The sequence below is a fragment of the Aquarana catesbeiana genome, linkage group LG12, assembly GCF_042186555.1.
Source record: "Aquarana catesbeiana isolate 2022-GZ linkage group LG12, ASM4218655v1, whole genome shotgun sequence".
Taxonomy (NCBI): domain Eukaryota; kingdom Metazoa; phylum Chordata; class Amphibia; order Anura; family Ranidae; genus Aquarana; species Aquarana catesbeiana.
Window position 1 is genome coordinate 19,145,130 of NC_133335.1, and position 65,884 is coordinate 19,211,013.

At 46.8% G+C, this 65,884-nt stretch overlaps 2 protein-coding genes and 1 long non-coding RNA gene across 3 annotated transcripts; 1 reads left to right on the forward strand and 2 right to left on the reverse strand.

Annotated features, from left to right (window-relative positions):
- Positions 1-14,079: 14,079 nt before the first annotated feature.
- On the reverse strand, positions 14,080-16,353 carry SOX12 (SRY-box transcription factor 12). Its single transcript, XM_073607299.1, has one exon. The coding sequence runs from the start codon at positions 15,800-15,802 to the stop codon at positions 15,026-15,028; it is 777 nt and encodes a 258-aa protein (XP_073463400.1). The 5' UTR covers positions 15,803-16,353; the 3' UTR covers positions 14,080-15,025.
- A 14,844-nt stretch (positions 16,354-31,197) lies between these two features.
- On the reverse strand, positions 31,198-44,953 carry LOC141113940 (uncharacterized). Its single transcript, XR_012236835.1, has 4 exons — positions 44,679-44,953; positions 36,771-36,888; positions 34,909-34,986; positions 31,198-31,882 (listed from the first exon to the last, which is right to left on the reverse strand). It is a non-coding gene; the product is annotated as an uncharacterized lncRNA (long non-coding RNA).
- LOC141113939 (purine nucleoside phosphorylase-like) lies at positions 44,130-57,526 on the forward strand. Its single transcript, XM_073607300.1, has 6 exons — positions 44,130-44,318; positions 48,051-48,214; positions 48,629-48,732; positions 49,976-50,151; positions 51,047-51,237; positions 55,695-57,526. The coding sequence occupies exons 1-6, from the start codon at positions 44,278-44,280 to the stop codon at positions 55,922-55,924; spliced, it is 906 nt and encodes a 301-aa protein (XP_073463401.1). The 5' UTR covers positions 44,130-44,277; the 3' UTR covers positions 55,925-57,526.
- The last annotated feature ends 8,358 nt before the right edge of the window (positions 57,527-65,884 follow it).

Here is a 65,884-nt window from a genome sequence, read left to right on the forward strand (position 1 = left end):
AACCAATACAGGTATTTAGACAAGAATGTATGGGCCTGCATTTAATTTTTTAATAATTATGAGAGTTCTTTTTTAATAGTAAAGGAGAGTTCTTCTTTAAGCTGAATAAATTCACATGTATATATAAAAAAAAAAAAAACACAAGAACAATAAAAAAAAAAAAATATATATATATATATATAAAAATTCCCCAGCTGCCACTGTCTCACTCCGATACGTAGTGTTAGTACACAGGCAGACAAATGTCTGGCGAATCACACGGAGTGACGTGCTCTGCCCCAGAATTAGCACTTGTTTCCAGGAATCAGACAGCGTCACTCCCCAGCACTGGATTGGACAGCTAGCAGTTGTCCTGACAAGTCCCCCTTAAGGACCTAGATTCACCCTTCTCCCTTCCTTCCCCCTCCACCTTCAGCACTGCTCCTTCTTAGCTAATGCAGCAATGACAGTGCAGACATGAATGCCTTTGTGCTCAGGTCTCTGAAAAGAGACTGCGGAATAATACTGCATGATCTTGACATAAGGACGCCGCACTTTGATCACAGCAAGGCAGAGAAGAGACGGAAGCTGATTCATTACTAACGTAGAATTCTCTCCTGGAAGGCCTGCAGTCTCACTGCAGAAACATTTCTGCTTCAGATGTTCTGTATGATTTTGCAAAATCTTTCGAAGCACTAGCGCCTGTTTTTGCTTGTATTTGGAGAGGAGCATAGTCGTTTTTCTCTCCCGTAAAATCATTCCCCAGGAGAAACAAAAGATGATTGGCTGCGATGGGTCACTGCACTTTGCAAGTTGTTTTAAAATGAATCTCTTACACATTGGGCAAGGTGACAGCGCTGTAGGGCAAACCTATACAACAGAAGGCAGTCTTACATTGTAACAGCTATTGCACACCTCCCAACATTTTGAGATGGGAATGAGGGACACCTACTAGCAAATGTATGCAGGCATAGGACACACCCCTTGCCACACCCCCTTAAAGGAGAATTGTACAAAAAAAAACAAGATTGGTTAAACCCACAAATGCTTTTTTTTACTACTACTATTCCTTTATATTGGCTTTTGGAATTTACAAATGCAGCAATTTAGAAATCAGATGAAAGGTTTAGCGCTGGGAAACCCTTTTTGATTGATAAAAAGTGCATTTTATATACATCTTTATAGATCAGACCAAAATGAGGGACACATGAGGAGGAATGAGGGACGGGGGGGACATTGCTCCAAATCAGGGACAGTCCCTGGAAATCAGGGACAGTTGGGAGGTATGGGTATTGGCAAATTAGAAATAACCTATCCAAAGCCCAATGCACTCTGGGTAATGAGGCTCCAGCGTTTAGGTGTAGGCACAGGCCCTGCAGCCTGTCAAACTCTATGAGAGGCTAAAAGCTGCTGCCTCTGGACAGTGCATCGAGCAGTGCTTAGCTTTAGCATAGTATGTACCCAGAGACAAATGCCAGGGAGGCCTAAAATGTACCCCTACAGTCTCTTTAAAGCGGACCTTCAGTGATTTTTTTCAACTTTCCATCTATTAAATCTTCTGCCCTTGTTGATGTAACTTTGGATAGTAAAACATTTTTTTTTTTGTCTGCCAGTAAATACCGTCTACAGCCCACTTTCTTTTTCTTATCTGGTCATTAGCCTAGGCTTATGACATCATGCACAGCTCTCTCTAGTGAGAGTTTGCCAGGAAGGGAGGGGGGATGAGTCATAAGAGGGCCAGTGAGAGCTGCAGAGCTGGAGGTGCGCCTCTGTGTGTCTGTGAAAATCCAGGAAGTGAACAGGCAGCAGCTTCAGCTGCCCACAGTTAAAATGGCTGCAGCCAGACTCAGTGGAGGGAGATTTCTGCAGCGTATTTGGCAAGTACAGAATCACAGTATATATAAAATAATATGCAAAGTGGTCGGAGGGAAGCTTCAGAATGGCAAAGATGTTTTTATTACAAATGATGTGAGCAGATTGCAGTTCCTCTTTAATTTTGAATTTCTCTAATTTGCTCCTTTTCAATCTGTCAAATTGGTCCTCTCAGGCAGTGTTATCTCAAGGAGACTATTTAGCCTTCCCTGCTATCATAGACTACAAGTCATTTAATGGGGATAAGAAGATGGTAAGAATGGTAAAGTGGAGTTCCACTCAAAAAGGGGAAGTTCCACTTTAAGGCCTCCTCCTCCCCAGCTCCTGTTTGTGAAATGGAGCTTTTGGGGAGGGAGGGAGCGGGTGCCCGCTCCCACTTCCGCTCCGATCGCCTCAGGCGGTTGGCAGCGGAAGTTCTCCTTCCCCTCTCTCTCCCCAAGTATTCGGGGACACATGACAGGTCCCGAAGAGGGCGGGACCAGTCACAGAGCGCAGCGTCACTCGCACATGCGCAGCGGGCACCTGGCTGTGAAGCCGAAAGCTGTCACAGCCTGGTGTACATAGTAAAGATTGCCGCCGAGGGAGGACATGGGGAGAAAACGGCAAAAACCCACAAGGGAGACCTGGTGGAGCGGTGACAACACGCTGCTGAAGGCCTTTACTTTACAGCAGGGATCTTCAAACTATGGCCCTCCAGCTGTTGCGGAACTACACGTCCCATGAGGCATTGTAAAACTCTGACATTCACAGACATGACTAGGCATGATGGGAATTGTAGATCCTGAACAACTGGAGGGCCATAGTTTGAAGACCCCTGCTTTACGGGTATGTTTGTCGTAATATGCGGAGCACGCTGACATTAACTTGCAGGGGGACTTTTTTTTTTTTTTTTTAATAGAGTTTACCTTTAAATGGATATAACACTATTTTTTCCTCAAGGCTTTGAGGAAAAGGGTTCACCCTTGAAGTGCGTTAGCATGTGTTTTGACACATTAAAAGAGAAGTTAAAGCGGGGGTCCACCTATCTATCGTTTTTTTTTTTTTTTTGAGTTCATTCACAAACTTTTCTTCTCAGCATTACATACTCACATATTGTGTGTAATATGTCCGCCTGTGTCAGATTTCATTGGAAAGAATAACTTATATTATTCACTGCAGGCGGTTTCCATCTTCATTGTGGGCATTTGAAGCCCACAAGCATTTATTTCCTGGATGTGGTGAATGCTGTGCTCCCAGCATTCACCGCTCGTTCCCGCACATGCTCAGTGGCATCCTGGGAAGCCTGAGACTAGCTCCCAGGAGTCTGGGAGAGGCTAGAAACACGCCTACTCCCATGGGAGGAGAACCAGGAAGTGCAAAGAAGAATAGAAAAATAAAAGGTAATTACGGCGATTTAAATTTTTTTAAACGGCATGTCAGCATCTAGGCAAGGAAGAGAATACATACAGATATTGTTCAAAATTTGGGTGGAACCCCGCTTTAAGCATTCATACTGCCTTACCATACTTACCTAGGTGGATGCTGCATCTTAGAGACGCTGGCTCTAAGACTGAGAACCGAGTGATGAAAGACCGCTGATCGCTCAGTTCTCAGAGCTCCGTGAGCAGAGAGCTGGTGACAGTGTCAGTCACCGGCTCTCTGCTTTGCCCTATACCCCCCCGTACATGCGCTGGGCTGTGGATGGGGCGAGAGCGGCCGGCTCAGGCTCTCAGCGGCTCACTGAGAGGCTGAGCTGGGTGCCGGTCCAGGGTTGTGGGCGGATCCTGACTTGTCGCTGACTTGAGCCCCAGCCTGGACCGTCTCCACGATGTCATCTGACAGCAGGCTTCAGGCCGGGTCACAGGAGAGGAGAGTGAACGGCACTCCTGTGATCCACAGGAGTAGTACAGCCAAATGAGCTTTGGCTGTACTTCTCCTTTAATGTGTGGTGTGAAAAGGGCACACAGGAAACAATTGTTTTCTATGTCCCCTTGTGTTGTTTAATGCAGATTAATGCATCTCAACGGATATGGTGTGAACGAGCCTTTACAGTTGACCTGTACTGTCACTTTTGACCATATGGGACAAAGGGACAGATATCCTTATCAGACCAACACTCACCCACTGATACTAACCTTCACTGCACTCACCCGTTCATCTGTTGGAGGCCTCAGTAAAATGAAAGAGACCTTCCTCTCCCCACCATGTGACAGTGTTCTGCCCTGGCTTTTGACTTCTCAGGCCAGAGCTGTGCATCCTGGGCGATCTGGAAGAAGGTCACATGTAGCTAGGGTTGCCACCTTTTCTTCGAGACAAACCCGAACACTTTAGCGGTGCACAGTAAATTTTCTTTGTTTTAGTATACATTATAGGATTATAACAGACCTGGGACACCTTTGGGCACTCCAAAGAGAACAGTAATGTGGCACGCATAGTGCCCCCCTCACCCTCCTGTCAAGCCCTATTCAGAGCCACATTCCTGTCTGAATAATGCGCCCGGGTTTTAGGTGGACTGAAACCCGGACACATAATTCAAAACCCGGACTGTCGGGTTGAATCCCAAACAGGTGGCGACCCTACATGTAGCGTCATATCCAGAAGTAACAGGCATCTCCAAAGACTCCAACCCTCCAATAGACAAATGGAGCAGCAGGACAGTATGGTGAAGGTGAGTATTATTATACAGGATTTAGGTGATCACAATCCAAGACTAACCTATCTAACACTGTAAAGCAAAAATCGCTATGCATACCTTTTCTGAAGCCGATCAGGTCCGGTCTCCAGTGGCGGATGCTGTGTGCAGGCGATAGCTGACAGCGGCTCGGACATGCCTGGAAAGTAACTTGGCTTGACTTTAGAAAAAAGTATGTATAGTGATTTCTTCTTTACAGGGCTAGATACAGTGCCTTGCAAAAGTATTAACCCCCCCCTTGGCTTTTTACCTGTTTTTTTACATTACAGCTTTTAGTTCAATGTTTTTTTTAATCTGAATTATATGTGATGGATCAGAACACAATAGTCTAAGTTGGTGAAGTAAAATTAGAAAAATAAATACATAAAACTATTTTTCAGAAATAAAAAACTGATAATTGTCATGTGCGTATGTATTCACCCTCTTTGTTATGAAACCCATAAAAAGCTCTGGTGCAACCAATTACCTTCAGAAGTCTCATAATTAGTGAAATGATGTCCACCTGTGTGCAATCTAAGTGTCACATGATCTGTCATTACATAGACACACCTTTTTGAAAGGCCCCAGAGGCTGCAACACCTAAGCAAGAGGCACCACTAACCAAACACTGCCATGAAGACCAAGGAACTCTCCAAACAAGTAAGGGACAATGTTGTTGGGAAGTACAAGTCGGGGTTAGGTTATAAAAAAATATCCAAATCTTTGATGATCCCTAGGAGCACCATCAAATCTATCATAGCCAAATGGAAAGAACATGGCACAACAGCAAACCTGCCAAGAGACGGCCGCACACCAAAACTCACGGACTGGGCAAGGATTGCATTTATCAGAGAGGAGCACAGAGACCTAAGGTAACCCTGGAGGAGCTGCAGAGTTCCACAGCAGAGACTGGAGTATCTGTACATAGGACCACAATAAGCCATACGCTCCATAGAGTTGGGTTTTTTGGGAGAGTGGCCAGTAGAAAGCCATTACTTTCAGCAAAAAACAAAATGGCACGTTTTGAGTTTGGGAAAAGACATGTGGGAGACCCCCAAAATGTATGGAGGAAGGTGCTCTGGTCTGATGAGACTAAAATTGAACTTTTTGGCCATCAAAGAAAATGCTGTCTGGCGCAAACCCAACACATCACATCACCCAAAGAACACCATCCCCACTGTGAAACATGGTGGTGGCAGCATCATGCTGTGGGGATGTTTTTCAGCAGTCGGGACTGGGAAACTGGTCAGAGTTGACGGAAAGATGGATGGTGCTAAATTCAGGGATATTCTTGAGCAAAACCTGTACCACTCTGTGTGTGATTTGAAGCTAGGACGGAGGTTCATCTTCCAGAAGGACAATGACCCCAAACACACTGCTAAAACAACACTTGAGTGGTTTAAGGGGGGAAAATGTAAATGTGTTGGAATGGCCGAGTCAAAGCCCAGACCTCAATCCAATAGAAAATCTGTGGTCAGACTTAAAGATTGCTGTTCACAAGCGCAAAACATCCAACTTGAAGGAGCTGGAGCAGTTTTGCCAGGAGGAATGGACAAAAATCCCAGTGGTAAGATGTGGCAAGCTCATAGAGACTTATCCAAAGCGACTTGGAGCTGTGATAGCCACAAAAGGTGGCTCTACAAAGTATTGACTTTAGGGGGGGGTGAATAGTTATGCATATTGATTTTTTCTGTTATTTTGTCCTATTTGTTTGCTTCACAAAAAAAAAAAAAATCTTTAAAGTTGTGGGTATGTTCTGTAAATTAAATGATGCAAATCCTCAAACAATCCATGTTAATTCCAGGTTGTGAGGCAACAAAACGCGAAAGATGCCAAGGGGGGTGAATACTATTGCAAGGCGCTGTAGGTTAGTCTTAGACATCTTAGAGATGTCCGTTTTTCTGTACACATTCTACAAAGGCACAACAACAAAAACAACAATAGTTCTCTATGTGCCCTGTTCACACCACAACAATGGTATGTGTGGATTTTTTTCTGTGCAGGAATCTGCAGTTTTCTGCATGGGAAAAAACTGACATGACATCAACATTGGTGTGAACAGGGCACATAAACTCAGTCAAATCCTTGTGTAAGTTCCAACATTTATCCTAACAATGACCTTCCCCTCTCCGCCATGTGACGGTGTTCTGGCCTGGATTTCGGATTTTAAGGCCAGAGCAGTGCATCCTGGAAGGAAGGTGAGATGGTCACATGCTGCTCCATACCCAGAAGCAGTGGGCATTTCCAAGGGCTCCAACAAATGGAGCAGCGGGGAAGTGTGGAGAAGGTGTATATCTGTGGGTATGGGGAGTTGACCTGTCAACAGAATCTGTCACTATGGGCAAAAGAAACCAGTTCTATTGGAATGTTAACATTAAATTGAAATCCCAGCCAAACTTCTTGTTTAGTTTTGGAAACGGTAGGGAAGTGTTATAACCTCTGTGACTTTGACCATTCGGGGCACAGCAACAGATTTCCCTTATCAGGCCACCAAACCCTCTCCCCACACTAATACTAACCTTCACTGTGCTCCCTGGTTTATTTGCCAGTGCCCTCAGCCAAATCCCCGTGGTGGCTCCACCAACACTTTTCCTAATGACCTTCCCCTCTCCCCCATGTGACAGTGTTCTGGCCTGGATTTTGCCTTCTTAGGCCCGAGCAGTGCATCCTGGGAGGAAGGGGAGGTCACATGCTGCCCCGTACCCAGAAGTGGTGGGCATTTCCAAGAGCTTTGATTGGCAACTGGAGCAGAGGAGCAGTGTCTCGAAGGGTGGGGGCGTGGGTGCGTGTGGGGGTGACCTGTGAAAAGAATTTGTCACTATGGGAAAATAAGCAGCTAAACTTCTCTTGCAGGGGTCAGCAACCTGTAGATCGCGATCTAACAGTAGATCGCAGACAGGTGGCTGGTAGATCTTGGTCTAGGTTTGTTGACCTGCCATTCCAGAGCATCAAACAAAGAGTGTAATGCAGAGGGACTACTTGTAAATCTAGAGCTGTAGTAGGGAGCAAGTACAAGGAGGCCTTGGCATAAGCCTAGGCCTCCTCTGTAGTGGCGACTCCTGTCTCATGCAGAGTGATACCAACTGCGCTCCACCTCTTATCTGGGCTTGCGGTCTCCAGAGTGGTGTCAGCAGCAGGTAAGAAGAGATCTTCAGTGTGTGGTGATAGGTGGTGAGGAGGCGATATGTTGCCCTCTCAACACCTGATTTAAACCCATGATTGCCACGCAATGCATGCATTTGCGTCACGGTAGTCCTGCAATTAGAAGTTTAAATCAGGTGTGAGGAGAAGGCATCATGACCGGTAATCTTTGACTTCTCCCATGTTGTTCAGGTAGATCTCCACCTCTCTAAGGTTGCCTACCCCTGTTCTATTGTCTAGGGTGGGGAAGAGCTATAACCTCTGTCAACGGTTTATTGCAGTCTGTGTCCCCATTTGTGGAGATTTACCCATACTTCCTTCCCCAGTGATATGGCTCCACATACACAGGAATTGATGGGGTACATTAGGTGTCCCTTCGGCTTTCCACAATTCCTGACATGTACTGCAAGAACGACACAAAACACAAGTTGATGTTTGCATTTTATTTTCAACATATTGTTCATTATCCAATGTGAGATCAAACCCGTAAATCCCCCCCCCCCCACCCAATCACTTGCCCTTATTCCCCCCCACCCCCCTCTTCCCGTTCCCTTTACTGCTTGGCCGGCATACAAGGTCAAGGGCTCAGGGAAGTTGGCCCGTAAAAAGTCACCACTTGGCTCCATTCCAAGTAAACCCCAAAAAATGTGCAAATAGCGTGATCCCAGGGGGGGACATGATAACACTGTTCGCTGGTAACCCGAACCCCCGCAAAAAAGCCCCAGCCCTGATGGAAGTCCAACTGCTCAGTGTCTCCGCCCTGCTGGCATCATTGGAACACAAGCCTTCGTTTTTGTCAGTTTTGGTCAATGCCACCCGACGCCCATGGTCCTTACAATCAAATAGGAATTCCCTGCACTAAAATCTTCAGTTCCTGAGCAAGCCTGAGAGTTTCCCAAGCCGGGAGGGGTCAAAAAAAAAGGGTGAAAAATACCCTACCCCCCAAGAGGCATACCCCAGCGTCAAAGAGAGAACCCCAGCTTGGACTCCCACCCCCACCCCCCAAAAATACATTATCCCCTGCCACTAAAGGAGAACTCCAGGCAATTTAAAAAAAAAAAAAATACTCCATTCGATCCATATCTGTAGTGACTGAAAACTATCATCAAATTCCCAGCATCTTTTACACACTGGTGCCAGCGCCTGCCCTGGCTTTTGGAAGGAGAAGGAAAGAGCAGGAGTGACTGAGGCAACTGATATCCTCAGTCGCTGCAACCACCACATGTTCTTGATCTACGTTATGCATCGGTATGCACTGGTTCTTAGACAGCCCAGAAGAGGAAAGACTTTCAACAGAGAAAACAGCGGCTTTGTCTGCTGCACACCAGCTGAAACTTCAAATCAAGCAGACAGTGGGAGTGACCACATTGGAGAGGAGGAAGAGAGCAGTAGTGATTGAAGATGTCCTCCAGACTGTTAAAACGGAACTAAACTCTCTCAATCAATAATAACTGCTTTTTATCCTCATGCTGCTAGCATTAGTATATAGATAGCGCTCTTTATTTGGATGTTTAGTCATATAGATAGGGAGGTATATTATATTTCCTTGTTTTAAACTTTTTTTTTTTTTTTTTACATTTGTTCTGTTGCTTCCTGGTTTCTGGCCTAGGCCAAAATGATGTCATACATCCCAGGAGTCTTCACGGGCGTTTTTTTTTTTTTCTAGAGGGGCTTTCTCAGCTAAGCATACCCTGAACTAAGGGCAGATGGATTCCAGGAAGTATATGCTACATGAATCATCTGCCCTTACTCAAGATGGCCACAACTATTAATGCTAGGGGGTCATTTTTAAAAGTAATTTGTTCAACAAAATAAAACATGGAGACATGGATGGGTAAGTTTGCTTTGGATATTAAAAATGAATTCAATAGCATAGTCCGTTTGTGGTGCCCAGATACAGTTAAAGGAGAAGTACGGGGGAAAGCTCACTTGGCTGTACTTCTCCTGTGCATCACAGAAGTGCAGTTCGTTCTGCACTCCTGTGACCCGTTTTCAGCAGACTCCACAGAGCTGGTCCAGGCTGGGGCAAGATCGCGACAATAAAGTCGGGATCCGCCCACAACCCTGGACCGGCACCTGGCTCAGCCTTTCAGCGAGCGGCTGAGGGCCTGAGCCGGCCGCCACTCTCCCCCTCCACAGCCCAGCGCTTCAGTGAGCGAGGACCGGCAGAGCAGGGAATCGGTAACTGACAGTCACCAGCTCTCTGCTCATGGAACTCTGAGAACTGAGCAATCAGCGGTCTTTGATCGCTCACTTCTCAGTGTTAGACCTGACAGGGGACAGATGCAGCATCGGGACGATGCTGGAGACACCTAAGTAAGTATGATTTATGAAAAAAAACTTCTCTTTTAAGTTCAGTTTTAAAAGAAGAACCCCAGGCAGGCGACTAAACACACATTTTGCAATTCAGCCAATCCTTTCTTTACACACTTATACCACACTGGTGTCTGCGCACTGGACATTGAAGGCCCATTCACACCATTGCAGTGCATTAACACACACAGGTTAGGGTACACGTTGATGCTGCCCATTCAGTATGAATAGTCTGCCATTGCAGTACACAACATCACATGGTATGTGCGTTGTGGTGTACTGCTGTACGTCAAGCCTTACACTCTACTGTACATTGCACTGGGGTGCCATTCCCAATGAATGGCCCTGCAACGCACTGCTCAAAGGTGTGATGCCACGTGCTGTGGCATGGCACGTTATGCGTGTATTTATTTGCGAAATGCCACAACAAATAATTGTGAATGGGCCCCAATTACTAGTATGACTATTTGTTTGATTTACTAAAACGCGACAGTGCAAAATATGGTGCAGCTGTGGATGGTAGCCAATCAGCTTCTACCTTCAGCTTGTTCAATCAAAGTAGAACTAAAGCAGAAAGTAGAACCTCTTCTTCCCTTGGATTTAAGGTTGGGCGCCACCATTTGGCCGTACTAGCATTTTACTCCTGATGATTGGTCACGAGCCATGAAATGTGCGTCGAGTTATATCGAACTGATGCTTAGACAATTTTGGCGCACCATGAAAAATCGATCATGTTCATTGAACTTTTATGAATGGATGAGTGTCCTTTTGTAACTATAATGCTTATTATGTTTTATCTTACTCTGTATAATTATGACATATTCATGCAAATGTATTACATTAGATTGTGTCCTGTTATTACAGAATGACACCTTCTGTAATGTGATTTGTTATTAATAAATAATTTTATAAATGAACTGAACAACGTATGCATTCAGTGACTTGCCTCATATAAAGTCCCATTTCTTTCCTCTTTTTGTTATATACATATTAGGGATGGAGGCTTGTCATTGCTACAATTAGGTTGTGTTAGGTCGCATCCACTATATTATTAAAGTAGAACTATAAGCAAAACTTTTTTTTTCATTTTGCATAAAGTAAGGGAGGTGCATAACCCCCGCCAGTATATTTTTTGCCATCTCTGTCCTATAGGGGAGATTTCCCTTTACTTCCTGTCCCATAGCCAATACAGAAGCCAATGGAAATCCCTGCAAATTAAGGGAATCCGTTGGGGACCCTAGTTCACCAGAACTCGTGTCCCGATTGGAATAATTCCCCTCTATTACTTTTCTGGGGACAACCCAAAATTTGGGATTTCTTTTACTTTCACTTTCAATGGTAATGGTAAACAGGACAATTAGAGAGGGGGGGACCTCCCTAATGGGGCACAGACAGCAATAAAAACTGTCAGGTGTTCTAATCCCTCTCCACTCCATACAAAACTAAAAAAAAAAAAAAGTGTTGCCCTTGGTTATATTTTAAGCTTTGCCAAAAAAAAACAAAAAAAAAACTAGAAGCTGATTGGTTTCTATGCAGAGCTGCACCAGATTTTGCACTCTCCAGTTTTAGTAAAACAACCCCAAAGTGTGTTTAGCAGTTTGCAGGGAGTTCAACTTTAAAGCCATGTTTACACCGGCCGTACCAAAGCATATGCCTATGGAGGGCTGTGTTTACCCACACGGGGATGCAGAGGTGTTCTGTGCCCCCCTGTGCAGGCAACCCCACTGAAGCCAACTGGGAAGAAGCAGCTACATGGAAAGAGCTGCGGCTCCCAATTTGTCAACTGTGTGGGTGTTTGTCCTCAGAACTCACTAAACGCGGCCCTCCAGGGGGCACATGCTTTAGTGCGCCCTGTGTGAACGAGGCCTATCATGAGCGCCTGTCATATTTCCCCTTATACTCTTTGCAAAGTCAATTCCAGGAGCCATTAGATGTTGTCAGGTGTCAAACTGGTGGCCCTTCAGCTGTTGCAGAACTACAAGTCCCATGAGGCATTGCATGGCTGAGAGTTACAAGCATCATGACTCCCAAAAGCAGGCATAACGGGACTTGTAGTTTCTCAACAGCTGGAGGGCCACCAGTTGGACATCCCTGCGGGATTGCCATCAATGGGCAGCAGGAAGAAGAAAGGTTTGAAAGGAAATGACCCCCCCCCCCATACTTGCAGCAGCAATGTGGCCTTGCTTTCCTGTCGGCACCTCCTTGCCAGTCATTTGTGAACTATCTTCACAAGCTGGTGCTTCAAAAGTGCCTTTAAACCTACCTAAAGTATGTCTGAAGAGGGACTAATAAGAAAATCTGAACTTGGTCTTTGAAGACCATGAAGGGTTATGCCTCGTACACACGACCGTTTTTTCCGTCACAATAAACTCTGACGGTCTTTTCAACGGAGTTCCGCTGAAACGGACTTGCCTACACACGATCACACCAAAGTCTGATCCTTTAGAACGCGATGACGTAAGACGGGACTACAAAAAGGAAGTTCAATAGCCAGTAGCCAATAGCTGCCCTTGCGTCGTTTTTGGTCCGTCGGAATAGCACACAGACGAGTGGTTTTCCCGATAGGAATTGATTCCGTCGGAAAAGATTTAAAACATGTTCTATTTCTAGGTCCGTCAGGATTTTTGAAAAAAAAAAAAAAAGTCCGCTGAAGCCCACACACGACATCGGAATATCCGATGAAATGATTCAGTCGGACCTTTTCTGCCGGAAAGTCCGGTCGTGTGTACACGGCATAAGATAAAAAAAAGGTCATGTTCACAAATGTGCTTCCTTTTACCTGCATATATTATAGAAGCTATTGCTTTTTTATATCAAAGGTTGCATATCTTGTAAGCTTCTCTGAACACGAGGGCTGGTTATTGATCTATGGCAGCACCTCTAGATAGTCTTTGATTTCAGATATGTCCAGGTTTCATGCAGCCCTCAGCTTTCACAGTAAAGCCAAGTACTGTGGAAATTAACAAGCTGAAGGATGAGAATCCCTTTGTGAATAAGTAGAAGGAGTTTCCTTTTTTTTTTTTTGAGAACCTCTTCAAAACAGAATCCTCTAGGCAGTCTGTTCTTTTTTTCAGTATACATCACTAACAAGCAAGCGGGTTCAGAAAATGGAAGTACAAAGGATGGAGGCAGAATCAGCGACTGACTCAGCCAAAAAAAAAATATTGTACAGGCAGGTGGCGGACATTTTTTTTATGGCTTAAGAATGGGCCTATCTATTTTTTTTTCTTTGACTGGAGCTTTCCTTTAAGGACTACATCTCCCAATACCACCCCCCACCCAACGGAATGCATCGGTGCCCTTCAGTAGCACTCTCTGCTGAGCTGACCTTCTAGTTCGCGGGTGTACATATATAAAGAGACTGTGTAGGAGAAGGGGGCCTGAAGAAAAGGCTTGCGAGTGTGTGTGCTGTGTGTGGGTGAAGGCGTACGCTGAGAGCCATACATTCAGAGATTCAGACACAGAAAGAGGCAAAACGCTCATCTGCGCAGACACGTCAGAGAAGGCAGACACGCGATTCAGACATTGCTGAGGCTGTGGGGAGGTGGAGAGTGGCTGGTAGCCCCCCTTCTAGAGGAGGGAATCTGAGGTCATTTGGTTCCTGAGAGCTTCTGAGGATAAACGGAGACATTAGGGGGAGGGGTTTCTGTGCACGGAGAGGGGGGGGGGGGTCCTGAGGCTCTTTATTGAAAGTGTTTGAGACCCTGGAATACAGGGCAGGTGTCCTGAGATATGTCCTGAGGTTTATCGCTGTATAGAGGGGGGAGTGGCAACTGTCCTGAGGATAAATAGATAGATAGATAGATAGATAGATAGATAGATAGATAGATAGATAGATAGATAGATAGATAGATAGATAGATAGATAGATAGATAGGTAATTGATCAATAGATAGACAGATAGATAGATAGATAGATAGATAGATAGATAGATAGATAGATAGATAGATAGATAGATAGATAGATAATTGATCGATAGATAGATAGATAGATAGGTAATTGATCAATAGATAGATAGATAGGTAATTGATCAATAGATAGATAGGTAATTGATCGATAGATAGATAGATAGATAGATAGATAGATAGATAGATAGATAGATAGATAGATAGATAGATAGATAGATAGATAGGTAATTGATGGATGGATAGATAGATAGATAGATAGATAGATAGATAGATAGATAGATAGATAGATAGATAGATAGATAGATAGATCCATTACAGTAATATGAGATAGATAATTGATCGATAGATAGATAGGAGATAGATATAAAGATAGATAGATATATAGATAGATAGATAGATAGATAGATAGATAGATAGATAGATAGATAGATAGATAGATAGATAATTGATGGATGGAGATATAGATAAGATCAATAGATCGATGGCTAGATAGAGAGATAGATAGGTAATAGATAGATAGATAGATAGATAGATAGATAGATAGATATACACATAGACAGACGGGTTTCGGCCAATAAAGGCCCACATACACACGCACATACATACACAGAGGTATGCATGTCCTTACCTGGCTGGGGGGGGGGGGGTGACTCCTCGACTCGGACGGAGGGGGTCTGCACCGGGCTGGACTCCCAGAAATCAGAGACAGGAGACAGCGAGACGGACAGACAGACACTGATGCATGCATAGAACTAACAGAAGTGTGCGCAGTATGTCTGTCTGTATTAGTATTAGGCGGAGAGGAGGTCAGCACAACAGAGAGCGCTCCCACCACAGTGACAGCTCGTTTCTGAGGGGCAGCTTAGAGAGTTGCACTGAGAGAGACAGCATGAGAGTGCTTAAAAAAGAGACAGCCAGGAAATCAGATGGCAACGTCAGATATAGCTTGGAGAGTCAGAAGCTTAGGCAGACAGCAGAGAGCACCCTGAGAAACTGAAGTATGAATGTTCGGAGAGAGACGGTTAAGACGGACAGTGCTGAGAGACTGCGTAGAGAGAGAACGTTCCATGCGAATCACCTTTTTTTCTTGTTGCTCGGAAAAAAAAAAAGTCTGTATACAGTTCAACAAGGTGTTGCCTGCTGCTGGGTCCTCTCAAAGCGGTCTAGAAGGAGAAGACCAGGTCAGAGACACTTCCGAGAAGACCGCTATCGGAGATCATCTCCACCACCTCCGGAGTGCAGTGATCAGGAAACTCGAAGTGAGACCCGCTGCTGGGCAGGTGGTCCCTGTCCGATGGGACGTAGAGCGACCCAGAGCAAAGCCCGGGCAGACTTTCGTCCGGTCCCTCATCTTCCTCCACTGGCTCTGGTGAGGATGGCAGGGAGCGGGCATGGGGGGGCTGGGCAGGAGAGTAGGGGGGCACCTCCGGGCTGCGTTCTGACGACTCCTGATTCGGCGTCTCTTCTGATTGGCCGACTTTGTGCCCCCCCCATCCGGAGCTTTCCTCCCCCCAGTGCATTCTGGATCCCAGATTCACTTCCGACTGGCATGGAGAAGAAGCAGGTTGGCACCTTGATGTGGTCCGGGGCAGCCTGGCGCGCGTCCTTACCGCCGGATCCCGTGTGCGCCGGCGTGGCCGGTATTTGTAGTTGGGGTAGTCGGCCATGTGCTTGAGGCGTAAGCGCTCGGCTTCTCGGACGTAAGGGATCTTATCTGTGTCCTCCAGTAACTTCCACCGCTGGCCGAGGCTGCGAGAGATGTCAGCGTTGTGCATGTTGGGGCACAGAGACATCAGCTTTCTCCTCTCGATCTGAGACCACACCATGAAGGCATTCATCGGACGCTTGATATGCCCGCTGGGGGTCTTGCACCAGCTAGGGCCCCCAGGGGCGGCATCTTGGCTCTTTGGGTTGCCCCCAACAGATTTATGCTGAACCATGCTGAGTTTTCCTAGGAGAAAGTGCTGCACAGTGGCATCACTAGACTGTCTGGAAGGCAAGATGGGCACGTGGGTGGTGTGGAGGGCACAGAGGTGGAAGGATGCTGCAGAGGGCAATAACAGGATGCAGAGCAGAGTCAGGAGGCTATGAAGGGGTTAGCAGAGAAATACCTGCAGACAGGAAGCAGGGTAGCAGAATTCTGGCACTGGAAGATTGGAAGCTGGCACAGCAGGAGAAGGTCATAAGTCCCAATCAGTGCCCAGGAGTTTTCAGTGTTTCTTCTCCTCTTCCCTTCCTTTGTCTATAGCTCTGCTCTGCTCTCTCTCATCCTTTGCTGTGTCCCAGACGCTGCCTCACTGCCTGTCTCCCCACTTCAGTCTGGGGGGGTCGGTGTAAACACAAGTCTGCATCTCCCCCCCTTCCATAACCATATTCTTCTCCTGAGCAGCTATTGGTTGCTGGGCGGTTCTAAGTCTGCACCAGCTCGTTAATGAGCCAAGAGAGGAGAGCAGCTCAGACAGCTACAGCCCAGAGACTGTGTGTGGCGGAGGGGACTGCCAGCACGTGTCATGTCGCGGGTGGGAGGGACGGTCACCTGCGGTGTATCACTCCTGGATGATGGCATGCACAATGCCTGCTACGTGCACAAGGACCAGCAGCCTGATTAAGCTGGGCACTAAGAGACCCCGCAGGCTCCTGCTTACAGCTGCATGATGCCTTAATGCAAGCCACACATTCATCAACTGTTTTTGTTTCAACATAGCTGGGTGGCTTGAGTTTTATTCCAAACAGACACATTTTCAAAGAAAAGATGAAAAAATAATATTACAATAATGTTGCTGAAAATCCTAATTACCATTATATTGGGTTTGGTTGGAAGTTAAAATATATATAAAAAAAGCCAGTCTAAAATCCCACAAAAAAACCCCAAATTTTTATTTTCCAATGATTTGGCTTTGGTTTGATAGGACCAATCAGAAATCACTTAACTAATCTGGCTACAGAAATGTGAACACTGATTGGCTGCTACCTGCTACTAAACATCATTCAAAGTGCTTACCACTGAGGTACCAAACAAAGAAGGATGTGTAAAGATAGTGGCATGTAAAGTGCAATGTACTAAAGCAACCATTCATGATTCAATGGTCTGGCTCCCTTACCCCCCCCCCCCCCACGAGAGACTGGCCCTCTCAATATACTTACACGGATCTCACTTTTATGACAGAAGCATTGTGTACATCCCTCTGCCAGCTTCTTGATCCAAAGTCTGTGATAGGAGCCAATCCATCTACCAGAACCATAGCAGTCTATGGGGCCAAACTGTGCAGGTGTGGGTGCTGGTCTGGTCTGCTGTTAGAAATCATGGGGCCCTGTACAGCTTACCTGACAATCCCCCCCCCCGCCTGAAAATATCAAATTATATTTTCGCTACAAATACACTAAAATCATTAATAGCGTGCTCTCCTGGCCTCCCTATACTGTGCTGTGCTCTGCTGTGCTCCCCCCCCCCCCACCTATACTGTGTTGTGCTCTCCTGCCCCCCCCCCATACTGTGCTGTGCTCTCCTCCCCCCTCTATACTGTGCTGTGCTCTCCTGCCCCCTCCCCCCCCATACTGTGCTCTGCTCTGCTGTGCTCTCCCCCCCCACCTATACTGTGTTGTGCTCTCCTGCCCCCCCCCATACTGTGCTGTGCTCTCCTCCCCCCTCTATACTGTGCTGTGCTCTCCTGCACCCCCCCATACTGTGCTGTGCTCTCCTCCCCCTCTATACTGTGCTGTGCCCTCCTGCACCCCCCCATACTGTGCTGTGCTCTCCTGGCCCCCCTATATACTGTGCTGTGCTCTCCTGCCCCCCCATACTGTGCTGTGCTCTCCTGCCCCCCCCCCCATACTGTGCTGTGCTCTCCTCCCCCCTCTATACTGTGCTGTGCTCTCCTCCCCCCTCTATACTGTGCTGTGCCCTCCTGCACCCCCCCCCCATACTGTGCTGTGCTCTCCTCCCCCCTCTATACTGTGCTGTGCTCTCCTCCCCCCCTCTATACTGTGCTGTGCTCTCCTGGCCCCCCTATACTGTGCTGTGCTCTCCTGGCCCCCCTATACTGTGCTCCCCCCCCCTATACTGTGCTGTGCTCTCCTGGCCCCCTATACTGTGCTCTCCTGCCCCCCCCCTATACTGTGCTGTGCTCTCCTCCCCCCTCTATACTGTGCTGTGCTCTCCTGCACCCCCCCCCCCATACTGTGCTGTGCTCTCCTGGCCCCCCTATACTGTGCTCTCCTGCCCCCCCCCCCTATATTGAGCTGTGCTCACCTCCCCCCTCTATACTGTGCTGTGCTCTCCTGCCCCCCCCCCTATACTGTGCTGTGCTCTCCTCCCCCCTCTATACTGTGCTGTGCTCTCCTGCCCCCCCCCCCATACTGTGCTGTGCTCTCCTGGCCCCTCTATACTGTGCTTTCCTGCCCCCCCCTATACTGTGCTGTGCTCTCCTCCCCCCTCTATACTGTGCTGTGCTCTCCTGCCCCCCCCCCCCCATACTGTGCTGTGCTCTCCTGGCCCCCCTATACTGTGCTCTCCTGCCCCCCCCCCCCATACTGTGCTGTGCTCTGCTGTGCTCTCCTCCCCCCTCTATACTGTGCTGTGCTCTCCCCCCCCCTTCTATACTGTGCTGTGCTCTCCTGCACCCCCCCCATACTGTGCTGTGCTCTCCTGGCCCCCTATACTGTTTGGGGTCTCCTGCCCCCCCCCCATACTGTGCTGTGCTCTCCTCCCCCCTCTATACTGTGCTGTGGTCTCCTCCTCCCTCTATAATGTGCTCTCCTGCACCCCCCCCCCCATACTGTGCTGTGCTCTCCTGGCCCCCCCTATACTGTGCTCTCCTGCCCCCCTATACTGTGCTGTGCTCTCCCCCCCCCCTCTATACTGTGCTGTGCTCTCCTGGCCCCCCTATACTGTGCTGTGCTCTCCTCCCCCCTCTATACTGTGCTGTGCTCTCCTGCCCCCCCCCCATACTGTGCTGTGCTCTCCTGCCCCCTCTATACTGTGCTCTCCTGCCCCCCCTATACTGTGCTGTGCTCTCCTCCCCAATTATACTGTGCTGTGCTCTCCTGGCCCCCCTATACTGTGCTGTGCTCTCCTGCCCCCCCTATACTGTGCTCCCCTGGCCCCCCTATACTGTGCTGTGCTCTCCTGCCCCCCACCGCTATACTCTGCTGTGCTCTCCTCCCCCCCTCTATACTGTGCTGTGCTCTCCTGCCTCCCCCCCCCCATACTATGCTGTGCTCTCCTGCCCCATCCCCCCCCACACTCTGTGCTGTGCTCTCCTGGCCCCCCTATACTGTGCTGCGCTCTCCTGCCCCCCCCCCCCATACTGTGCTCTGCTGTGCTCTCCTCCCCCCTCTATACTGTGCTGTGCTCTCCTGCCCCCCCCCATACTATGCTGTGCTCTCCTGCCCCCCCCTCTATACTGTGCTCTCCCCCCCTATACTGTGCTGTGCTCTCCTGGCCCCCTATACTGTGCTCTCCTGCCCCCCCCTATACTGTGCTGTGCTCTCCCCCCCCTCTATACTGTGCTGTGCTCTCCTGCCCCCCCTATACTGTACTGTGCTCTCCTCCCCCCTATACTGTGCTGTGCTCTCCTGCACCCCCCCATACTGTGCTGTGCTCTCCTGGCCCCCCTATACTGTGCTCTCCTGCCCCCCCCCCCTATATTGTGCTGTGCTCTCCTCCCCCCTCTATACTGTGCTGTGCTCTCCTGCCCCCCCCCCCTATACTGTGCTGTGCTCTCCTCCCCCCTCTGTACTGTGCTGTGCTCTCCTGCCCCCCCATACTGTGCTGTGCTCTCCTGGCCCCTCTATACTGTGCTTTCCTGCCCCCCCCTATACTGTGCTGTGCTCTCCTCCCCCCTCTATACTGTGCTGTGCTCTCCTGCCCCCCCCCCCCCCATACTGTGCTGTGCTCTCCTGGCCCCCCTATACTGTGCTGTGCTCTCCTGCCCCCCCCCCCCATACTGTGCTGTGCTCTGCTGTGCTCTCCTTCCCCCCCCTATACTGTGTTGTGCTCTCCTGCCCCCCCCCCCCATACTGTGCTGTGCTCTCCTCCCCCCTCTATACTGTGCTGTGCTCTCCCCCCCCCTTCTATACTGTGCTGTGCTCTCCTGCACCCCCCCCCCCATACTGTGCTGTGCTCTCCTGGCCCCCTATACTGTTTGGGGTCTCCTGCCCCCCCCCCCATACTGTGCTGTGCTCTCCTCCCCCCTCTATACTGTGCTGTGGTCTCCTCCTCCCTCTATAATGTGCTCTCCTGCACCCCCCCTCCCCCATACTGTGCTGTGCTCTCCTGGCCACCCTATACTGTGCTCTCCTGCCCCCCTATACTGTGCTGTGCTCTCCCCCCCCTATACTGGGCTGTGCTCTCCTGGCCCCCTATACTGTGCTCTCCTGCCCCCCCCATACTGTGCTGTGCTCTCCTCCCCCCCTCTATACTGTGCTGTGCTCTCCTGGCCCCCCTATACTGTGCTGTGCTCTCCTCCCCCCTCTATACTGTGCTGTGCTCTCCTGCCCCCCCCCATACTGTGCTGTGCTCTCCTGCCCCCTCTATACTGTGCTCTCCTGCCCCCCCTATACTGTGCTGTGCTCTCCTCCCCAATTATACTGTGCTGTGCTCTCCTGGCCCCCCTATACTGTGCTGTGCTCTCCTGCCCCCCCTATACTGTGCTCCCCTGGCCCCCCTATACTGTGCTGTGTTCTCCTGCCCCCCACCGCTATACTCTGCTGTGCTCTCCTCCCCCCCTCTATACTGTGCTGTGCTCTCCTGCCTCCCCCCCCCCATACTATGCTGTGCTCTCCTGCCCCATCCCCCCCCCACACTCTGTGCTGTGCTCTCCTGGCCCCCCTATACTTTGCTGCGCTCTGCTGCCCCCCCCCATACTGTGCTCTGCTGTGCTCTCCTCCCCCCTCTATGCTGTGCTGTGCTCTCCTGCCCCCCCCCTATACTCTGCTGTGCCCCCCCTCTATACTGTGCTGTGCTCTCCTGCCCCCCCCCCCATACTATGCTGTGCTCTCCTGCCCCCCCCCCCCATACTGTGCTGTGCTCTCCTGGCCCCCCTATACTGTGCTGTGCTCTACTGTCCCCCCCTATACTGTGCTCTCCTCCCCCCTCTATACTGTGCTCTCCTGCCCCCCTATACTGTGCTGTGCTCTCCTGGCCCCCTATACTGTGCTGTGCTCTCCTGCCCCCCCTATACTGTGCTGTGCTCTCCTGGCCCCCCTATACTGTGCTGTGCTCTCCTGCCCCCCCCCCCATACTGTGCTGTGCTCTCCTGTCCCCCCCTATACTGTGCTCCCCTGGCCCCCCTATATTGTGCTGTGCTCTCCTGCCCCCCCCCTATACTGTGCTGTGCTCTCCTGGCCCCCTATACTGTGCTGTGCTCTCCTGCCCCCCCCCCATACTGTGCTGTGCTCTCCTGTCCTCCCCTATACTGTGCTCCCCTAGCCCCCCTATACTGTGCTGTGCTCTCCTTCCCCCCTCCTATACTGTGCTGTGCTCTCGTCCCCCCTCTATACTGTGCTGTGCTCTCCAGCCCCCCCCCATACTGTGCTGTGCTCTCCTCCCCCCCTATATGCTATGCTGTGCTCTCCAGCCCCTCCTATACTGTGCTGTGCTCTGCTGTGCTCTCCCCCCCTCTATACTGTGCTGTGCTCTCCTTCCCCCCCATACTATGTTGTGCTCTCCTGGCCCCCCTATACTGTGCCGTGCTCTCCTGGCCCCCCCTATACTGTGCTGTGCTCCCCTGGCCCCCTATACTGTGCTGTGCTCTCCTGCCCCCCTAAAACGTGCTATGCTCCCCTGGCCCCCCTATACTGTGCTGTGCTCTCCTGCCCCCCCCATACTGTGCTGTGCTCTCCTGCCCCCCTATACTGTGCTTTGCTGTGCTCTCCTCCCCCCCCTCTATACTGTGCTGTGCTCTCCAGCCCCCCCTATACTGTGCTGTGCTCTTCTGCCCCCCCCCTTATACTATGCTGTGTTCTCCTGGCCCCCGTATACTGTGCTGTGCTCTCCTGGCCCCCTATACTGCGCTGTGCTCCCCTGGCCCCCCTATACTTTGCTCTCCTGGCCCCCCTATACTGTGCTGTGTTCTCCTGCCCCCCCCCTCTATACTGTGCTGTGCTCTGCTCTCCTCCCCCCCTCTATACTGTTCTGTGCTCTCCAGCCCCCCCCCCTATACTGTGCTGTGCTCTTCCGCCCCCCCCCCTTATACTATGCTGTGATCTCCTGCCCCCCTTATACTGTGTTGTGCTCCCCTGCCCCCCCTATACTGTGCTGTGCTCTCCTGCCCCCCCCCCCCCTATACTTTGCTCTCCTGGCCCCCCTATACTGTGCTGTGCTCTCCTTGCCCCCTTATACTGTGCTCTCCTGCCCCCCCCCCCCATACTGTGCTGTGCTCTCCTGGCCCCCCTATACTGTGCTGTGCTCTCCTGCCCTCCCCCCCTATACTGTGCTGTGCTCTCCCCCCCCCCCCATACTGTGCTGTGCTCTCCTGCCCCCCCCCCCCCATACTGTGCTGCGCTCTCCTGCCCCCTATACTGTGCTGTGCTCTCCTGGCCCCCCTATACTGTGCTGTGCTCTCCTGCAGCACCCCATACTGTGCTGTGCTCTCTCCCCCCCCCCCCATACTGTGCTGTGCCCTCCTGGCCCCCCTATGCTGTGCTTTGCTTTCCTGCCCCCCCTATACTGTGCTGTGCTCTCCTGCCCCCCCCCCATACTGTGCTGTGCTCTCCTCCCCCCTCTATACTGTGCTATGCTTTCCTGCCCCCCCTATACTGTGCTGTGCTCTCCTGGCCCCCCGCACATACTTTGCTGTGCTCTCTCCTGGCCCCCCATACTGTGCTCTCTCCGGCCCCCCCTATACTGTGCTGTGCTCTCTGCCCCCCCTATACTGTGCTGCGCTCTCCTGTCCCCTATACTGTTCTGTGCTCTCCTGGCCCCCCTATACTTAGCTGTGCTTTCCTGCCCCTCCATACTGTGCTCTCCTGCCCCCTATACTGTGCTGTGCTCTCCTGGCCCCCCTATACTGTGCTGTGCTCTCCTGCCCCCCCCCCCCATACTGTGCTGTGCTCTCCTGCCCCCCCATACTGTGCTGTGCTCTCCTGGCCGCCCTATACTGTGCTACGCTCTCCTAGCCCCTATACTGTGTTGTGCTCTCCTGGCCCCCCTATGCTGTGCTTTCCTGCCCCCCCCTATACTGTTCTCTCCTGGCCCACCTGAACTGTTCCCTTATGCCCCCCCCTGTGCTATTCCCTCCTGCCCCCCCTGTACTGATCCCTCCTGGCCCCCCTGTACTGTTCCCTCCTGGCCCCCCTGTACTGTTCTCTCCTGCCCCCCCCCCCCCCCCCCATGTACTGTTCTCTCCTGGCCCCCCATGTACTGTTCCCTCCTGCCTGCCCCCCCTGTAATGTTCCCTCCTGCCTGCCCCCCCTCCCCCCTGTACTGTTCCCTCCTGGCCCCTCTGTACTGTTCCCTCCTGGCCCCCCTGTACTTTGCTGTGCTCTCCTGCCCCTCCTCTACTGTTTCCTCCTTTAATATTTATTCTATTGTTCAATGCTATTTCTAAGAATAATTGTTATATCTACAGCTCGCTGATCACATCAATGTTCTGTGAGCTGTAGATATGAAAATTATTTCAGGGGTTCCCCGAGATCCCAGACTTTTGCCAGGGGTTCCTCGAAGGTAAAAAGTTTGAGAAACATGGCTCTACGGGGATGCAGCAGCTGTACGAACACATCCACAGGTCCTAATTTGATAGGTGTGTGGATGCAGGTGTACGACCCCAAACACAGACAGTGTGCATGCAGGGCCACTCACCCACACCTGCCAAATTAGGACCTGTGGCTGTTTGTACAGCTGCTGTGTCCCCTTAGAGTAACAGCCACATAAACAATCCACTCATTCACATGGCCAGAGTATCTGTGGGAATGAGTCCTCAGGGCACATTCACAAGTGGGGTTGGAGGGCAGTAAAAAACACGGTTGAGCTGCTCTTTTACTGCCCACTAACCACTACTCCCTTTAGCAACAGAGGCAGTGGCTAGGGGCGTATACATTCCACGGCCAGGATGCCAAGCTGTACAGCCATGCTCTGCAAGTGCCCTTGCACATGGGGTAAAAACAGGCAGAGGAGGCAATATGGCTCCTTGCCACCTGTCAAAGCTCTGTGAAGAGCGATCCAAATGCTGATTGCTCTTCAGATAGCAAAGCACATGTGAATGAGTCCTTAATTTTAACAAATGTAAAATTAAAAAAATGCACAGCAATTTGAAAGGGGGGGGGGGGGAGTAGGGATGGTTAGACTTACAAGGGAAATACTGGGGGGGCGGGGCAAAAGGGTAAGGAAACTTTTTAAGAACGTTTACCTTACCCTTTAAGGCAAACTTGTGAGCCTAGCTGTAATAATGTGTGATGGTGTTTATAGCAAAACCATTAAGGGGCTCTCCTAAATGGTTTTGAGCCACTGTCCATCCCCTGAAAATAGGAGCCCCTGGTGCCCAAACTGCAGCCTAGGGGCCACATACGGTCCTATAGGCCCCTGCAGGCAGCAGTCTCCTTGCCTAGGTGCTTACTCAAGACAGTGAAGGAAAAATACTATATTAGTGAAAATATAACAATAGTTAAATGGGTTGTTTTATTACTTTTTTTCTGTGCCCTTTTTTTTTTTTTTCGTGTTCTTGCTGAGAGGATGTGGCACAAGCCATGTTTAAGGCGTCTGTAGGAAGCACAAATGTGGAAGTATGGATTTGCATACCTCCCAACATTTCGAGATGGGAATGAGGGACACCTACTAACAAACGTATGTTGGCATAGGACACGCCCCCTGCCACACCCCCTCAAAGGAGAATTAACCAAAAGTTTAATAAATCCACAAGGACTTTTTTTACCACTACTATTCCTTTATATTGGCTTTTAAAATGTACAAATGCAGCAATTTAGAAATTGGATGAAAGGTTTAGCACTGGGAAACACTTTTTTAAAGATAAAAAGTGTATTTTATATACAACTATGAGGATCAGACCCAAATGAGGGACATATGAGGAGGAAAGAGGGACATTGCTCTAAATCAGGGACAGTTGGGAGCTATGGATTTGTAAAGGAGTTGTAATAGCAGTGATCTCTGGCATTTTATGTAATGTGTCCCCAGCCAATGACTGCTTCATAAAGCATGTCTCCAACAACTCCTATAACATGTTCACAGTCCCTTACCATCTTTTATAGCATCAGGGCCTGCGCTACCACTAGGCGAACTAGGCAGCCACCTAGGGTGCAGCCATGGCCGCTGATCCACTGCCTCACCAGGGCCGCCATCAGGGGGGGACAGCCCATACACAAGAAGGAGCGGCTGTCAAACAAAGCCTCCATGAAGTACTCCAGCCGGCCCTCCTCACCTGGGTCCTGATCGATGGCTTTCACGAAGATCATCCAGTTCCCCAATGCCTCGTTCTCGAGCACGGAAGCCTGGTAGTTGGAATTGGGGGCTGCTGTTCATGTTCCTCCTCCTCAGGCCACGCTCCATCCTGACCCGCACCACAAGGCTCCGTGAGGTTCCATCCTCCTCATCACTGGCCCAGCACAGCAGGTACTGCAAGGAACCCGGGCCAATGAAGCGGGCTGGTCCCAGCACCTGACAGTCTGATAATCCCAGCACCGATCCCAACAGATCCTGGCTATGGATCCTGATCTCCGGCACACAACCCGACCAATCGCCATAAATCATATCCCCACACTGTAAAATCCAATAGCTTTCCCAACTTACATATACTTGTTCACTTTACTCAGTTATCAAAAATATGCCTTCTTACTAGTGTTTATTAAGTCAGAGTTAATTGCAAGGTGATGAAACCATTTTACTTATTGTTCTGAGTAAAGCCAACTTAAAAAAAATCAAGTTGATAGGATTTGGATCACAACTAAGTCATCCTCACAAAACATAGCTGCCCTTAGAGACAAATTACAAAGTACTCACACGGTATTTGGTCCCGGTCAGAATTGAGAAATATGCTCCAAATCATTCCCCATCTTGTTTTCGTGGCTGTGGTGATCTTGGGTCACATCTTCATACTTGGTGGGATTTCCCGGTAGCAAAAAATTTCTGGAAAGATATATTTCTTATGATTTCCACACTGCTTGAAATCCCTATCAATCCTTGACAATCCTTATCAATCCTTGAATCCCTACAATAGCACTTTTAAACTTAAAGTGGAGTTCCGCCGGAAAAAAAAATATTAAAAGTCAGCAGCTACAAATACTGGAGCTGCTGACTTTTAATATATGGACACTTACCTGTCCTGGGCACCCGCGATGACGGCCCCCGAAGCCGATCTTTCCCTCGGCTCTCGGGTGGAGGCGCTGCCATCTTCGGTAACGGAATCAGGAAGTGAAGCCGCGCGGCTTCACTTCCCTACTGCCCAAGCGCGAGTCGCGCTGCGCGATTCCACTGGTCCCTGATGTCTTCTGGGACCTGTGTGTCTCCCAGAAGACAGCGGGGGGGGGGAACAAAGTAGGCGCCGGACGTGGCGTAGGTCACCGCGATCACCGCAGTGATCTATGCCTGGAAGTGGGAGCAAATACCTGTATTACACAGGTATCTGCTCCCTCCTCCCCCCTGAAAGGTGCCAAATATGACACTGGAGGGGGGGAGGATTCCAAAAAGCGTAAGTTCCATTTTTGGGTGGAACTCCACTTTAAAACCGGCCACTCTCTCCTACCGCCAATTCCAACTCCTATTACAGATCACTACAGCCGCGAAACAAACAATTGCCAAAGCTTGGAAATCCCCGTCCTTAATAAATTGCTGAAACTAAAAATAGAGTCAATCAAGCAATGATCCATACCAAAACAGAGCCTATAACTCAAGATAAAATATCCAACCTTGAGAATATCTGGAATACAGTATATGGAATATATAGAATCCCTGGGTGACTCACTTTTTGCTTTCCAATTTTGATGCTTCCCTACTAAGACCTATCGGTAATCTCGATTTATACTTCCATTCTCTGCATTCATGGTATGTGTTTATTACCATGTACTACCCCGGGGACCCCGACTACCTCTCATCTCTTTCTTCCATATCTATTTTTTCTCCTACCTAAGATTACTTTTTCTTTTATCTTCTTTCTCTCTTCTACTCCCCCCCCCCCCCCCCCAAATTCTCTCTCTCCTCTTTCAATTTACTCTTTATATAGTTCTGGTAGCAGAACTTTCATTTCCTTGGTTATCATTATACCAATTGTACATAGTTCCAATATGTAGTATAGGATTTTAGATTCTATAATAATTTTTTTTTTTAATTTAAAAACTATGCTCTTGATAATAATTAAGACCTTTTTTTTTTTTTTTTTTTTTTTAATCTGAGGTCATCTTATATTAATCTGGTCTATGTTGGTTTTATCCTCACTTATACAATGTATGACGCAATCTTTTGAGTAGTTAGATCCATGCTAAAATTGTTTTAGTTAAACTACTTTTAGTTTATGTTGGAACTACAACTCAATATTATTACCATATATGTGATCTTTTCTTTTGCTGCCACCATATGTACTTCTGTATACTAATTGTTAAAATTCAATAAACAAATTTGACAAGAAAAAAATCAACATGTAACAAAAGACACATTGGCAATACTAAACCAGTAGGAGGCAGCAATGCATTAACTGTCCTTAAAGTGACACTAAAGGTAATTTTTTTTTTTTTTTTAAAATAACAAACATATCATACTTACGTCCACTGTGCAGCTCGTTTTGCACAGAGTGGCCCCGATCCTCCTCTTCTGGGGAAGACAGGCAGCTCTTTCAGCTCCTCCCCACATCAGATAACCCCCTAGGAGAAGCGCTCTCCCGGGGGGGGTTACCTTGTGGGCGCGCCCCCGAGTCCATCATTCGGCGTCCATAGAAGCCGAATGCAGGACTCGGCCCCGCACCCCGGCGCTCGCACCATTGGATTTGATTGACAGCAGCGGGAGCCAATGGCTGCGCTGCTATCAATCTATATCCAATCAACAGCCGAGAACCCCAGGCAGAGAGACAGCACGTCCCCATGGGTCAAGTTCGAGTGGTCAGGTAAGTAAAACGGGGGAGGGGGGCGAACACTGCCAGGTGTTTTTTCACCTTAATGCATAGGATGCATTAAGGTGAAAAAACACAAACCTTTACAACCCCTTTAAAGGGGGGTTCCCATTTAAAAAAAAATAAAAGTCAGCAGCTACAAATACTGCAGCTGCTGACTTTTAATCAGACACTTACCTGTCCCAGGGTCCAGCGATGTGGGGGATCGAAGCCCCGCTCGTCCCCCCCCCTCCGCTCGGCGGCACCGGCATTTTAACTGTGGGCGACAGGCCATGGCTTCACAGCCGGGCACCCACTGTGCATGCGCAAGCCGCGCTGCGCGCCGTCACTGGCCCCGCAATCATCTAGGACCGGTCACGTGTCCCAGATGATTGACAAGAAGGAGGGTGGAGAGGCGATCTCTCCTCCTGCACCGAGGGAAGTGACATCAGGAGCCCAGGCACCGAAGGAGGCAGACTACGAGGGACCCCCTAGCAACAGGCATTTCTCCAAATGTTTTTTTTTAATTTTTTTTAAGCACATTACTAATTCTTTTTTTTGAGGGGGGTGGAACTCCACTTTAAAGACCAACTCTGGGCAAAATGAAAAAAAAAAATCCTATACAGTGGGGCTTTGCCTGCACTGCAAGGGTTAACTGCTTGTTTTTTCAGGGGAGAAAAAAAAAGCTTAAACTCACCGGATCCTCTGATACACGTGCAAACGGCACTCCCCTACAATCCAACAGTAGACTGTTCCTGACATCCTCATGTCCTGCAGGTCTATGGACTAGATGCAATCAGAGCCAGTTCACTGCTCAAGCCTTCTAGACCATGGGGGGGGGGGGGGTTCAGGAGCTGCATGGACCAGTCAGCTGCTCCTGCTGTGGTCAATCAAAGCCAGTGAAGAGGTATTGGGGGGTGGGGCAGAGCCATAATGTATCAATTGACACAGGCAGCGTGGCTGAGGATTGAGCTTGCAGCTGTACCACCATAGGAAGCATACTGAGAAAAGGAGGAGCCAGGAGGGCCAGAAAAGGAGGATTGGGGGAATTGGCCAAAGCAGAAAATTATAAACCTGTTATTTTTTTTATTCGAGTTTACAATCACTTTAGTCCATTGTTTCCGAAGGTAATAGGTAGCGTAAGATTATTTTTTATATTCTACCAAACATGGTAGAACCCAAAAACAGGTATTTACTACAATTTTTAGATGATGCAAAAACACAATACTTGTGTTTGAAAAACTGCCGCACAAATATTATAACCTAAACATATCAACACCCACCACTTAATTCTCTGGCACATGTGCTTAAAGAGTTTGGGGTTTCTAAGTATTTTTTTTTTTAGCAAAAAGTTGTGTTTTTTTTTTTTGTTTGTTTTTTTGTTTTGTTTTTTTACATGGAGAGGAATGTTAGAATTAGCCCAGATGTTAACACATTTGCCCAATCCTAATAACTTTTTTATTTTTCTCTTTCTGTGCCGCAGGTGTTTGCAGAGTTCAACAGAATCTGCAGAATAACTTTTTTTGGCGCCCTGGATTGCTACACACCACGCTTTGTCACATTCTTCAGGTCCAAAAAAAGGAAGTGTTGGAGAGACATTGTCCATGTTTGTGCAGCAAATTAATTCAGAGTTGAGTCTATTGCAACCCTCTTTTGTTTGTTCTCAATTTACAAAACACCTTGAAATATTCACTTTGTGAAAAAAAAACAAAAAACATGTTATACTTACCTGCTCTGTGTAATGGTTTTGCACAGAGCAGCCCTGATCCTCCTATTCTTGAGTCCCTTGCTGGCACTCCTGGCCCCTCCCTCCTGCTGAGTGCCCCCACAGCAAGCAGCTTACTATGGGGGCACCCAAGCTGAGGCTTTGTGTGTCCATTTAGACACAAAGCTGTGGTTTGGCCCCACCCCCTCTCTCCTCATTGGATGACTGACTTTGAATGCAGTGGAAGGCAATGGTGCCCCGCTGCTGTCTCAGCCAATGAGGAGAGAGTCCCGGCCAGCCAAGACTCTCCCGAAACATTGCTGGATCGAGATGTGGCTCAGGTAAGTATTAGGGGGGTTGCTGCACAGGTTAATGCATTTTTTAACATAAAAAAAAAAAATGAATCCTGTCCCTTTTAAAGCATGTTATACAGCAGGGATATGCAATTAGCGGACCTCCGGCTGTTGCAGAACTACAAGTCCCATGAGGCATAGCAAGACTTTTACAGCAACAAGCATGACACCCAGAGGCATGATGGGACTTGTAGTTTTGCAACAGCTGGAGGTCCGCTAATTGCATATCCCTGTTATACAGCACAGTGCTTGTGCTGTGTAATTTGGCCCCTTGTATCACCTGAAATACTTGCCAGTTTCTGCCTCCCCCCCTGTAAACTGACCATGGTGTATCATGGCTGCTGAGCCCTTGCACCATGGTCAGTTTACGTGCCTCCGTCAGCCGATCTCACATTAAAGAGGACCTGTCATGCTTTTTTTCTATTACAAGAGATGTTTACATTCCTTGTAATAGGAATAAAAGTGACCCCAATTTTTTTTTTTTTTTTTAAAAAGGACAGTGCAAAAAAAAAAAAAGTAAAATAAATAAGAAAAAAAAAATTCAAGCGCCCTGTCCCATCAAGCTCGCACGCAGAAGCGAACGCATACGTAAGTCGCGCCCGCATATGAAAACGGTGTTCAAACTACACATGTGAGGTATCGCCACGATCGTTAGAGTGAGAGAAATACTTATAGCACTAGATCTCCTCTGTAACTCTACACATATAACCTAAAATAGACATTTTTAAATGTCGCCTATGGAGATTTTAAAGGCTCAAAGTTTGTCACCATTCCATGAGCGGGCGCAATTTTGAAGCGTGACAGGTTGGGTATCAATTTACTCGGCGTAACATTTATTTTTCACATTATAAAAAAGAAATTGGGCTAACTTCACTGTTGTCTTATTTTTTAAGTCAAAAAAGTGTGTTTTTTTTTCTGTAACCTGTTTTCAGGAGACTAATGTTAACTGACATCACAGAGCCCGGAAACCTTAGTGTGCTGTGTTACTTTTAGATTTATTGTAATGTTCAAGTTGGCCAACTGCATCAAAATGATCTGTACTTACATGGCCAGCTTTTACATCTCTATAATTATATGCAATGAGTTCATTCCATGTAAGTACAGATCACTTTGAGGCAGATGGTCAGCTTTAATCTCAATTATGATATATGCAATGAGTTTAGAAAAAGACAATCCCCTGATGGTGGACTTTTAAGGCACATGAAAAGTAAAATAGTGTTTTGGTACAAAAATAATTTATTGAGTGTATATTATAAAATCATGTCAATCATGTAACATATAATATCCGGAATGCATATTTAACAACAATGTACATGCCATATTATAAAATGCTCTTGCACCCAACGCGTTTCGGAGTGTGCGTATATCCTTCTTCAGGGGTGGGTATAAGCAAGAGAAATTTCTATTATATATGTAGTGAATTGCTGAATTAGTATTATGTATAATCCCAATTAAGAACTGTAGAAAGGTAGGTCTGCCAGAAAGATTCTCGACTCCATGTGCGTGTTTTTAAAGGACTTTTTAAATATCCATGCCGATCAAAAAACAAAAGTATTCGACCCCCCTCCACCACCACACAAAAATGGAGAGAAGGCACAACAACAGGGTGTGTTCTGAGGTTACACTGGAGCCAAATGGCAAGTCCTGAAGGTAGCCGTTGAAGAACCAACAGAATGATAGTTGTAATGTATAGGAAGCTGATCGTGGCTTCACACTCGAGAGTTGCTTTAGTTCTGACAGCTCAGACCGGCATCCAGTAGCATAATGCAGTGGATGCGGTACATGCGGTACATGTTGAAGATTCCTGCGCAGACAAAATCCGCACATGATACCAGTTTTGTGGTGTAAACAGGGCACAAAACAATGGTTTTCATTGTGCTCTTGCAGAAAAAGGTGCAGAAAAACTCACATCTCTGTACACGGTGCGATTAAGGCCTAAAGAATGTTTTCAAAAGCGAGTTGTTATGGAACAAAGTTTTAAAGAAGAATGTCATTTCTTATAACAGTAAGAAAAATAAAAAAAAAATCATATTTGAACTGTGTCATTTATTTTATGTGTAACTGAGAATGGAACCACTTGCCCTGCGGTATATTTTACCCCTTTATGACCAGGCCATTTTTGTTATTCAGCACTGTGCTACTTTAACTGATAATTGTGCGTTTTTTTTCACATAAATAGCGCTTTCTTTTGGCGGTATTTGATCACCACTTTTTTAATAGATAATTTGTTATAAAACATCCAGTAAAAATCTAATTTCTTAATAAAGAAAAAAATATAATTCCTTTTAATATGTATTCTGATACATCTCTGGTAAAAAAAATCCAAATAAGTGTATATTAATTGGTTCGTATGAAAGTAATAGCAAATCTACAAATATGGAATTTACACAGCTATAGGTACTGTAATGGAAGTGATCAGTGACGTACAGTGTGATTGTGATAGTGTGGTGGGCAATCTGGAGCTAACACACAGGCTGGGAGGGACACTAACTGACTGACATCAATAGTGACACTAATACAGCGATCAGTTAATAATACTGTATAAAGCGGAGTTCCGCCAAAATTATTTTTTAAAATACTGCAGCTGCTGACTTTTAAAATATGGACACTTACCTGTCCAGGGCGCCCGCGATGTCCTCACCCGAAGCCGCCCGTCCCTCGGCTCTCGGATGTAGGCGCCGCCATCTTCGGTAAGGGAATTTAGGAAGCGAAGCCTTGCGGCTTCACAGCCTGGTTCCCTACTGTCTTCTGGGACCTTTGTGTCTCCAAAAGACAGCGGGGGGGGGGGGGGGGGGGGGCGACGGAGGAGGGGCACGGCGTAGATGGAGATTTTTGGAGGGTAAAAGTTTGACGCCATTCCACGAGCGGGCGAAATTTTCAAGCGTGACATGTTGGGTATCAATTTACTCAGCGCAACATTATATTTCACAATATAAAAAAAAATTGGGCTAACTTTACTGTTGTCTTATTTTTTTATTCAAAAAAGTGAATTTTTTCAAAAAAAAGTGCGCTTTTAAGACCGCTGCGCAAATACGCTGCAAAAAAAAGTGTTGCAATGACCGCCATTTTATTCTCTAGGGTGTTAGAAGAAAAACCATATATAATGTTTGGGGGTCCTAAGTAATTTTCTAGCAGAAAAACCTGTTTTAAACATGTAAACACCTAAAATCCAAAACGAGGCTGGTCCTTAAGTGGTTAATAAGTTGCTGAAACTAAAAATAGAGTCAATCAAGCAATGATCCATGCCAAAACAGAGGCTATAACTCAAGATAAAATATCCAACCTTGAGAATATATGAAAGGTGCCAAATGTGACACCGGGGGGGGGGGGGGGGATCCGATCAGCGGAAGTTCAATTTGTGGGTTGAACTCTGCTTTAATGACACTGGCTGGGAAGGGGTTAATGTCTACGAGCAATCAAGGGGTTATCTGTGAAGTGTAATGTGTGTCATATGTGCTGCTGTTAACAGATATAGTTGTCAGGGAGAAGAAGCAGCCAGATCCCTGTGCTCTGAACAGAGTCCCGTGTCTTTGTAAATGTGATTTGAAAGAGCTGGTCAGCAGGTTTCAGCCACAATCGTTGGCTGAAACCTGTTGATTAACTTGTGACGCGTCCTTAACCCAGAAGTAGGCCTATGCCGTACAGTTACATGGTCTGGCCTGCCTGTGCCGCTTGTTCGCTGTAAAATTTGGGCAAGTGGCAAGAGGCTAATGTAAAATGGATGTTTGGAAAAAAACCAAGATAACACATGTAACACTTACTTGGTCTTTTTTAAAGTGGTTGTAAACCTTTACAGACCACTTTGTGCTACAGGCATGCGCACGGGAGACGTCAGTCACGGCACGCGCTGGGGGGAAGAAACGGCACGGTGGTCCGTTTCTTCACAGCCCATGCGCCGATGACGACGTTGGCGCACTACAAGTGAAATATCTCCTAAACGTGTTACCTATAGGTAAGCCTTATTCTAGGCTTACCTATAGAAAAAAAGACAAACAAAAGGGTTTACTACCACTTAAGCCCTCATGCACACAGGCTGTTAAAAAAACGTTATGAAAACGCCAGTATTTTAGCAGTGACTTTTTTCAGCTTTTTCAGCGTTTTTGTAATAGCGTTTGTTAGTGTTTTTGAGCGTTTTTCCGCGTTAGCGTTTTTGAGCGTTTTTTTTTTTTTTCAAATTTTTTTTTTTTTTTTTCAATGGATCAAAAACGCTAAAAAACTTTGGTGAATGACGTTTTTGAGCGTTTTTGAGCGTTTTTCAGCGTTAGAGCGTTTTTACAGCTGAAAAACATCTCTCAGAACCCACTGGTCCTGGGTTTTTTTTACAGCTTAAAAACGCCTATGCCACTTGCAGCTCAAAAACGCCTAGGTGGGCATGAAGCCATAGACTAACATAGACAGGCCTTTTTAAGCTGCAAAAAAAGCTCAAAAAAGCAGCTGTAAAAACGTCCGTGTGCATGAGGACTTAAAGTAGCGCTCTGCCGAATAACAAAAAAAAGGCCTGGTCAGGAAGGGGGTAAAACCTTCCTGAGGTCAAGTGGCCAGGTATACAGTGCAATGATCTGCCTAATTGGATACAAATTGATCACATAGCCCAGATAGGTCCTTCTTTTAGATCGTTTTGTTAGATCAAAGGTTGGTTGTACATAGAGTGTATGGTCAGATTGTAATGTGTATGGTGAGTCTTAAGCAACTCTTCTATTAGCAAACTTATAATGTTAACATTAGATAAAGTAGGATTTAGTTATTTTGTTCTATCAAAAAGCAAAAAAATTAAGGCTAATCCGCCACAAACCTATAGACCTGTGAGAGAAACCTCAGATAGAAGTTGCCATTCTTTGCCCTGAGATGTGACCTCAGCTTGCCCTTCACGGCCCTCAAACTCAAATAAAACCATAGAATGACAGCTTCCATCTGAGGCTTCTCTCACAGGTCTAAAACTTTGTGGTAGATTCAGTTAATACCTTGACAGTCACGTTGAAGGCCGGCTGAGGCTTGGTCACTTCCTGGCTTCAGTCCGGTCACTCTCCCAGCTCACTGATCTGGTTAAAAGAAGATTTCAGGTTATAACACATTGCTTTAAAATTGTTCCTCTCCAGTTGAAAATCTGAAATGCAGCAGCACTCGTGTAGCTGTGCGCGTAATCTGAGCTTCAGTGATTCAGTTATATAAACAGTCTACAATACACATTACCTTTAAAGTGGACCTTTCACAAAAACTGCAAGTTCCCCTAATTTAGTGAGCAGCGCTGCGGGGGGGGGGGGGGGGGGGGGCCCGGGCACACAGGGGGGAATCAGATGTGGGCAGCATAGGGAGGAGGATCGGGGCAGCAGGACAATTACAGAACGATGCGCTGTATCTGTGTCTCTCCCTCCAGCAGCTGAAAGCCAGTCCCCTCCCCTCTCCCTCCCGTCGGCTTTCAGCTGCTGGAGGGAGAGACACAGACACAGCGCATCGTTCTGTAATTTTCCTCCCGTCCCGCCGCATTGATCCCACTCCCTGTACTGCCCACATCCGATTCCCCCCCTGTGTGCCTGGGCCCTACCTCATCCCCCCGCAGCGGTACCGGCTGCTGCGGGTGCACAGGCAGATAGAGAGAGTGGGGGAAAAAAGCAGGTAAATATGTCATATACTGGCCCCTTCCTTTCCTGAAATGGACACAGTGAGCGATTGGTGTCTCAAAGTAGAGATGTCAGGGGCCGTTTAGACCCCTGATATTTCATCCAAGCACACCCCTAACCCACCCCCCCCCCACCCCCATCAACAGTGTTGTAAAAAAAAAAAAGTTAAAAAAATAATTTTAAAAAATCTTAAAAATAAATTTTAAGTCTTTTTTTAAATTGTAAAAAAAAAAAAAAAAAAATTATTGTAAAAAATTGTGATTTTCGTAATTTGGAGTGCAGTGATGGTGAACCTTGGCACCCCAGATGTTTTGGAACTACATTTCCCATGATGCTCCACTACACTGCAGAGTGCATGAGCATCATGGGAAATGTAGTTCCAAAACATCTGGGGTGCCAAGGCTCGCCATCACTGCCCTAGTGGAAAGGGGAGGTGGGGGGGTCCTGTCAGGTAGGCTGTATGGGGCCCTGTGATTTCTTCTCAATCTTAATTTTATTAGAAAATTATTACACAAATAGACAAATATGCATACGTTAATGGCATAATCATACCATCAGTCAATTTACAAATACATTATACAAGCTTACATAGCAAAAAATAAAAAAAAATTAAAATAATAATAATTAAAAAAAAAAAAATGGGGGAAAATGATGGCAACACGTAAAGATCATGTAAAGAATAAAGATTATTATGTCTTATTTAGATTCTGCTCAAGTTCCCATAAATCATTCTCATTTCCTGATGACTCCCTTAAAATTCATGTGCCAGGAGGGTCTCCATCCTCTCAATGTAATCAATTTCCATTATCCATTCCTTCACTGATGGGGATTGTATTGATCGCCAATGTCGCGGGATAACCAATCTTGCCGCTGTTAACCAGTGTCTAAGTAGACCCTTTTTAATATTTCTATAGTAGCCTGGGAGAATGGCTAGCAGAGTAATCTGTGGTGTATTGGGGACTAGCTCACCTGTAACTGTAGTGTGCAGCTGCATGATCCTGTCCCAAAAATTATGAATTTGGGGGCATTCCCACCAAATGTGTATCAACGAACCCTTGGCAGAATGACCCCGCCAACATATGTCAGATGCATCTGGGTATATACGCTGCAGGGATGCTGGACATCGATACCAATGAGAAACAAGCTTATAGGGGGCCCTGTGATTTCTAACAGAACCCCCGCCTTCGGTGATATACGGTACCTACCTTCCTTGTAGAGCATCGGCTGTACTTCTCTGGATGAAGCTGAGAGAAGCTGAGAGAAGCGGGCAGTCAGGTCTCTGAAATATTCTTCATTACATCATTCCAGGCTCAAGCAACCCACCTACCAGCATTTATGGACAAGAAGAATAAAAGTTTATATAGAGTCAGGAATTACCGTATATACTCGAGTATAAGCCGAGTTTCTCAGGACTTTTTTTGTGCTGAAAATGCCCTCCTCGGCTTAGACTCGAGTCAAGCACTTTTCTGCAACAGAGAATGACATTTTCCGAACTGACTTTGGTGCCCCGTATCTCAGGGCCACTTGGTGCTAGGAACCCCAAATTTGGTGTGGTATGAAAACCCAGTGGAAGGAGCACTACAACATATCCAAAGGTTGGGGTTCCCAGCCCCAAGTGGCGCCGAGAAAAGAAAGAAAAAGAGAAGAGCTTGACATTTTCCAAACGGACTTTGGGGCCCCCGTATCTTGGGGCCACTTGGTGCTAGGAATCCCAGCTTTGGATTTGTTGTAGTGCTAGTTCCACTAGGTTTCCATACCAAATTTGGGGTTCCTAGCACCAAGTGGCCCCGAGATACAGTGGCCCCAAATTCAGTCAAATGTGTCCCAACTGCAGCAATGTCATTTCCGGACCCTTTGGGTCCAGAGACCCCAAATTTTGGCTGCAGCTAGGGGGCATCTAGGAACCCTTAACTCTTGAATATAAAGGAAATAGCTGTGCAGCTATTTCCTATATATTTGATGTTATATGTATGTATTTCATTTATTATTTGCTGCTCTATATTCATTTTTAGCTTAATTTATTTTGTTAGGGGCGCGGTATTCCCCCCCCTTTTCTACCTTAACTCTTGAAGTTCGGAGGACCTATGGCTTCAAATGGGCACAGTGAGCCTGCAAATGGGCACAGTGAGCCTGCAAATGGGCACAGTGAGCCTGCAAATGGGCACAGTGAGGCTGCAAATGGGCATTGTTGACCCTCTTTTCCACTTACAGTAGCTGCGAATTTCTCACCCTAGGCTTATACTCGAGTCAATACGTTTTCCCAGTTTTTTTTGTGGTAAAATTAGGTGCCCCGGCTTGTATAACCTGAATCCTACAGAAAAGAGTTTGCTTTTGAAGAGATCATAGTGATCGGATGCAGCATGGCCACGGTCTTTAACCATCTCCTGTTGAATGCTTGCAAGCACAAAATTACATTATGCGTTTATAACTTGAAACCGGATATCTCATGGAGTATGGCTTTAATAGAAGTGCACACACAACAATCCAGCCAGTGTTTTATAATTGCAGGCACAAGCTCCTTCTCCTTCTTCCTGATGAGGAACGCAGTGGGGGCTGAACTTATAATAAATAAATTAAATCAGAGCACAGGATCATTGTGGGAGAGAGCTGGAGCAGTCACAAGTTGGGTTCTATATCTAGAACGGGTTTTGTATTCATCAATGATTCGTATCCACCATTCTAAAATGAGAGCTCTTATGTTTAATACTCCCCGGTCACTCCTGTCAGTGATAACAACAGCGCTCGCCCCCGACATCCTCTTCGCCGCTCAGCCTGGTCGTTGATTGGCTAGAGTGGATGGACTGAAAGCAGCGCAGCCATTGGCTCGCGCTGCTGTCAATCACATCCAATGACGCGGCGCGCCGGGGGGGGGGGCAGGGTCGAGTGATACAGCGAGCGGGTATGGCCGCCGGCTGTATCACGGGAGCGCGCCAGCAAGCACTCAACACCATGCGAGGGAGCTGGCATGAAGGTGTTGAGTCCTTGCGGGGGGGAGTCGAGGGACCCCAGAAAACCAGGTTCGGGGCCACTCTGTGCAAAACGAGCTGCACAGTGGAGGTAAGTATAACATGTTTGTTTTTAAAAAAAAAAAAAAAAAGTAAAGTGAAAAACTATTGCACCAGCGGCTACCTGGCGCCTCCCTCTCCCTTCCCTGTTGTCCCCTCTGCAATTGTCCCCCCCCCCCCCGCACCACCCCTCCGATCTCCCTGCTGTCAGGGTCCCCCTGTGTGCGGTCTTACTAACCCACTGCCTGGGGGGATGGCAGCGACATAGCAATCCCAGGAGGAAGTGGGGCCCTGGCCTAGGCCAGAAACCTGGAAGTGCAAAAAAGAGGTACAATGGTAAAAAACTGAATAAGGTCCCTTTCACACGAGAAGTCCGATTGGGTCCGCCTGTCTGTTTTTCAGGCAGACCTGATTGGACCCTCCATTCACCTCTAAGGAGCAGCGGATGTAAATGGACTTGTGTCTGTTCAAACCCGCCTACCTCCAATCCAATCCAGCACAAACAAAGGGAAGGGGATCGGGTCGGAGGGTAGACGGGTGTAAACAGACAGCCAGTCCGTATGCATCCAACTGCCCATAGAGCATAACAGGGCTCTGTCTGTGTCTACTCTGCATAAACTGAGCAGACACGGACGGTCATCCTCCCGCTCTGCGGACAGATCCCCTGCTGAGCAAACTGGAGTTAAGTGGAGTCCGACCCGTGTGAAAGGGGCCTAACGATTTCTAACATTTTTGTAAAGGGGGGGCAGAATACAATTGTCATTTGAGTTTAGTTCACACTTCATGGAAAACGTCGTACCCGTACATCGGTACTTTGACGCTAAATACCGTTGTTATGGCAGCCGCTAGCTGCCATAACCCACAATGTTTTCGGGAAGGCCGTGCGTTTCTCTTTGAGATATAAGAGGTCTCCGTGGCGGATTCGCTACAAGATCACTTTTATCGTGGCGGGAGAGGTGCCAGTCGTCTCCGCTGCTTATCGGACCCGCCGGTAGCGTTGGAGATGATCACCTCACTGCCTGGATGCCGAGTGAGGGGAAGATGGCCCCCGCCCATCTCCAAAGCATTGGAGGGCGGAAGCGACGTCACTTACACCCAATGCTCTTAAAGGAGATTTTTTTTATTGCATTTTAGTGTAAATATGAGATCTGAGGTCTTTTTGACCCCAGATCTCGCTTGTAAGACCGCTGCGCAAATACGATGTGACTGAAAGTATTGCAACGACCGCCATTTTATTCTCTAGGGTGTTAGAGAATAATATATATAATGTTTGGCGGTTTTAAGTCATTTTCTAGCAAAAAAAATGATTTTAACTTGTAAACACAGAGTCTGAAAAATGGGTTTGGTTCTTAGGTGGTCAAGCAGGCCATACTTGTAGTGCACTGAAAAGAAAATTCCGGTGCCGAAACAGAAAATTGAGAATGCAATTGGCCGAAAACCGAAATGGACAGTATTTAAATTTTTTTTTTAAATGTAATTAATGTGACTAGCATTTTTGCGTTGAAGTCAATGGCACGCAATTTTGCACTGAAGACACTACGGGGCGTTTTTGCATTGAAGTCAATGGGAAGCGACTTTGCATCGAAGTCACAGCGGGGCGTTTTTGCATTAAAGTCAATGGGAAGTGATCTTGCATTAAAGTTAAAGCGGAGTTCCACCCAAAAGAGGAACTTCCGCTCATCTGATTCCTCCCCCCCTCTGGTGTCACAATTGGCACCTTTCAGGAGGGAGGGGGGTGCAGTACCTGTCTACTACACTTCCTGGAATAGACTCCCACAGGAGTCACGCCCCTTCTCGACCCCCCCACTGTCTCCTGAGAAACACACAGGTCCCAGGAGATAGACTGGACCACTTAGGACGCGCAGCGCAACTCACGCATGCGAAGTAAGGGAACCGGGAAGTGAAACCACAACACTTCACTTCCTGATTCCCTCACAGAGAATGGCGGCAGCAGCGAGCAATTCATCGGCTTTGGCTGCCGACATCGCTGGACCCTGGGACAGGTGAGTGTCCATTTATTAAAAGTCAGCAGCTGCAGTATTTGTGGCTGCTGGCTTTTAATATTTTTTTTTTAGGTGGACTCCCTCTTTAATGGGGCACAATTTCGCATTGAAGTCACTAGGAGGCGATTTTGCATTGAAGTCTATGGGACGCGATTTTGCATTGAAGACTATGGGACACGATTTTTAATTGAAGTCTAAAGGATACGATTTTGCATTGAAGTCTATGGCATGCAATTATGCATTGAAGTCACTAGGGGGCGTATTTGCATTGGAGTCTATGGGACGTGACTTTGAATTCAAGTCTTTAGGCCACGACTTTGCATTGAAGTCTATGGGACGCGACTTTGCCTTGACGTCCCTAGGAGATATTTTGCATTGAAGTCTATGGGACACAATTTTGCATTAAAGTCTATGAGGCACGATTTTGCATTGAAGTCTAAGGGACACAACAGCATGCCATTATCCACACCTTTGTTTTTTTTTTAAATCGGCAAATGCTGATAACCCTATTTTCGGGCCATTAATTTTCGACGGCCGATATATCAGTACATCCCAAGGACATACATGTTACAATCTCGCTGTACAATCTCTGCACAAATCTTCCTTCTTTTTTTCCAAAACTAGGAACAAGGGCATAGTGTTATTTCAGGTTTTATGGTTTCAAACCAAAATGTTTCAGTATATTTTGATCTTCCCTGTGCCTGTATATCTGTATTATCTTGGTACATTTGTATTTGCTACCATGTCATGATAAAAAAATTCTAAATAAAGAATTAAAAAAAACCTAAGATTACTACTCCCTAGACATGTGCACTGCCGAAAAATGTGTTCGTTTTCGTTTCATTCGTTTTTTTCGTAAATTCGACAATTTGAAAAATTCGTAAATTCTAAAAATTCGTAAATTAGAAAAATTTGTAAATTCAAAAATTTGTAAATTCGAAGATTCGGAATTTGTAAATTCGAAAATTCGGAGATTCATAATTTGGAAATTCGTAAATTCGAAAATTTGTCATTTCAAAAAAATCGGAATTCCTAAAGTCGTAAATTCGGAATTTCAAAAATTAGAAAATCAGAAAATTCAAAAATAAGAAAGGAAAATCTGAAAATTAGAAAGAACGGAAATCAAAAAATTAGAATGAACTAACTAGCTAACTAACTATTAAATTATAGGTATTGGAATTTCCTTTCAAATTTGGCTGTTAGTGAACGTAACAAATACAAATTTATCTGAAGTTACGAATTATCCGAAATAAAGAATGCTAAACAAATGGAACGGAATGAAATAATAATAAATAATAATAGTACTTTTTTATTATTATTGTTATTTATTATTAATTTGTTACGTTCCATTCTTTTAGATACGGCATCCGTTAGTACGAACTTCGGATAAATTTGTATTTGTTATGTTCACAAACAACCAAATTTGAAAGGAAATTCCAATACCTATAATTTAACAGTTAGTAATAGTTGACTTATTATTAGTTACTATTTCAGATTTTCGGGTTTTTGTATTATCGTTCTTTTGATTTTTCAAATTTTCACTTTTTTTTTTGGCTTGCCGAATTTCTGAATTTTCAAAATTTTCGAATTTTCATATTTCAAAATTTTGGATTTTTGAATTTCCGATTTCTCGAATATCCGAAATTTAGATTTTTCAGTTCTCTGGCGCCATCATATTGGATGTAGGACCAGTATGAAAGTGTTGTGTGAACCTGTGTGTTGTGTGCAATGGTGGGGGGGCGGCTGAGAACCATCAGCAAGTCACAGTCGACCCCTGACTGCACATGCGTAAGATCACTCATCGCTTTCAAACTGGTCCTGCAGCCTCCCGGAACATGGGATGTATGATAAGTCCCAGGGGGTTGCAGGTGGATGGGGGGTGGGCGGAACTTTCTCTTTGAAAGTTCTGCCCACCCCCCCAGTGAAGATTTATTCTTACTTTAAAGTGCCACTAAACCCACATCATAAAAAACTACCAACAAATGGTGGATTACATGCTGTTCATGCTCACTCAGTCACTATGAGATACATTTTCCGTATTCTACAAAAAAAACCTAGTTGATCCTGCTATTTTGCTACTCTCCATCTCCCCCTTCTGTCCAGATCCCCAATTCATCTAGGAATTTTGCAGCTGTGGTGGCAACTCTGCACGTGCTCAGTTTTCAGTGAGTTTCTATGCTTAGCATTTCCTCCCTGTAACATCTGAGCAGCCCATGTGACTATAGAGTCACACATGTGGGCGTATACACAGTGCTAAATAACAGTCTAATCCCTCCCTCCTCCTCCATGCCTACTAACCAGCAAAACACAATGGGGGTGGGATATTACATGTAGATTGATGGAGGCTTCACCTCCCTCTTATTCTAAAACACAGGCTGGAGGGGCGTGACACAGCCTGTGACTGGCGTGAATCCGCCCACACCATGGTATTGCCAAAAAATAATAAGCATTTGATTTCAAATATAGATTTGTATGCCAATTTAAAGCAGTTTATTGGTATTATTTATTTTTACTCTGTATTCCAAAGGCTGATTTTTTTTATTTTGAACGTGTGACCAGCAGCAGAGGACAAGAAGCTCCTCCTGCTTATCTTTCCCTGCAGACAGGCTGGGAGAGAGCCGGGTCATGTGACAGATGGATATCGATCAGGAAAAAGGTACTTAGATGTTTTTTTTTTAACATAAAATAATTACAGTGCCTTCATCCACATAGAAAAAGAGAAGGGACTATGTAAAATAAACAGTGTGTGTTTAGTATCACTTTAAAAATGTAGATCCATCTTGCAAGGCAAGAAATCCTGACTGCGGGGTCATCAGACAAGGCTGGGCTGAGGGGCAGAAAGAAGAGGAGGCCACTTTGGGTGCGCAAAGAAGAAAAGAAGGGGGCACAAAAAAAAAAGGAAAACACCCGCAACCTATGTTGCTAAGGTAGTTCCGAGGTCACCGGTGGAATGGGGTGCAGTTTTACCTTTTTTGCCTTTGGTGCTAAAAGCAGAGGTTCACACCAAAATTGAACTTCCGCTTTTCGGAACCCTCCCCCCCTCCAGTGTCACATTTGGCACCTTTCAGGGCGGAGAGGGGTGCAGATACCTATCTAAGACAGGTATTTGCACCCACTTCCGGCATAGACTCCCACAGGGGTCTATGCCTCTTCCTGTCCCCCCGCACTGTCTGCTGGGACACACACGGGTCCCAGGAGATAGCGGGGACCAGTTAGGACGCGCAACACGACTCGCGCATGCGCAGTAGGGGAACGGGAAGTGAAGCCGCGACACTTCACTTCCTGATTCCCTCATAGAGAATGGCGGCGGCAGCTGCCGAGGCCCCGAGGGACGGTTCGGCCTCGGGTGCCCACACCGCTGGATTCGGGGACAGGTGAGTTGCAGTATTTGTAGCTGCTGACTTTAAAAAAAAAAAAATTTCGCGGGACTCCCTCTTAAAGGACCTTGTTCCAGCATTGCATATGCTGGTCATCAGCTTGGGTTTGATTCTTCAACAGGTAAGTAAGTATAGGTAACAGTTAGTACAAGTCTAGGAAGTAATTCCAGCCTCATCCCTCATGAGTGATGGGAGAAGACACCACAACGCCCACTGCCCTCCTCCCAACCACCGACTGTCCCGTGCAAATCATTAACTGCAGCCCCAGGCTATACAAGAGATCCTTATATATCTGGTCCACAGTGACATTCTAACAGCAGCTGACAGATGGGAGACAGGAAGACCATGCAGAGCAATGAGGATTTCAGGTAAGTGGATACTACTTAGTAGGGGGGGGGAGCAAGAACGTTCCAGTCTTTGGTAGGTCCTCCCAAAACGTCTCAGTTTTGTCTGAATGCAGGATAGGTGAATCTCACGCTGTTCTGATAGATCTCTCAGGAAAACCTGGAGCTAAGTGGACTAAGTGCACTGGTGGTCCCTGTTCCCCTTTCCTATTGAAAATTTGATTAATCTTACATTGTAAGGATTGCAACGGGGGGTGAGACTCCTAAATGAGGATAAGAGTAAAGCAAGTCACAACTGCAATCTCCGGGGTTTGATTCATTAAAACCAGCGAGGGGGAAAAAAAAGTTGAGTAATTGCCTGCAGCAACCAATGATAATTCTTACCTGATTTTTCCATAAACTTTTTCTTCCAGTTTTGGTGAATCGGCTACTTTGAGAGTTGTCAGCAAGCAGATCAGACCTATTCAGACGTTCACTTGCCATCCAGGCCAATTCTGACATTTCTCTCCTACAATGTAAAAAATCATCTTTTTTTTTTTTTTGCTAGAAAATTACATAGAACCCCCAAACATTCTATATGTTTTTTTTTTTTTTTTGCAAAGACCCTAGAGAATATAATGGCGGTCGTTGCAACTTTTGCACGGTATTTGCGCAGCAATTTTTCAATAGTGTTTTTAAAAAAAAAAAAAAAAAAAAAGATTTGTGCTTTAAAAAAAACATAACAGTAAAGTTAGCCCAATTTTTTTGCAAGATGAAGTTATGCCGAGTAAATAGATACCTAACATGTCACGCTTCAAAATTGCACACGCTCGTGGAATGGCGCCAAACTTCGGTACTTAAAAATCCCCATAGGCGACGCTTTACATTTTTTTACAGGTTACATGTTTTGAGTTACAGAGGAGGTCTAGGGCTAGAATTATTGCTCTCGCTCTAACGTTCGCGGCGATACCTCACATGTGTGGTTTGAACACCGTTTTCATCTGTGGACGGGACTTACGTATGCTTTCGCTTCTGCGTGCGAGCACACAGGGACAGGGGCGCTTTAAATTTTTTTTTTTTTTTTTTATTGTTAATTTTACTTTTTTTTTTTTCTAGTTCGACACTTTTTTAAAAAAAATTATCATTTTTTTTCCTATTACAAGGGATGTAAACATCCCTTGTAATAGGAATATGGCATGACAGGTCCTATTTACAGAGAGATATGGGGGTCAATAAGACCCCACATCTCACCTCTAGGCTGGGAAGCCTGAAATAAAAAAAAAAAAAAAACGATCTCGGCTTCCTAGGCGGCTCCGTTTGTTTGAATGCCAAGGCCGGGCGTGACATCACAACATCGTGCCCGGCCTCCGAACGATCATAGAGACTCCGGCGACCATCTGGTCCGCCGGAAATCTCTATGGTAAACATCCGGGGCTGGCGGATCCGTTGTAGGACTCACCGATGGCAGCGGAACAGCCGATATGATTGTTCTCATGGTGTAGGGAATCGCCGGCTGAAGAAGCCGATATCTGAATGATGCCTGTAGCTGTGCCCATCATTCAGATATACCCCCCACAAAGTCAAGGACGTCATATGATGGCTGGCGGGCAGGAAGTGATTAAACCCAAAAGCAAATATGTATTATATTGCAGTTTACCAATCCTTACATGTGATGGCTGCATTAGGCTTTTTTCTTTAGGCTTTTTTCTATGTTCATCTGGTAATCAAGCCAGTAAGTCTGTTGTTTTTCAACAGAACAAGCGCTTTTCCAGATGTATCAACTTACAGGGATTATACAAACCATTTAACACTGGCAGGGGTGCTAAGAATGATCAGCTTTTATTTATTCATGTAAAACTTTTACAGGAAAAAAAAAACTGTTTGCTGTAACTGATTATAAAGTGTGTGCTGAAGTTTGTTTTCAATTTGTTAGTGTATTTAAACCTGCTAGTTCATTTAACAGCCCCCCCCCCCCCCCACACACACACACTGACAATGCTGCTGTCTGCTGTGCTCCTTCCAACATTTTGAGATGGGAATGAGGGGCATCTACTAACAAATGTATGTAGGCATAGGACACGCCCCCCGCCACACCCCCTTAAAGGAGAATTAACCAAAAAAAAAGGTTAATTAAATCCACAAGTGCTTTTTTTTTACCACTACTATTCCTTTATATTGGCTTTTAACATTTACAAATGCAGCAATTTAGAATTTGGATGAAAGGTTTAGCGCTGGGAAACACTTTTTGAAAGATAAAAAGTGCATTTTATATACAACTATATGGATCAGACCAAAATGAGGGACAAATGAGGAGGAATGAGGGACAGAGGGACATTGCTCCAAATCAGGGACAGTCCCTCGAAATCAGGGGCAGTTTACTGTGTTACTTGGCCAGATCACCAGGTGAAAACAGAGGGGGAAAAACCTATGTGAGCAAATGCAGACATCACATCTAATGAATGGGTTTAAAGCAGGGATATGCAATTAGTGGACCTCCAGCTGTTACAGAACTACAAGTCCCATGTAGCCTCATCTTATGAGTCCCTGGCATTTAGACCCCTTTCACACTGGGGCGGTTTTCAGGCGATTTAGCACTGGAAATAGCCTCTGCTAAGCGCCTGAAAACCGCCTCCTATTCATTCCAGTGTTATTTTTTCACACTGGGGCGGTGCGCTTGTGGGATGTTCCGAAAAGTCCTGCAAGCAGCATCTTGGGGACCGTTTGGGAATGCTGTATTTAGCGCTCCCAAAACGCCCTGCCCATTGGAATGAATAGGCAGCGCTTCGTAAGTGCCTAAAAAGCGCTTTCGGAAACGCCGCAACACGGGAGTTTTTAACCCTTTCTTTGGGGTTAAAAGTGCCCCGCTAGCGGCCGAAAAGCGCAGCTTAAATAGCACTGTACACGGTCCGCGTCAGCGCTATAACGAGCGGCACTTTAGGGCTAACGCGGCCGCGGCCCCAGTGTGAAAGGAGTCTTATGCCGTGTACACACGGGCGGACTTTTCGGCATCGAAGGTCCGACGGTCTTTCCGACGGACTTGCGAACGAACGGACTTGCCTACACACGATCACACCAAAGTCCGACGGATTCGTACGTGATGATGTACGACCGGACTAAAATAAGGAAGTTGATAGCCAATAGCTACCTTAGCGTCGTTTTTTTGTCCATCCGACTAGCATACAGACGATTTGGATTTTTCGACCGGACGAGTCTGTCTAATTTTCGACCAAAAAAGTCAGCTGAAGGTCCGATGAAGCCCACACACGGTCGGATTGTCCGACGGATTCGTCCCGTCGGACCTGTCCGGTCGAAAAGTCCGCCCGTGTGTACACGGCATTAGAAGCAGTTGGAAGGGATAGGTGCACCTTTCAACCCAGCTGCTGGCAGGTCTATGTGTCAGGTACTGTGGCTGGGTGGGGCTGGATGGTGCACCAAGTGATACTTACATTTAGGGCAGTATGAGCCCAGGGACAAATCTCTGGAACGCAAGCAGTCTACATTCCGGGCATTTGTCCCTGGGTGCATACTGCCCTAAATGTAAGTATCATTCGGTGCTCCATCCAACCACAGATCTTGTCAGCCTCTCATAGCCTTTTACAGGCTGCCGGCAGTAGGGTTGAATGATGCACCTGTATCTTTACCCGCACCTAAACGCCAGAGCCTGATACACCAGGGCCAAGCATCCACTGAGTATGAGGCCTTATACCTTAAAACCAATACGATTTTTTGTGAAAAAAAAATTTCCCTGACTCACATTAGTTTTTATTAATCTGACAGGTATGAGGACTGTGAGGAGACAGCTCGTTGGCTCATGGACCGTATACAGTCCCCTCCCGTGATGGCCATCATCTGTGGCTCCGGTCTGGGGCTTCTCGCAGATACGCTGACTGGCGCAAAAACCTTTGACTACAGCCAAATTCCACATTTCCCTACAAGCACAGGTACATGGCGGCTTCTACAAAATGACTTAAGAATATGACCAATTTCTGAAACTCTCTACAAAATACGGCGGCTTGCAAAATTCTACACAAAAAATGTCAGCTTCCACCCATTCTCTGCACACAATGGTGCTGCTCTGCATAGAAACCAATCAGCTTCCAGGTTTTATTGTCAAAGCTTAACTGAACAAGCTGAGGTTAGAAGCTGATTGGCTACCACGCACAGCTGCACCAGATTGTGAGCGCTCCAGTTTTAGTGAATTCCCCCCAATGGCTGCTTTCATGGTTTCACAAAAATCGACATTCTCCGCTCATTCTCCAAAAAAATGGCCACTTCCTCCAATTCTTCATCTGACCTATGTCACTACCTCTTATTTACGAAGACCTCTCATTATTCTGTATTCTCTGTCATTCCAGTGGTTGGGCATTCAGGGCAGCTGGTTTTTGGCATCCTTCAAGGCAAGTCATGCGTTGTTATGAAAGGTCGCTTCCACGTCTACGAAGGATATCCGCTTTGGAAAGTAAGACTTTGTGATCTACACATGTGACAGGAGGATGACTGACTCTTTGAGTTCTATCTGAGAAATACATTCCTTGTACTGTGCTGCCTACTTCTTAATTCAATACCAACTACACTGATACAAAGTCGGGCATCCTTCCTAATTGTCAGTGCCTAGAAAGCAGTGTACCATCATGTACAGTGCCACAGTGAGTGTATTCCTCGGTATCTGTTCTTATTCTGTATGGAATGATACTGCACAGTACTACTTCTCTTGTCCTGTATACCGGGTGTAATTCTCAGTATTTCTTCTTATTCTGTATGTGTAGACTCTGCAGAATACCACTTCTCTTGTCCTGTATGCAGGGTGTAATTTTCGGTATCTGTTTTTATTCTGTATGTATGGACTCGGCACAGTACCACTTCTCTTGTCCCGTATGCTGAATGGGTGTAATTCTCATTGTCTGTTCTTATTCTGTATGTATGGACTCTGCACAGTACCACTTCTCTTGCCTTGTATGCCGGGTGTAATTCTCAGTATCTGTTTTTATTCTGTATGTATGGACTGTGCACAGTACTACTTCTCTTTTTCTGTATGCCGGGTGTAATTCTCAGTATCTCTTCTTATTCTGTATGTATGGACTCTGCACAGTACCACTTCTCTTGTCATGTACGCTGGGTGTAATTCTCAGTATCTGTTCTTCTTCTATATGTACAGGCACAGCACAGTAGCATGTATGCCGGGTGTAATTCTCAGTATCTGTTTTCATTCTGTATGTATGGATTCTGCACGGTACCACTTCTCTTGTCCTGTATGCTGGGTGTAGTTCTCGGTATCTCTTCTTATTATGTATGTATGGATTCCGCACAGTACCACTTCTCTTGTCCTGTATGCCGGGTGTAATTCTCAGTATCTCTTCTTATTCTATATGTACAAGCACAGCACAGTAGCACTTCTCTTGCTATGTTTGTTTGGTTCACGTCTCAGTCTTTCTTCTTGCTCTATATATAGTATATGTAATTTTGCACAGTATCAGATCTCCCATTCCGTATACTAGGATCGCCAGCATTTATGAAGGGTCAGTACTGTGCAGTGAGGTGTCTCTGGTCCTGTACAGTGTATGGGATTCCTGTATTGGATTCACGGCTCACTCCAGTTCATGGACTTCAGGCTCACTCTTATCTGTGTTTTGTATAGGACGTACAGCCTTGTACAGCACACCTTTACCCCATCGGTCGCTGTCATTCTGACGATGTCTTTCCAGGTTACTCTCCCCATCCGAGTGTTTACGCTCATGGGGGTCAAGGTCCTGATGGTGACAAATGCTGCGGGGTCACTTTGTGAGACGTACAGCCCAGGGGACCTCATGATCATCCGAGATCACATCAATATGCCGGGATTGGCTGCCTTAAACCCCCTGAGAGGGCCAAACGATGAGAGGTGAGGGAAATCTGTGACCAGCTTCCTCTTAAAACGCATTGGGCAGTGGTGATCATTTACATGTGGTGTAATAATGTATATTTGCTGTCCTGCAGCCCCCCCCCCATGTGAATGAGTATGGGGTACTACTCACATTCACCAAAAAAGTGTAAAAAGTAAATAAAAAACACAACACAAGTTTTTGACAATTCCTTTATTAAAACCACTTCCCGACCGCCGCACGCCGATATATACGTCCTTACTTTGATGGGGGATAGAGTTGTAATGGCAGCAGCTAGCTGCCATAACCCCGGTATCCTCTTGTTCGGCCGGTCCGGTCCAGTTTCTGATAAGAGTGGTCTCTGCAGTGGATTCGCAGGCGGGAGGGGGCTGCCGCGCTCCGCCACTTACCGGAGTCGTCGGCAGTGGCGGAGGCAATCGGATCTTCACCCTTGCTGGGCATGGAGATGAGTGAGGGGAAGATGGCACCCACCAGTCTCCATAACAATGTAGGGCGGAGGCGACGTCAAAACATCACTTACGCCCACAGCTCTTAAAGGGTCTTTTTTTTTTTTTTTTTTTTTTTATTATTGCATTTTAGTGTAAATATGAGATCTGAGGTCTTTTTGACCCCAGATCTCATATTTAAGAGGACCTGTCATGCTTTTTTTTCTATTACACGGGATGTTTACTAAAAAAAAATTTTTTGTATAATGTGAAAGATTTTACGCCACGAGAATCGTGATCTTTTTATCCTAAGCAAAAAAATTGTGATTCTCATTTTGGCCAGAATCGTGCAGCTCTAGTGTGTAGTGTAGATATTTTGCCATTTAATAATATAAAGGTAATGTTAGTAGTGCAGAGATCTATAACATGGCCACTCTAAGAAGAAGTAATATTCCTTTCCGTGTTGCAGGTTCGGTCCTCGCTTCCCCTCCCTCTGGGACATGTACGATCAGGGCCTGCGCTCCGCTGCCTTGGAAATCTCTCGCCGGCTCGGCCATGCAGACTTCACCCATGAAGGGGTGTACTGTATGGTAGGGGGACCAAACTTTGAGTCCGTCGCAGAAGCCAGGTTCTTGCAGCGGCTGGGCGCTGATGCTGTGGGTGAGTTTTGGATTACAGAATAGGTTAAGTGACACTGTCTGAGTCCTGATATTCTCTATGTCTCCCCTGTGGGTTTCCTCCCAGTACTCCGGTTTCCTACAACACTTCAAAACATGCAGTTAGGTTAATTGGCTCCTGTCTAAAATTGTCCTTAGTATGATATTTTACTGACCGTGTCCAAGATGGCTGCCTACTCTTCTGCCCCAGATCCAGATAAAAGCGCTTTAGGTCCCGAGTGGAAAAAACGCTATAGAAATATAAATGAATGAATTAAAAATAAAAAAATAAAAGAATTTTATTCAGCTACTACCTCCCCCCAACAAAGCTCCTTAGAACATCAGAGACGGAGCAAACCCATAGACCCCGATTCATCAAGTTTCAATATCACATAATGTGTGCTAAATGGCATGCTAAAGTGACATACAATAATTCAGGTTGGGAGGCCACTTTTGGTTCACACTGGAAGCGGCTGCGGATCGCACAGGAACGCTGTGCGTCCCCATTCTCCAGTTCAGGGACGAATCAGGGCCGAATCTGTGTCTGAATTCAACCCTGAAACGGAGCTAAAGGCGCACGGCGTTTCTGTGCAGTGCGCTCCGCAGCCGCACCCGGAGATATGTCAACCAGCTCCACAGTGAGCCGGCCACATTCTCCTGCTATGCGAATTGGATGCAGGGAAACCCACATCCAATTCGCATAGGTGTGAACCCAGCCTAAAGAGGACCTGAACTGTGAAAGTTGTGCCCAAAAAAGGCAAACCAAGAGCTAGTCACCAGTATTAAATGTGGTCTCCTTGCAGGTGATCTTTTGCCTATTGCTGACTTACAGGGGTTTATTTACTAAAGCTGGAGACTGCAAAATCAGGCTCACTTCTGCATAGAAACCAATCTAATTCTCACCTCAGCTTTTTCAGTTAGGCTTTGGCAATAAAACATGTGAGCTGAATGGTTTCTATGCAGAAGTGAGCCTGATTTTGCACTCTCCTGCTTTAGTAAATAAACCCAAATTCTTGTTCTGCACTGTGTCTCTGTGGAGATGGCCATCTTGCTTTCTCACGACTGAGCTGCCCCCTGATGACTGGTGAGAAATATTCAGGAAACACCAGGCGAGTTCAGAAAACCGAGATCCACAGACTGAAAAAAAGGGGAATTAGGGTGATCCTTGCTCTGCAGATCCTTAGGTACAGATTCCTCTCCAGCAAGGAGAACAGTGAGCAGCACAGAAGTAACATCACCAAATCTAACTCCAAATCTGGTGAAACTAGTGCCGTGTACACACGGGCGGACTTTTCGACCGTGTGCGGGCTTCATCGGACCTTCAGCTGACTTTTTCAATCGAAAATCAGATGGACTTTAGATTTGGAACATTTCAAATCTTTCCGCCGGACCCAGTTCCTATCGAGAAATCCGCTCGTCTGTATGCTAGTCCGACAGACGAAAACCAACGCTAGGGCAGGCATTGGCTACTGGCTATGAACTTCCTTATTTTAGTCCGGTCGTACGTTATTACGTACGAATCCGTCGGACCTTGATGTGATTGTGTGTAGGCAAGTCCGTTCGTCAGAAAGTCCGTCGTAACTCCGTCGAAAGTCCGTCGAAAAGACCGTCAGACCTTTGATGCCGAAAAGTCCGCCCGTGTCTACATGGCATAGCAGTGATTCCGGCGATTCTCCGCCCCCTGTCATTCTCTTAGCAGGGCCTGGCATATAGCGGGAATCGGCAAAGAACTAGATGAGGCGGGGAGGGGGATTGGGCAGGAGCTGCCAAAGTTTACTTTTTCTATTAACAAGCTGGTGATTGGTTGCTTGGACCGCCTAGCAACCAATCACCAGCCTGTTAATAGGAAAAGTTAACTTTGGCAGCTCCCGCTCCCCTGTCCAGTGCTGTGCTCCGCTGTAGGTCTTTGCATTCTAAATCAGTTAAAGTTTCTTTCGTTGGTTTTAATTTTTTTAATGCTATATTTAATATAGCATTAAAGTATTTACTTAACAAGGTAGTAATGATGTGTACAGTGCCTATAGTAGCCAATCATATTTTATCCTTATTTTATCACATTATGATCAATTAAATATGACTACTGGTATTGGTTATTTTATTTATTTTTTCTTATTCAGTGTAATTATTACACTGAACATGTGAGCCCCCGAGTTACAAACATCCAACTTACATACGACTTAGGCCGCGTACACACGAGCGGACTTTTCGACCGGACTGGTTCGACGGACCGAGTCCGGCGGACAATTCGACCGTGTGTGGGCTTCATTGGACCTGCAGCGGACTTTTTCGATCGAAAATCTGACGGACTTTAGATTTGGAACATGTTTCAAATCTTTCCGACGGACTTGAGTCCGGTTAAAAAAGTCCGCTCGTCTGTATGCTAGTCCGACAGACAAAAACCGACACTAGGGCAGCTATTGGCCACTGGCTATCAACTTTCTTATTTTAGTCCGGTCGTACGTCATCACGTACGAATCTGTCAGACTGTGGTGTGATCATGTGTAGGCAAGTCCGTTCGTTGGGAAAGTCCGACGGAAGTCCGCCGAAAGTCCGTCGGATAGACCGTCGGACTAGTCCGGTTGAAAAGTCCGCCCATGTGTACGCTGCATTATACTTACAAACGGAGGGAGACAACGGGAAGTGAGAGGAAATCTACCCCCTAGGAAGGGAAATTCACTCCTGTAATGCCGCGTACACACGATCAGACTTTACGGCATACTTGGTCTGGCGTACCGGATTTCGTCGGACAATTCGATCGTGTGTGGGCTCCAGCGGACTTTGTTTTCTCAAAAGTTTGACGGACTTAGATTTGAAACATGTTTCAAATCTGTCCGACGGACTCGAGTCCGGTCGAAAAGTCCGTTCGTCTGTATGCTAGTCCGACGGACAAAAACCGAAGCTAGGGCAGCTATTGGCTACTGGCTATGAACTTTCTTGTTTTAGTCCGGTCGTACGTCATCACGTACGAATCCGTCGGACTTTGGTTGATTGTGTGTAGGCAAGTCAGTTCATTCGGAAAGTCCGTCGTAAAGTCCGTTGAAAAGTACGCCAGACAAAGTCTGCCGTAAAGTCCGCTCGTGCGTACGCGGCATTAGAGTTATCATGGGGAAAAAGGTATCTCCACTGAAGCTTTATCACCAATCCTTGTTTCCACAACAACCCAAAATTTAGAAAATCCGATTGTTATAGGGACAGAAAGTGTGGTGTAATCTTCTAAACAGGGGCACAGACAGCAACAAAAAGTGTTACAGGGGTTTAACCCTTCCCTATGCTATCCATAAAACTTCAAAAGTATTATTTTTTTGGCTGGAGTTATGAATAAGGTGCACCACAACTACCCTGCAAGTTTGTGCAATGAACATGGCTGGGGCATTGTGGGTCTGCATTTGATGGGCACAGTGAGGCTGCATATGATGGGCACAGTGAGGCTGCATATGACGGGCACAGTGAGGCTGCAACTGACGGGTACAGTTAGGCTACAATTGATGGGCACAGTGAAGCTGCAATTGACGGGCACAGTGAGGCTGCAATTGACGGGCACAGTGAGGCTGCATATGATGGGCACAGTGAGGCTGCAATTGACGGGCACAGTGAGGCTGCATATGATGGGCACAGTGAGGCTGCATATGATGGGCACAGTGAGGCTGCATTTGATGGGCACAGTGAGGCTGCAGTTGACGGGCACAGTGAGGCTGCATTTGACGGGCACAGTGAGGCTGCATTTGACGGGCACAGTGAGGCTGCATTTGACGGGCACAGTGAGGCTGCAATTGACAGGCACAGTGAGGCTGCATTTGATGGGCACAGTGAGGCTGCATATGATGGGCACAGTTTTATCTAGCAGTAATGATACATAATCACTTGATAAACGGCTATTTACGGCCCTGCATTACTAACAGTGACATTTTTCAGTTTGTTTGCGCCCCCCCCCAAAAAAATTTTGAGCACCAGCCCCCACTGGGTATCAGTGAGATCAGTGGCCGTAGTCTTGTGTTTATTGCCCCCTGTTGTGACACATCTATGGTAATGTTGCTCAGACAGATAGACAGATTTCAAGGCTGAACTTTATTAACATTGTGTACTTGAAATGGTCAATGAACCCATATATATTTTGAAAGAGGAACATCTATCTCCATTGGAGGCTCAAGGCTGCAATTTAAATAAACTGTATTCCATTAAATGACAGAAGATTTTAAAATGTATGTCAGGGCAAAATAAAAACATTTACAGAACTCAGTGTGAACTGAGTGGTGTCAGCCCTGCCCATTTTCTTTTAACTACTTCCAATCTCAGATATCCACATCATAAAGGCTAATTATTTTGCAGTCCAAGATAAGAACCCCCCCCCACACACACACACACACACACACACACACACACACACACACACACACAAAGATCCCCTTTAAGCAACTGACTTTTAATGATGTGCTTTAAAGTAAAATGACCTCTTGTTTTCAGGTATGAGCACAGCACCCGAGGTGGTGGTTGCAAAGCACTGTGGAATGCGAGTGTTTGGCCTCTCTCTGATCACGAACCGCGTGGCCCAGGCCTATGAGATGGTGGATTCGGTGGATCACACAAGCGTGCTGGAAGTGGGAAAGCAAAGATCAAAAGTCCTGCAAGAGCTTATTACTGAGCTGGTCAAAAGTATCAACTTCAAAGAAGACGACAAACAGGAACCAGCATAAGGCGCTGTGCTGTACCAGAGCCGGCTGCTTTTCCAATCCAGCGCCGGTTTCATTATTTCTGGATAATGGTAGACCCGTGTTTCCTAAAATAAACATTACATTCTGTGCTTAAAGTGGAAGAATTAGAAGCCCCGTCAGGTCACTTTCTTTGCCTGTGTTTCCTTGGGAAGATTATCTATTGTTTCCTGTCCCAGAGACAGGGTAAGGTTAAGTCTATGTTTCAGGCCTGCTTACATGGCACTGGTCCCCAACCTGCAGCCTTTGACTTGCATTTAACCAACCCTTGGGGTACCAATTCTTCCATTGACATCAACAATGGTGAACTATTCCTCCAACTGACACCAACAATGGTGAACTATTCCTCCATCTGAGACACCAATGATGGGGCACTATTCCTCTATCTGGCATCAAACATGGGTCACTATTTCTCCCACTGATACCAATGATGGGGCACTTTTCCTCCTACTAACATCAATGATGGGTCACGATTCCTCCCACTGATACCAATAATGGGGCATTATTCCACTGACACTAATGACAGGGCACTTTTCCTCCTACTGATACCAATGAAGGGGCACTATTTCTACCATTGATACCAATGATTGGGTGCTATTCCTCCCACTGACACCAATAATGGGGAACTATTTCACTGACACCAATGAAGGGGCACTTTTCCTCCTATTGACACAAATGAAGGGGCACTTTTCCTCCCACTGACACCAATAATGGGTCACTATTTATTCCACTGACACCAAGAATGGGTCACTATTCATTCCACTGACACCAATAATGGGTCACTATTCATTCCACTGACACCAAGAATGGGTCACTATTCATTCCACTGACACCAATAATGGGTCACTATTCCTTCCACTGACACCAATAATGGGTCACTATTCCTCCCACTGACACCATTGATGGGGCACTATTCCTTCCATTGACACCAATAATGGGTCACTATTCCTTCCACTGACACCAATAATGGGTCACTATTCCTTCCACTGACACCAATAATGGGTCACTATTCCTCTCCCACTGACACCAATAATGGGTCACTATTCCTCTCCCACTGACACCAATAATGGGTCACTATTCCTCCCACTGACACCAATGATGGGTCACTATTCCTTACACTGACACTATTTCACTGACACCAATGAAGGGGCACTTTTCCTCCTATTGATACCAATGATGGGTCACTATTCCTACTAGGGATCGACCAATATCATTTTTTCGGTGCCAATACGATACCGATATTTCAGCCTTCTCTCCTGCCTATAGCCGATATTTTTTTCCGATATTTTGTACACTTAAAAAATGTTTTCTTTTTTACACTGTCATTTTACATTTTTTTGGTTTTTTTATCACTGTTATTGCTGTCACAAGGAATGTAAACATCCCTTGTGACAGTAATGGGCATTTGACAGGTACTCTTTATGAAGAGATTGGGGGTCTTTAAGACCACAAACCCCTCCACTGCACTCTAAAGTAGGGCTGGGAAAAAAATCGATTTAAATCTTGAATCGAGTTGAGAGGTCAAATCGATTCAAAATTTAAGCAAATCGATTTTTTTTTCTTTCACCGCGCCGGTCCGGAGGCGCTGCGGGCATGAGTTTTTAGGCGAGGCCGCGGCTTCGGCCTAGTCCGCGGCTACGCCGCGGACTAGGCCGAAGCCGCGGCCTCGCCTAAAAACTCATGCCCGCAGCGCCTCCGGACCAGCGCGGACACCGCGCCGGGCCTGAAGAACTGCGGGCAAGGAGTTTTTAGGTGAGGCCGCAGCTTCGGCCTAGTCCGCGAGGCCGGACGCCGCGGACTAGGCCGAAGCCGCGGCCTCGCCTAAAAGCTCATGCCCGCAGCGCCTCGGGACCGGCGTGATTTCCAAAAAAAAAAAAACTCGATTCGAATCGTGAATTGAGTTTTTTTTAAGAGAATCGAAGATTTTTTTTTTTAAGAAAATCTCCCAGCCCTACTTTAAAGTATTCAAAACATCAAGATCTGTGGTTTTTTTGAATACTTTATTTTTAAAAACTGGAGCCTTTAAAATGCCAGTAATCCGGGAAGTGATGTCATGACATCGCTTCTGGATTACTAGATCCGAGACCCGATTGGAGCATCGGCCTTGTTTGGGTCTTCGGCCAGCCAGTGGAAATGCCGGCTGGTTGCTCGGACCAGCCGGTGTGGTGGAAGTTATAAGCTTTGCCTATAAGCAAATAATTCCATGCGCTAATAAGCACAATCATAGCTCTCTGGTATAATGGCGGGAAAGCGCGCTTGTTTATCTCCAAGTAACACAGACAGGCGCTGGTATCACGTTGAGCTTAGCAACATCCTGCCTGTGATGATCTGCTGCTTTTATTTATACTGTAAACACAAATAACAAAGGCAGGTGATGACTTCAGAATCAGCCAATCAGACACTTGTATTCTTTTAAAAGAACCAATCACACACATGTATATATTCAAATAGAATTCCAGTAGTGACGTGTGCAGATGGTCGTGTGCAGAGCCATGCGGCCAGCCCCAAAGTGTCTCACAATGTGAACACTAACTAAATGGCTCTGAACACGATCGTGTGCACATTCCCACCGCCACCAATGATGCGAACCGTACTCTATCATGGCTCAGTGGGCCATGATTTTTGTATGGTTATGCTATGGTTCTCATGTACGCAGATCTGTTGGCTAGGAGCGTTAATACAATCGCCATGAGGTGGCCTGTCTCTTGGTTAGGCATGAACGAACATCCCTAAAAGAGCAAACAGATGTGCCGTGTCCATGGGAAGGTTTCCGCAGTCAATGGTCTTCCACCAACGTCTGTATGTGTGATATACACTCGCATGAGTGTATTACAGCAAGACTGACACTGGGGGGCATCTGACAACATACACTAATAAAAATTTCCACAACACCGGTGGGACAGGAGAGAACGGACGAGCGGCGGAAGGTGGTGGAAGGGGGGCGTCCCCTCCCGCTGCTTGTAATAACAGCCAAGCGGCTGCTGAGCCACATCAGTTGTTATTACAATAAAGCCGACTGTCTGCTCTAAAGAACGGTACAGGGGTGATGCCTGCAGCTGCATGCATAACCCCGGTACAACATCGATAATATCTGCCAGTTTTTTGACCGATAATCGGCCGCATCGATAATCGATCGATCCCTAATTCCTACCACTGATACCAATGATGGGGCACTATTCTTCACACTGACACCCACAAAGGGACACTACTCTTTCCACTGACAGCAATGATGGGGCACTTTTCTTCCCACTGACACCAACAATAGGCACTACTTCTTCCAATGAGACCAACTATGGGGCACTGTTCCTCCCATTGACACCAACAATGGGGAACTATCCTCCCTACGACAACAACTATGGGGCGCCATTCCTCCTACTGATAACAATGATAGGTCACATTTTTTCCCACTGATAACAATGATAGGTCACATTTCTTCCCACTGATAACAATGATAGGTCACATTTCCTCCCACGGACACCAAATATGGGACACTATTCCTCCCACTGACACCAAAATGGGACACTATTCCTCCCACTGACACCAACAATGGGACACCATTCCTCCTACTGACACCAAAATGGGACACTATTCCTCCCACTGACACCAAAATGGGACACTATTCCTCCCACTGACACCAACAATGGGGGTTATTCCTCCCCCAAAACTGACCACAGGTTCTAAGTCATTTTTATCTTATTTTCACTAAGCCTGAGCTATTTTTTAATCCCACGGGCCACAGTCCAGCCCCCCCCCCCCAACAAAAAAATGAACTTTGTTTAGAAAAAAATGGGGACCCACGACCTGGACACCCTTTAGTTCTTGTTGTACAGCTCTTGGAACCCGTGTCCGAAACTGCCCTCTTATGCCGTGTACACACAGGCGGACTTTTCGGCATCAAAGGTCCGACGGTCTTTCCGACGGACTTTCGAACGAACGGACTTGGCTGCACACAATCACACCAAAGTCCGACGGATTCGTACGTGATGACGTACTACCGGACTAAAATAAGGAAGTTCATAGCCAGTAGCCAATAGCTGCCCTAGCGTCGGTTTTCGTCCTTCGGACTAGCATACAGACGAGCGGATTTCTCGATAGGAACTGGGTCCGGCGGAAAGATTTGAAACATGTTCCAAATCTAAAGTCCGTCTGATTTTCGACCGAAAAAGTCCGCTGCAGGTCCGATGAAGCCCACACACGGTCGGATTTTCTGACGGATTCGTTCCGTCGGACCAGTCTGGTCGAAAAGTCCGCCCGTGTGTACACGGCATTAGGATGTCAAGGGCCCCAACTTGATGCTCCATAAAAGTCTAATATATTGACCATTACCGAGCTATGCTGTGCACAGACTCCTCTTAGAAGAAACATTCCACAGGTTGGGAAACACTGCGTCTGACCAAACTAGCCTGTGGTCCAGGAGACCAGAACCTACACTGCTGGAGTACACCTTGTCTGAGAAATTCATAAAGTTACCACTTCTGACCTCCGCCCTAAAATGCTGGTTGCTATTACTATTACATAGACCCTTTGCCTTCTATCAAGAGCCAGGCAACTAGCAATTGCATATTGTGGAGGCAGCAATGGTAGGCGTCCTCCTCTCTGGAAAGAGAACACCATGAGCACAATGACATTACCCTGATCCAACATCCCTCTGTAGCAGTCTGAGCACAGAAAACATTATATGTGACATTTAGAATAATAAATATTGTTTAACTGTCTATTGCATCAGTTGATATTCAATGTACTGTGTTATTAAAAAAAAAAAAAAAAAAAAAAAAAGATCCACCCAGAAGAGATATCTCAGTATTGGGCGGGCGCCAGCTTGCTGAATCACTTAATGACTTCCTGTGTCTCTGAGGACCTTGGCAGCGACTTATTCCCAGGTTCTCTCTTTCCTTCAAAATGGAATTTACTTCTCTTACTACATTCTCTTGACTATAAAATGCATATAAATTTAATCAAGTGCAAGTAACAAGCTCGAATAACGGTTAAAGATTTAATGCGACACACCGTCAAATTCAAATCCACGTTTATTGCAATGGAAGACTGTTTGCAAAGCCACCGAGATTCGGGGAGATACAACTCTGCCTCCTTCATCAGGGTCTGCCATGTAACACAAAAGAAATATTCTTACTCACAAATCACTGTAACATACATTATAATGATTTGTTACAATGACTTGTCTCTAAGAACTTTTGTCCATTTTTTTTGTCATCTTTTAGATTTACATGGTAGTCCCGATGAAGGAGGCGAAGTTGTGGCCCTGAAAACGCATTGGCTTTGCAAATGTTGCAGTACTCACAGGATCCCTGCCTGGTCTTCCAGCACTCCTCAAAGGATCCCTGTGCCACAAAGAGGTTGGGCTCCAGCCCTTGAAGTGGCTGGTCTGTGTTTTATCGCCAGCTACCTGAGAGCTAAAGAGCTGTAATACTTACCTGCCAATTGACGACCAGGACTGACCTGACTAAACTCTTCCCTGTCTTGGCTCAACTACTCTCTTGCCTGCCACAACCCCTGCCTGGACCCGACTATTCTCTTGCCTTCCATGAACCCTGCCTTGAGCTGACTACCCTCCTGCCTGCCGTGACCCTTGCCTGGACCTGACTATTCTCTTGCCTGCATTGACCCCTGCCTGGACGTAAATACCCTCTTGCCTGTCATTAACTAGGCCTGACTACTGTTTTGCCTGCCTCGACCCCTGCCTGGACCTGACTACTCTCTTGCCTGTCTCTACCCCTGCCTATCCTCTTGCATGCCGTGACCCTTGCCTGGACCTGACTACTCTCTTGCCATGACCCCTGCCTAGACCTGACTACTCTCTTGCCATAAACCCCTGCTTGGACCTGACTACTCTCTTGCCTGCCATGACCAATGCCTGGACGTAACTACTCTATTGTCTGTCATTACCTGGGCCTGACTACTTTCTTGCCTGCCACTACCCTTGCCTGGATATGACAACTCTCTTTTGTGCCATGACCCATGCCTGGATGCGAGTACTCTCTTGCCTGCCTCGACCCCTGCCTGGACCTGACCACTCTCTTGCCTGTCTCTACCCCTGCCTATCCTCTTGCATGCCGTGACCCTTGCCTGGACCTGACTACTCTCTTGCCATAAACCCCTGCCTGGACCTGACTACTTTCTTGCCTGCCATGACCAATGCCTAGACGTAACTACTCTATTGTCTGTCATTACCTGGGTCTGACTACTTTCTTGCCTGCCACTACCCTTGCCTGGATATGACAACTCTCTTTTGTGCCATGACCCATGCCTGGACCTGACAACTCTCTTGCCTGTCTCGATCCCTGCCTGGACCTGACAACTCTCTTGCCTGTCTCGACTTCTGCCTGGACCTGACAACTCTCTTGCCTGTCTTGACCCCTGCCTGGACCTGACAACTCTCTTGCCTGTCTTGACCGCTGCCTGGACCTGACAACTCTCTTGCCTGTCTCGACCCCTGCCTGGACCTGACAACTCTCTTGCCTGTCTCGACCCCTGCCTGGACCTGACAACTCTCTTGCCTGTCTCGACCCCTGCCTGGACCTGACAACTCTCTTGCCTGTCTCGACCCCTGCCTGGACCTGACAACTCTCTTGCCTGTCTCGACCCCTGCCTGGACCTGACTACTCTCTTTCCTGTCTCGACCCCTGCCTGGACCTGACAACTCACTAGCCTGTCTCGACCCCTGCCTGGACCTAACTACTCTCTTTCCTGTCAGGACCTCTGCCTAGACCTGACTACTCTTTTGCCTGGCATGAACCCTGCCTGGACCTGATTACTCTCTTGCTTGCCACGACGCCTGCCTACTCTCTTGCCTGCCATTACCGGATCTGACTACTCTCTTGCCAATGATGACCCCTTCCTGGACCTGACTACTCTCTTACCTGCCATGAGCCTGACTACTCTCTTACCTGCCATGAACCTGACTACTCTCTTACCTGCCATGAACCTAACTACTCTCTTGCCTGCCTTGACCGGATCCGACTACTCTCTTGCCTATGATGAGCCCTGCCTGGACCTGACTACTCTCTTACCTGCCCTGAACCTGACTACTCTCTTACTTGCCATGAATCCGACTACTCTCTTACCTGCCATGAACCCTCCCTGGACCTGACAACTTTTTTGCCTGCCCAGACCTCTGCCTGGACCTGTCTATTCTTTTGCCTGCTGCGACCCCTGCCTTGACCTGACCACTCTCTTTCATGCCATGACCCCTGCCTGGACCTGACCACTCTCTTTCATGCCATGACCCCTGCCTGGACTTGACTGCTCTCTTGTCTACAGTATCATGAACAGTAGCCCTTCTGTCCAAGCTAGAGTTGCCACCTCATCCCTTCGCAGATAAAGTGAGTTTAATTACCACCTTAATCAGCCACAGAACCTGTGTAATTAATACGTGTTTGGGTTTAAAGGGATGAGGTGGCAACCATAGTCCAAGCAACCCCTTGGTGTGGCGATTCTAAGGGTTGCAACAAGAGGTTGCCAGGTTGTTGCAAAGAAAACCAGGGGCCACTAGGATTTCTTCCCACCATCAGGAGCTCTGGAGAAAACGAACGTCTACTAAGACCCCCATGTCTTGGATAAGCCTGCGTCACCTGCCAGGGGGCACTATAGCAGCATTCTACCCCTGGAATAAACTTGTATTTGGACTTACAGTGTGGTGCTTTAGACCAATTTAGACTTATCATCGCCCACGGAGATCCTAGAAGACCTTGTGTGTGCAGAAGCTGCGGGCCCGATATTCATATTATTCACATTTACACCACGGCTATACTACTCCATGACAACCACGATAAATATGAAGAAAGCAGGAGGGGGAGCAAAGGTGGAGCCCACCGTGACCAACCAGTTTTCATCTTTCAAATTAAACTAGGAAGCTGGTTGGTCGCTGTAAGCAACAGCTCCACGACTCCACCTACCCCCTTAATGAGCCAATCCCATTGCGGCTTCGAGGATCACACCGCTACTTGCCTGACAGGTATGATGATCATTCAAGTCCAACTCCAGCTAAGTGGAGGTTTGCCCTCACTTTTACGTGGGGGTAAATCTCCCCTATCAAGACAGGAAGTGAGGGACAATCTCCTCTGTCGGGCCAGGAAGTGAGGATAAATTCCCCATTAGGACAGTAAATGAGGGAAATTTTTCGCTTGTCAGGGCTGGAGGTTTTGGTAAATCTCCCACATCAGGCCAGAAAGGTTGAAGCAAAATCAGGAGTCAGAACAAGATGTGAGGATAAATCTACCCTGTCAAGACCGGAAGTGAGGGTAAATCTTCCATCAGGCCAGGAAGTGAGGGAAATATCTCCTCTCAAGACAGAGAGTGAGGGTAAATCTCAAGACAAAAAACTGAGGGAAAATTCTCTCATGCCATAACAAGAAGCAAGGGCAAATCTGCCATGTCATGACAGGAAGTGAGAGCAAATCTGCCATGTCATGACAGGAAGTGAGGGCAAATATGTCATTTAATGACAGGAAGTGAGGGCAAATATGTCATTTAATGACAAGAAGCGAGAGCAAATCTGCCCTGTCATGACAGGAAGTAAGGGCAAATCTGCTATGTCATGACAGGAAATGAGGGCGAATCTGCTATGTCATGACAGGAAGCAAGGGCAAATCTGCCATGTCTTGACAGGAAGCAAGGGCAAATCTGTCATGTCATGGCAGGTAGTGAGGGCAAATCTCCAATGTCATGACAGGAAGTGAGGGCAAATTTTCTATGTTATGTCAGGAAGTGAGGGTGAATCTCCCATGTCATGACGGGAAGTGAGGGTGAATCTCCCATGTTATGACAGGAAGTGAGGGAGTATCTTCCATGTCATGACTGGATGTGAGGGCATATTTCCCATCTCATTACAGAAAGTGAGGGCAAATATGTCATGTCATGACAGAAAGTTAGGGGGTATTTCCCATGTCATGACAGGACATGAGGTCATATTTCCCACGACAGGAAGCGAGGGCAAATCTCCCAGGTACTGACTGGAAGTTAAGGCAAATCTCCCATGTCCTGACAGTAACTGAGGGCAAATCTGCCCTGCCATGACAAGAAGAGGGTGAATCTCCAATGTCATGACAGGAAGTAAGGGTGCATCCCCCCTGTCATCACAGGAAGTGAGGGCAATTTTCCCATGTTATGTCAGAAAGTGAGGTTGAATCTCCCATGTCATGACAGGAAGTGAGGGCATATCTCCCATATCATGACAGGAAGTGAGGGCGTATCTCCCATATCATGACAGGAAGTGAGGGCGTATCCCCCATGTCATGACAGGAAGTGAGAGCATATCTCCGATTGTCATGACAGGAAGTGAGAGCGTATTTCCCATGTCATGACAGGAAGTGAGAGCATATTTCCCATGTCATGACAGGAGGTGAGGGCAAATCTCCCATGTCTGTACAGGAAGTGAGGACAAATCTCCCATGTCATGACAGGAAGCGAGGGCAAATCTCCCATGTCATGACAGGAAGTGGGGGCAAATCTCCCATGTCATGACAGGAAGTGGGGCAAATCTCCCATGTTATAACAGGAAGTGAGCATATTTGCCATGTCATGACAGGAAGTGAGAGTAAATCTCCCCATTTCTATCTCCGGTGTTGCAGGGACAGAAGATAAGGGGGTATCCCCCCAATAGGGCCATGGACAGGAATAAAAACTGACAGAAAACTTGATTCTCCCCCATAATACGACTAAAATAATACATTTGGGTGGAGTCTGCCTCTGATACCATGTAAATGTAGGAAAACTACACTTCAGATTCTCTTTGAAGGACCCAGAAATATCCCCGGACCCCCATTGTGGAAGATGTTCCCCTCCAACATCACATTGTCACCTCAGCAATAATAATTACCTTAATGAGGTGAAATCCTCACAAGGAACCCCCATTATCCGCCCCGCCTTCCCTCTGACGTCACACACTCCTCTACATGGATGGACACAACTCTATTGGTTGGGATAAGT

Excerpts from the sequence above, each read along its gene's own strand:
- SOX12 (XM_073607299.1), bottom strand. The coding sequence starts at position 15,802 with ATGGTTCAGCATAAATCTGTTGGGGGCAACCCAAAGAGCCAAGATGCC.
- LOC141113939 (XM_073607300.1), top strand. The coding sequence starts at position 44,278 with ATGGGAGACAGGAAGACCATGCAGAGCAATGAGGATTTCAG. Across the intron at positions 48,215-48,628 it reads ACATTTCCCTACAAGCACAG|TGGTTGGGCATTCAGGGCAG; the intron begins GTACATGGCGGC and ends CTGTCATTCCAG. Across the intron at positions 48,733-49,975 it reads AAGGATATCCGCTTTGGAAA|GTTACTCTCCCCATCCGAGT; the intron begins GTAAGACTTTGT and ends ATGTCTTTCCAG.